Source organism: Pimephales promelas, chromosome 3 (genome assembly GCF_988280905.1).
Source record: "Pimephales promelas chromosome 3, fPimPro1.hap1.1, whole genome shotgun sequence".
Taxonomy (NCBI): Eukaryota; Metazoa; Chordata; class Actinopteri; order Cypriniformes; family Leuciscidae; genus Pimephales; species Pimephales promelas.
In genome coordinates, this window is record NC_142771.1 from 33,818,234 (window position 1) to 33,889,606 (window position 71,373).

Consider the following 71,373-nt stretch of genomic DNA (forward strand, 5'->3'; position numbering starts at 1 on the left):
GCCCTCTATCAGAATTTGGGAAGATTGGAGAAACTTAATTTTTCGCCCCAAAAAAAAAACGTAAGGGGTACCACTGTCGTTTTTTTTTCTGGCCGAATTTTTGAGTTTCGATATCTCAGCTCTGGAAGGGGCTAGAGCCTCCATTTTTGCACTCAGGTCTAAGTCTCTTGGCCCTCTATCAGAATCCAGAGTTTTGGGAAGATTGGAGAAACTTAATTTTTCGCCCCCAAAAAAAAAACGTAAGGGGTACCACTGTCGTTTTTTGTTCGGGCCGAATTTTTGAGTTTCGATATCTCAGCTCTGGAAGGGGTTAGAGCCTCCATTTTTGCACTCAGGTCTAAGTCTCATGGCCCTCTATCAGAATTTGGGAAGATTGGAGAAACTTAATTTTTCGCCCAAAAAAAAAACGTAAGGGGTACCACTGTCGTTTTTTTTTTTCGGGCTGAATTTTTGAGTTTCGATATCTCAGCTCTGGAAGGGGCTAGAGCCTCCATTTTTGCACTCAGGTCTAAGTCTCATGGCCCTCTATCAGAATTTGGGAAGATTGGAGAAACTTAATTTTTCGCCCAAAAAAAAACCGTAAGGGGTACCACTGTGGTTTTTTTTTTTCGGGCCAAATTTTTGAGTTTCGATATCTCAGCTCTGGAAGGGGCTAGAGCCTCAATTTTTGCACTCAGGTCTAAGTCTCATGGCCATCTATCAGAATTTGGGAAGATTGGAGAAACTTAATTTTTCGCCCAAAAAAAAAACGTAAGGGGTACCACTGTCGTTTTTTTTTCGGGCCGAATTTTTGAGTTTCGATATCTCAGCTCTGGAAGGGGCTAGAGCCTCCATTTTTGCACTCAGGTCTAAGTCTCATGGCCCTCTATCAGAATTTGGGAAGATTGGAGAAACTTAATTTTTCGCCCCAAAAAAAAACGTAAGGGGTACCACTGTCGTTTTTCTTTCTGGCCGAATTTTTGAGTTTCGATATCTCAGCTCTGGAAGGGGCTAGAGCCTCCATTTTTGCACTCAGGTGTAAGTCTCTTGGCCCTCTATCAGAATTAGGGAAGTTTGGAGAAACTTAATTTTTCGCCCAAAAAAAAAACGTAAGGGGTACCACTGTCGTTTTTTTTTCGGGCCGAATTTTTGAGTTTCGATATCTCAGCTCTGGAAGGGGTTAGAGCCTCCATTTTTGCACCCAGGTCTAAGTCTCATGGCCCTCTACCAAAATTTGGGAAAATTGGAGAAACTTAATTTTTCGCCCAAAAAAAAAAACGTAAGGGGTAACACTGTCGTTTTTTTTTTCGGGCCGAATTTTTGAGTTTCGATATCTCAGCTCTGGAAGGGGCTAGAGCCTCCATTTTTGAACTCAGGTCTAAGTCTCATGGCCCTCTATCAGAATCCAGAGTTTTGGGAAGATTGGAGAAACTTAATTTTTCGCCCCAAAAAAAAAAAACGTAAGGGGTACCACTGTCGTTTTTTGTTCGGGCCGAATTTTTGAGTTTCGATATCTCAGCTCTGGAAGGGGTTAGAGCCTCCATTTTTGCACTCAGGTCTAAGTCTCATGGCCCTCTATCAGAATTTGGGAAGATTGGAGAAACTTAATTTTTCGCCCAAAAAAAAAACGTAAGGGGTACCACTGTCGTTTTTTTTTTTCGGGCCGAATTTTTGAGTTTCGATATCTCAGCTCTGGAAGGGGCTAGAGCGTCCATTTTTGCACTCAGGTCTAAGTCTCATGGCCCTCTATCAGAATTTGGGAAGATTGGAGAAACTTAATTTTTCGCCCAAAAAAAAAACGTAAGGGGTACCACTGTCGTTTTTTTTTTTCGGGCCAAATTTTTGAGTTTCGATATCTCAGCTCTGGAAGGGGCTAGAGCCTCCATTTTTGCACTCAGGTCTAAGTCTCATGGCCCTCTATCAGAATTTGGGAAGATTGGAGAAACTTAATTTTTCGCCCAAAAAAAAAACGTAAGGGGTACCACTGTCGTTTTTTTTTCGGGCCGAATTTTTGAGTTTCGATATCTCAGCTCTGGAAGGGGCTAGAGCCTCCATTTTTGCACTCAGGTCTAAGTCTCATGGCCCTCTATCAGAATTTGGGAAGATTGGAGAAACTTAATTTTTCGCCCCAAAAAAAAAACGTAAGGGGTACCACTGTCGTTTTTTTTTCTGGCCGAATTTTTGAGTTTCGATATCTCAGCTCTGGAAGGGACTAGAGCCTCCATTTTTGCACTCAGGTGTAAGTCTCATGGCCCTCTACCAGAATTTGGGAAGATTGGAGAAACTTAATTTTTCGCCCAAAAAAAAAAAACGTAAGGGGTACCACTGTCGTTTTTTTTTTTCGGGCCGAATTTTTGAGTTTCGATATCTCAGCTCTGGAAGGGGCTAGAGCCTCCATTTTTGCACTCAGGTCTAAGTCTCATGGCCCTCTATCAGAATTTGGGAAGATTGGAGAAACTTAATTTTTCGCCCAAAAAAAAAACGTAAGGGGTACCACTGTCGTTTTTTTTTCGGGCCAAATTTTTGAGTTTCGATATCTCAGCTCTGGAAGGGGCTAGAGCCTCAATTTTTGCACTCAGGTCTAAGTCTCATGGCCCTCTATCAGAATTTGGGAAGATTGGAGAAACTTAATTTTTCGCCCAAAAAAAAAACGTAAGGGGTACCACTGTCGTTTTTTTTTCGGGCCGAATTTTTGAGTTTCGATATCTCAGCTCTGGAAGGGGCTAGAGCCTCCATTTTTGCACTCAGGTCTAAGTCTCATGGCCCTCTATCAGAATTTGGGAAGATTGGAGAAACTTAATTTTTCGCCCCCAAAAAAAAACGTAAGGGGTACCACTGTCGTTTTTTTTTTCTGGCCGAATTTTTGAGTTTCGATATCTCAGCTCTGGAAGGGGCTAGAGCCTCCATTTTTGCACTCAGGTGTAAGTCTCTTGGCCCTCTATCAGAATTAGGGAAGTTTGGAGAAACTTAATTTTTCGCCCAAAAAAAAAACGTAAGGGGTACCACTGTCGTTTTTTTTTCGGGCCGAATTTTTGAGTTTCGATATCTCAGCTCTGGAAGGGGTTAGAGCCTCCATTTTTGCACCCAGGTCTAAGTCTCATGGCCCTCTACCAAAATTTGGGAAGATTGGAGAAACTTAATTTTTCGCCCAAAAAAAAAACCGTAAGGGGTACCACTGTCGTTTTTTTTTCGGGCCGAATTTTTGAGTTTCGATATCTCAGCTCTGGAAGGGGCTAGAGCCTCCATTTTTGAACTCAGGTCTAAGTCTCATGGCCCTCTATCAGAATCCAGAGTTTTAGGAAGATTGGAGAAACTTAATTTTTCGCCCCAAAAAAAAAACGTAAGGGGTACCACTGTCGTTTTTTGTTCGGGCCGAATTTTTGAGTTTCGATATCTCAGCTCTGGAAGGGGTTAGAGCCTCCATTTTTGCACTCAGGTCTAAGTCTCATGGCCCTCTATCAGAATTTGGGAAGATTGGAGAAACTTAATTTTTCGCCCAAAAAAAAAAACGTAAGGGGTACCACTGTCGTTTTTTTTTTCGGGCCGAATTTTTGAGTTTCGATATCTCAGCTCTGGAAGGGGCTAGAGCCTCCATTTTTGAACTCAGGTCTAAGTCTCATGGCCCTCTATCAGAATTTGGGAAGATTGGAGAAACTTAATTTTTCGCCCAAAAAAAAAACCGTAAGGGGTACCACTGTCGTTTTTTTTTTCGGGCCAAATTTTTAAGTTTCGATATCTCAGCTCTGGAAGGGGCTAGAGCCTCCATTTTTGCACTCAGGTCTAAGTCTCATGGCCCTCTATCAGAATTTGGGAAGATTGGAGAAACTTAATTTTTCGCCCAAAAAAAAAACGTAAGGGGTACCACTGTCGTTTTTTTTTTCGGGCCGAATTTTTGAGTTTCGATATCTCAGCTCTGGAAGGGGCTAAAGCCTCCATTTTTGCACTCAGGTCTAAGTCTCATGGCCCTCTATCAGAATTTGGGAAGATTGGAGAAACTTAATTTTTCGCCCAAAAAAAAAAGGAAGGGGTACCACTGTCGTTTTTTTTTTCGGGCCGAATTTTTGAGTTTCGATATCTCAGCTCTGGAAGGGGCTAAAGCCTCCATTTTTGCACTCAGGTCTAAGTCTCATGGCCCTCTATCAGAATTTGGGAAGATTGGAGAAACTTAATTTTTCGCCCCAAAAAAAAACGTAAGGGGTACCACTGTCGTTTTTTTTTCGGGCCGAATTTTTGAGTTTCGATATCTCAGCTCTGGAAGGGGCTAGAGCCTCCATTTTTGCACTCAGGTCTAAGTCTCATGGCCCTCTATCAGAATTTGGGAAGATTGGAGAAACTTAATTTTTCGCCCAAAAAAAAAACGTAAGGGGTACCACTGTCGTTTTTTTTCGGGCCGAATTTTTGAGTTTCGATATCTCAGCTCTGGAAGGGGCTAGAGCCTCCATTTTTGCTCTCAGGTCTAAGTCTCATGGCCCTCTATCAGAATTTGGGAAGATTGGAGAAACTTAATTTTTCGCCCAAAAAAAAAACGTAAGGGGTACCACTGTCGTTTTTTTTTTCGGGCCGAATTTTTGAGTTTTGATATCTCAGCTCTGGAAGGGGCTAGAGCCTCCATTTTTGCATTCAGGTCTAAGTCTCATGGCCCTCTATCAGAATTAGGGAAGTTTGGAGAAACTTAATTTTTCGCCCAAAAAAAAAACGTAAGGGGTACCACTGTCGTTTTTTTTTCGGGCCGAATTTTTGAGTTTTGATATCTCAGCTCTGGAAGGGGCTAGGGCCTCCATTTTTGCATTCAGGTCTAAGTCTCATGGCCCTCTATCAGAATTAGGGAAGTTTGGAGAAACTTAATTTTTCGCCCAAAAAAAAAACGTAAGGGGTACCACTGTCGTTTTTTTTTCGGGCCGAATATTTGAGTTTCGATATCTCAGCTCTGGAAGGGGTTAGAGCCTCCATTTTTGCACCCAGGTCTAAGTCTCATGGCCCTCTACCAAAATTTGGGAAGATTGGAGAAACTTAATTTTTCACCCAAAAAAAAAAACGTAAGGGGTACCACTGTCGTTTTTTTTTTCGGGCCGAATTTTTGAGTTTCGATATCTCAGCTCTGGAAGGGGCTAGAGCCTCCATTTTTGAACTCAGGTCTAAGTCTCATGGCCCTCTATCAGAATCCAGAGTTTTGGGAAGATTGGAGAAACTTAATTTTTCGCCCCCAAAAAAAAAACGTAAGGGGTACCACTGTCGTTTTTTGTTCGGGCCGAATTTTTGAGTTTCGATATCTCAGCTCTGGAAGGGGTTAGAGCCTCCATTTTTGCACTCAGGTCTAAGTCTCATGGCCCTCTATCAGAATTTGGGAAGATTGGAGAAACTTAATTTTTCGCCCAAAAAAAAAACGTAAGGGGTACCACTGTCGTTTTTTTTTTCGGGCTGAATTTTTGAGTTTCGATATCTCAGCTCTGGAAGGGGCTAGAGCCTCCATTTTTGCACTCAGGTCTAAGTCTCATGGCCCTCTATCAGAATTTGGGAAGATTGGAGAAACTTAATTTTTCGCCCAAAAAAAACCGTAAGGGGTACCACTGTCGTTTTTTTTTTTTCACTGGCCGAATTTTTGAGTTTCGATATCTCAGCTCTGGAAGGGGCTAGAGCCTCCATTTTTGAACTCAGGTCTAAGTCTCATGGCCCTCTATCAGAATCCAGAGTTTTGGGAAGATTGGAGAAACTTAATTTTTCGCCCCAAAAAAAAAAACGTAAGGGGTACCACTGTCGTTTTTTGTTCGGGCCGAATTTTTGAGTTTCGATATCTCAGCTCTGGAAGGGGTTAGAATCTCCATTTTTGCACTCAGGTCTAAGTCTCATGGCCCTCTATCAGAATTTGGGAAGATTGGAGAAACTTAATTTTTCGCCCAAAAAAAAAACGTAAGGGGTACCACTGTCGTTTTTTTTTTTCGGGCCGAATTTTTGAGTTTCGATATCTCAGCTCTGGAAGGGGCTAGAGCGTCCATTTTTGCACTCAGGTCTAAGTCTCATGGCCCTCTATCAGAATTTGGGAAGATTGGAGAAACTTAATTTTTCGCCCAAAAAAAAAAACGTAAGGGGTCGTTTTTTTTTCGGGCCGAATTTTTGAGTTTCGATATCTCAGCTCTGGAAGGGGCTAGAGCCTCCATTTTTGCACTCAGGTCTAAGTCTCATGGCCCTCTATCAGAATTTGGGAAGATTGGAGAAACTTAATTTTTCGCCCAAAAAAAAAACGTAAGGGGTACCACTGTCGTTTTTTTTTCGGGCCGAATTTTTGAGTTTCGATATCTCAGCTCTGGAAGGGGCTAGAGCCTCCATTTTTGCACTCAGGTCTAAGTCTCATGGCCCTCTATCAGAATTTGGGAAGATTGGAGAAACTTAATTTTTCGCCCAAAAAAAAAACGTAAGGGGTACCACTGTCGTTTTTTTTTTTCGGGCCAAATTTTTGAGTTTCGATATCTCAGCTCTGGAAGGGGCTAGAGCCTCAATTTTTGCACTCAGGTCTAAGTCTCATGGCCCTCTATCAGAATTTGGGAAGATTGGAGAAACTTAATTTTTCGCCCAAAAAAAAAACGTAAGGGGTACCACTGTCGTTTTTTTTTCGGGCCGAATTTTTGAGTTTTGATATCTCAGCTCTGGAAGGGGCTAGAGCCTCCATTTTTGCACTCAGGTCTAAGTCTCATGGCCCTCTATCAGAATTTGGGAAGATTGGAGAAACTTAATTTTTCGACCCAAAAAAAAAAACGTAAGGGGTACCACTGTCGTTTTTTTTTCTGGCCGAATTTTTGAGTTTCGATATCTCAGCTCTGGAAGGGGCTAGAGCCTCCATTTTTGCACTCAGGTGTAAGTCTCTTGGCCCTCTATCAGAATTAGGGAAGTTTGGAGAAACTTAATTTTTCGCCCAAAAAAGAAACGTAAGGGGTACCACTGTCGTTTTTTTTTCGGGCCGAATTTTTGAGTTTCGATATCTCAGCTCTGGAAGGGGTTAGAGCCTCCATTTTTGCACCCAGGTCTAAGTCTCATGGCCCTCTATCAGAATCCAGAGTTTTGGGAAGATTGGAGAAACTTAATTTTTCGCCCAAAAAAAAAACGTAAGGGGTAACACTGTCGTTTTTTTTTTCGGGCCAAATTTTTGAGTTTCGATATCTCAGCTCTGGAAGGGGCTAGAGCCTCCATTTTTGAACTCAGGTCTAAGTCTCATGGCCCTCTATCAGAATCCAGAGTTTTGGGAAGATTGGAGAAACTTAATTTTTCGCCCCAAAAAAAAAACGTAAGGGGTACCACTGTCGTTTTTTGTTCGGGCCGAATTTTTGAGTTTCGATATCTCAGCTCTGGAAGGGGTTAGAGCCTCCATTTTTGCACTCAGGTCTAAGTCTCATGGCCCTCTATCAGAATTTGGGAAGATTGGAGAAACTTAATTTTTCGCCCAAAAAAAAAACGTAAGGGGTACCACTGTCGTTTTTTTTTTTCGGGCCAAATTTTTGAGTTTCGATATCTCAGCTCTGGAAGGGGCTAGAGCGTCCATTTTTGCACTCAGGTCTAAGTCTCATGGCCCTCTATCAGAATTTGGGAAGATTGGAGAAACTTAATTTTTCGCCCAAAAAAAAAACGTAAGGGGTACCACTGTCGTTTTTTTTTCGGGCCGAATTTTTGAGTTTCGATATCTCAGCTCTGGAAGGGGCTAGAGCCTCCATTTTTGCACTCAGGTCTAAGTCTCATGGCCCTCTATCAGAATTTGGGAAGATTGGAGAAACTTAATTTTTCGCCCCAAAAAAAAACGTAAGGGGTACCACTGTCGTTTTTTTTTCTGGCCGAATTTTTGAGTTTCGATATCTCAGCTCTGGAAGGGACTAGAGCCTCCATTTTTGCACTCAGGTGTAAGTCTCATGGCCCTCTACCAGAATTTGGGAAGATTGGAGAAACTTAATTTTTCGCCCAAAAAAAAAAAACGTAAGGGGTACCACTGTCGTTTTTTTTTTTCGGGCCGAATTTTTGAGTTTCGATATCTCAGCTCTGGAAGGGGCTAGAGCCTCCATTTTTGCACTCAGGTCTAAGTCTCATGGCCCTCTATCAGAATTTGGGAAGATTGGAGAAACTTAATTTTTCGCCCAAAAAAAAACGTAAGGGGTACCACTGTCGTTTTTTTTTTTCGGGCCAAATTTTTGAGTTTCGATATCTCAGCTCTGGAAGGGGCTAGAGCGTCCATTTTTGCACTCAGGTCTAAGTCTCATGGCCCTCTATCAGAATTTGGGAAGATTGGAGAAACTTAATTTTTCGCCCAAAAAAAAAACGTAAGGGGTACCACTGTCGTTTTTTTTTCGGGCCGAATTTTTGAGTTTCGATATCTCAGCTCTGGAAGGGGCTAGAGCCTCCATTTTTGCACTCAGGTCTAAGTCTCATGGCCCTCTATCAGAATTTGGGAAGATTGGAGAAACTTAATTTTTCGCCCCAAAAAAAAAACGTAAGGGGTACCACTGTCGTTTTTTTTTCTGGCCGAATTTTTGAGTTTCGATATCTCAGCTCTGGAAGGGACTAGAGCCTCCATTTTTGCACTCAGGTGTAAGTCTCATGGCCCTCTACCAGAATTTGGGAAGATTGGAGAAACTTAATTTTTCGCCCAAAAAAAAAAAACGTAAGGGGTACCACTGTCGTTTTTTTTTTTCGGGCCGAATTTTTGAGTTTCGATATCTCAGCTCTGGAAGGGGCTAGAGCCTCCATTTTTGCACTCAGGTCTAAGTCTCATGGCCCTCTATCAGAATTTGGGAAGATTGGAGAAACTTAATTTTTCGCCCAAAAAAAAAACGTAAGGGGTACCACTGTCGTTTTTTTTTCGGGCCAAATTGTTGAGTTTCGATATCTCAGCTCTGGAAGGGGCTAGAGCCTCAATTTTTGCACTCAGGTCTAAGTCTCATGGCCCTCTATCAGAATTTGGGAAGATTGGAGAAACTTAATTTTTCGCCCAAAAAAAAAACGTAAGGGGTACCACTGTCGTTTTTTTTTCGGGCCGAATTTTTGAGTTTCGATATCTCAGCTCTGGAAGGGGCTAGAGCCTCCATTTTTGCACTCAGGTCTAAGTCTCATGGCCCTCTATCAGAATTTGGGAAGATTGGAGAAACTTAATTTTTCGCCCCCAAAAAAAAACGTAAGGGGTACCACTGTCGTTTTTTTTTCTGGCCGAATTTTTGAGTTTCGATATCTCAGCTCTGGAAGGGGCTAGAGCCTCCATTTTTGCACTCAGGTGTAAGTCTCTTGGCCCTCTATCAGAATTAGGGAAGTTTGGAGAAACTTAATTTTTCGCCCAAAAAAAAAACGTAAGGGGTACCACTGTCGTTTTTTTTTCGGGCCGAATTTTTGAGTTTCGATATCTCAGCTCTGGAAGGGGTTAGAGCCTCCATTTTTGCACCCAGGTCTAAGTCTCATGGCCCTCTACCAAAATTTGGGAAGATTGGAGAAACTTAATTTTTCGCCCAAAAAAAAAAACGTAAGGGGTACCACTGTCGTTTTTTTTTCGGGCCAAATTTTTGAGTTTCGATATCTCAGCTCTGGAAGGGGCTAGAGCCTCCATTTTTGAACTCAGGTCTAAGTCTCATGGCCCTCCATCAGAATCCAGAGTTTTAGGAAGATTGGAGAAACTTAATTTTTCGCCCCAAAAAAAAAACGTAAGGGGTACCACTGTCGTTTTTTGTTCGGGCCGAATTTTTGAGTTTCGATATCTCAGCTCTGGAAGGGGTTAGAGCCTCCATTTTTGCACTCAGGTCTAAGTCTCATGGCCCTCTATCAGAATTTGGGAAGATTGGAGAAACTTAATTTTTCGCCCAAAAAAAAAAACGTAAGGGGTACCACTGTCGTTTTTTTTTTCGGGCCAAATTTTTGAGTTTCGATATCTCAGCTCTGGAAGGGGCTAGAGCCTCAATTTTTGCACTCAGGTCTAAGTCTCATGGCCCTCTATCAGAATTTGGGAAGATTGGAGAAACTTAATTTTTCGCCCAAAAAAAAAACCGTAAGGGGTACCACTGTCGTTTTTTTTTCGGGCCGAATTTTTGAGTTTTGATATCTCAGCTCTGGAAGGGGCTAGAGCCTCCATTTTTGCACTCAGGTCTAAGTCTCATGGCCCTCTATCAGAATTTGGGAAGATTGGAGAAACTTAATTTTTCGACCCAAAAAAAAAAACGTAAGGGGTACCACTGTCGTTTTTTTTTCTGGCCGAATTTTTGAGTTTCGATATCTCAGCTCTGGAAGGGGCTAGAGCCTCCATTTTTGCACTCAGGTGTAAGTCTCTTGGCCCTCTATCAGAATTAGGGAAGTTTGGAGAAACTTAATTTTTCGCCCCAAAAAAAAACGTAAGGGGTACCACTGTCGTTTTTTTTTCGGGCCGAATTTTTGAGTTTCGATATCTCAGCTCTGGAAGGGGCTAGAGCCTCCATTTTTGCACTCAGGTCTAAGTCTCATGGCCCTCTATCAGAATTTGGGAAGATTGGAGAAACTTAATTTTTCGCCCAAAAAAAAAACGTAAGGGGTACCACTGTCGTTTTTTTTCGGGCCGAATTTTTGAGTTTCGATATCTCAGCTCTGGAAGGGGCTAGAGCCTCCATTTTTGCTCTCAGGTCTAAGTCTCATGGCCCTCTATCAGAATTTGGGAAGATTGGAGAAACTTAATTTTTCGCCCAAAAAAAAAACGTAAGGGGTACCACTGTCGTTTTTTTTTTCGGGCCGAATTTTTGAGTTTTGATATCTCAGCTCTGGAAGGGGCTAGAGCCTCCATTTTTGCATTCAGGTCTAAGTCTCATGGCCCTCTATCAGAATTAGGGAAGTTTGGAGAAACTTAATTTTTCGCCCAAAAAAAAAACGTAAGGGGTACCACTGTCGTTTTTTTTTCGGGCCGAATTTTTGAGTTTTGATATCTCAGCTCTGGAAGGGGCTAGGGCCTCCATTTTTGCATTCAGGTCTAAGTCTCATGGCCCTCTATCAGAATTAGGGAAGTTTGGAGAAACTTAATTTTTCGCCCAAAAAAAAAACGTAAGGGGTACCACTGTCGTTTTTTTTTCGGGCCGAATATTTGAGTTTCGATATCTCAGCTCTGGAAGGGGTTAGAGCCTCCATTTTTGCACCCAGGTCTAAGTCTCATGGCCCTCTACCAAAATTTGGGAAGATTGGAGAAACTTAATTTTTCACCCAAAAAAAAAAACGTAAGGGGTACCACTGTCGTTTTTTTTTTCGGGCCGAATTTTTGAGTTTCGATATCTCAGCTCTGGAAGGGGCTAGAGCCTCCATTTTTGAACTCAGGTCTAAGTCTCATGGCCCTCTATCAGAATCCAGAGTTTTGGGAAGATTGGAGAAACTTAATTTTTCGCCCCCAAAAAAAAAACGTAAGGGGTACCACTGTCGTTTTTTGTTCGGGCCGAATTTTTGAGTTTCGATATCTCAGCTCTGGAAGGGGTTAGAGCCTCCATTTTTGCACTCAGGTCTAAGTCTCATGGCCCTCTATCAGAATTTGGGAAGATTGGAGAAACTTAATTTTTCGCCCAAAAAAAAAACGTAAGGGGTACCACTGTCGTTTTTTTTTTTCGGGCTGAATTTTTGAGTTTCAATATATCTCAGCTCTGGAAGGGGCTAGAGCCTCCATTTTTGCACTCAGGTCTAAGTCTCATGGCCCTCTATCAGAATTTGGGAAGATTGGAGAAACTTAATTTTTCGCCCAAAAAAAAACCGTAAGGGGTACCACTGTCGTTTTTTTTTTTTCACTGGCCGAATTTTTGAGTTTCGATATCTCAGCTCTGGAAGGGGCTAGAGCCTCCATTTTTGAACTCAGGTCTAAGTCTCATGGCCCTCTATCAGAATCCAGAGTTTTGGGAAGATTGGAGAAACTTAATTTTTCGCCCCAAAAAAAAAAACGTAAGGGGTACCACTGTCGTTTTTTGTTCGGGCCGAATTTTTGAGTTTCGATATCTCAGCTCTGGAAGGGGTTAGAATCTCCATTTTTGCACTCAGGTCTAAGTCTCATGGCCCTCTATCAGAATTTGGGAAGATTGGAGAAACTTAATTTTTCGCCCAAAAAAAAAACGTAAGGGGTACCACTGTCGTTTTTTTTTTTCGGGCCGAATTTTTGAGTTTCGATATCTCAGCTCTGGAAGGGGCTAGAGCGTCCATTTTTGCACTCAGGTCTAAGTCTCATGGCCCTCTATCAGAATTTGGGAAGATTGGAGAAACTTAATTTTTCGCCCAAAAAAAAAAACGTAAGGGGTCGTTTTTTTTTCGGGCCGAATTTTTGAGTTTCGATATCTCAGCTCTGGAAGGGGCTAGAGCCTCCATTTTTGCACTCAGGTCTAAGTCTCATGGCCCTCTATCAGAATTTGGGAAGATTGGAGAAACTTAATTTTTCGCCCAAAAAAAAAACGTAAGGGGTACCACTGTCGTTTTTTTTTCGGGCCGAATTTTTGAGTTTCGATATCTCAGCTCTGGAAGGGGCTAGAGCCTCCATTTTTGCACTCAGGTCTAAGTCTCATGGCCCTCTATCAGAATTTGGGAAGATTGGAGAAACTTAATTTTTCGCCCAAAAAAAAAACGTAAGGGGTACCACTGTCGTTTTTTTTTTCGGGCCAAATTTTTGAGTTTCGATATCTCAGCTCTGGAAGGGGCTAGAGCCTCAATTTTTGCACTCAGGTCTAAGTCTCATGGCCCTCTATCAGAATTTGGGAAGATTGGAGAAACTTAATTTTTCGCCCAAAAAAAAAACGTAAGGGGTACCACTGTCGTTTTTTTTTCGGGCCGAATTTTTGAGTTTTGATATCTCAGCTCTGGAAGGGGCTAGAGCCTCCATTTTTGCACTCAGGTCTAAGTCTCATGGCCCTCTATCAGAATTTGGGAAGATTGGAGAAACTTAATTTTTCGACCCAAAAAAAAAAACGTAAGGGGTACCACTGTCGTTTTTTTTTCTGGCCGAATTTTTGAGTTTCGATATCTCAGCTCTGGAAGGGGCTAGAGCCTCCATTTTTGCACTCAGGTGTAAGTCTCTTGGCCCTCTATCAGAATTAGGGAAGTTTGGAGAAACTTAATTTTTCGCCCAAAAAAGAAACGTAAGGGGTACCACTGTCGTTTTTTTTTCGGGCCGAATTTTTGAGTTTCGATATCTCAGCTCTGGAAGGGGTTAGAGCCTCCATTTTTGCACCCAGGTCTAAGTCTCATGGCCCTCTACCAAAATTTGGGAAGATTGGAGAAACTTAATTTTTCGCCCAAAAAAAAAACGTAAGGGGTAACACTGTCGTTTTTTTTTTCGGGCCGAATTTTTGAGTTTCGATATCTCAGCTCTGGAAGGGGCTAGAGCCTCCATTTTTGAACTCAGGTCTAAGTCTCATGGCCCTCTATCAGAATCCAGAGTTTTGGGAAGATTGGAGAAACTTAATTTTTCGCCCCAAAAAAAAAACGTAAGGGGTACCACTGTCGTTTTTTGTTCGGGCCGAATTTTTGAGTTTCGATATCTCAGCTCTGGAAGGGGTTAGAGCCTCCATTTTTGCACTCAGGTCTAAGTCTCATGGCCCTCTATCAGAATTTGGGAAGATTGGAGAAACTTAATTTTTCGCCCAAAAAAAAAACGTAAGGGGTACCACTGTCGTTTTTTTTTTTCGGGCCAAATTTTTGAGTTTCGATATCTCAGCTCTGGAAGGGGCTAGAGCGTCCATTTTTGCACTCAGGTCTAAGTCTCATGGCCCTCTATCAGAATTTGGGAAGATTGGAGAAACTTAATTTTTCGCCCAAAAAAAAAAACGTAAGGGGTACCACTGTCGTTTTTTTTTCGGGCCAAATTTTTGAGTTTCGATATCTCAGCTCTGGAAGGGGCTAGAGCCTCAATTTTTGCACTCAGGTCTAAGTCTCATGGCCCTCTATCAGAATTTGGGAAGATTGGAGAAACTTAATTTTTCGCCCAAAAAAAAAACGTAAGGGGTACCACTGTCGTTTTTTTTTCGGGCCGAATTTTTGAGTTTCGATATCTCAGCTCTGAAAGGGGCTAGAGCCTCCATTTTTGCACTCAGGTCTAAGTCTCATGGCCCTCTATCAGAATTTGGGAAGATTGGAGAAACTTAATTTTTCGCCCCAAAAAAAAAACGTAAGGGGTACCACTGTCGTTTTTTTTTCTGGCCGAATTTTTGAGTTTCGATATCTCAGCTCTGGAAGGGACTAGAGCCTCCATTTTTGCACTCAGGTGTAAGTCTCATGGCCCTCTACCAGAATTTGGGAAGATTGGAGAAACTTAATTTTTCGCCCAAAAAAAAAAAACGTAAGGGGTACCACTGTCGTTTTTTTTTCGGGCCAAATTTTTGAGTTTCGATATCTCAGCTCTGGAAGGGGCTAGAGCCTCCATTTTTGCACTCAGGTCTAAGTCTCATGGCCCTCTATCAGAATCCAGAGTTTTGGGAAGATTGGAGAAACTTAATTTTTCGCCCCAAAAAAAAAACGTAAGGGGTACCACTGTCGTTTTTTGTTCGGGCCGAATTTTTGAGTTTCGATATCTCAGCTCTGGAAGGGGTTAGAGCCTCCATTTTTGCACTCAGGTCTAAGTCTCATGGCCCTCTATCAGAATTTGGGAAGATTGGAGAAACTTAATTTTTCGCCCAAAAAAAAAACGTAAGGGGTACCACTGTCGTTTTTTTTTTTCGGGCCAAATTTTTGAGTTTCGATATCTCAGCTCTGGAAGGGGCTAGAGCGTCCATTTTTGCACTCAGGTCTAAGTCTCATGGCCCTCTATCAGAATTTGGGAAGATTGGAGAAACTAAATTTTTCGCCCAAAAAAAAAAACGTAAGGGGTACCACTGTCGTTTTTTTTTCGGGCCAAATTTTTGAGTTTCGATATCTCAGCTCTGGAAGGGGCTAGAGCCTCAATTTTTGCACTCAGGTCTAAGTCTCATGGCCCTCTATCAGAATTTGGGAAGATTGGAGAAACTTAATTTTTCGCCCAAAAAAAAAACGTAAGGGGTACCACTGTCGTTTTTTTTTCGGGCCGAATTTTTGAGTTTCGATATCTCAGCTCTGAAAGGGGCTAGAGCCTCCATTTTTGCACTCAGGTCTAAGTCTCATGGCCCTCTATCAGAATTTGGGAAGATTGGAGAAACTTAATTTTTCGCCCCAAAAAAAAAACGTAAGGGGTACCACTGTCGTTTTTTTTTCTGGCCGAATTTTTGAGTTTCGATATCTCAGCTCTGGAAGGGACTAGAGCCTCCATTTTTGCACTCAGGTGTAAGTCTCATGGCCCTCTACCAGAATTTGGGAAGATTGGAGAAACTTAATTTTTCGCCCAAAAAAAAAAAACGTAAGGGGTACCACTGTCGTTTTTTTTTCGGGCCAAATTTTTGAGTTTCGATATCTCAGCTCTGGAAGGGGCTAGAGCCTCCATTTTTGCACTCAGGTCTAAGTCTCATGGCCCTCTATCAGAATTTGGGAAGATTGGAGAAACTTAATTTTTCGCCCATTAAAAAAACGTAAGGGGTACCACTGTCGTTTTTTTTTCGGGCCAAATTTTTGAGTTTCGATATCTCAGCTCTGGAAGGGGCTAGAGCCTCCATTTTTGCACTCAGGTCTAAGTCTCATGGCCCTCTATCAGAATTTGGGAAGATTGGAGAAACTTAATTTTTCGCCCAAAAAAAAAACGTAAGGGGTACCACTGTCGTTTTTTTTTCGGGCCGAATTTTTGAGTTTCGATATCTCAGCTCTGGAAGGGGCTAGAGCCTCCATTTTTGCACTCAGGTCTAAGTCTCATGGCCCTCTATCAGAATTTGGGAAGATTGGAGAAACTTAATTTTTCGCCCAAAAAAAAAAACGTAAGGGGTACCACTGTCGTTTTTTTTTTCGGGCCAAATTTTTGAGTTTCGATATCTCAGCTCTGGAAGGGGCTAGAGCCTCAATTTTTGCACTCAGGTCTAAGTCTCATGGCCCTCTATCAGAATTTGGGAAGATTGGAGAAACTTAATTTTTCGCCCAAAAAAAAAACGTAAGGGGTACCACTGTCGTTTTTTTTTCGGGCCGAATTTTTGAGTTTCGATATCTCAGCTCTGAAAGGGGCTAGAGCCTCCATTTTTGCACTCAGGTCTAAGTCTCATGGCCCTCTATCAGAATTTGGGAAGATTGGAGAAACTTAATTTTTCGCCCCAAAAAAAAAACGTAAGGGGTACCACTGTCGTTTTTTTTTCTGGCCGAATTTTTGAGTTTCGATATCTCAGCTCTGGAAGGGACTAGAGCCTCCATTTTTGCACTCAGGTGTAAGTCTCATGGCCCTCTACCAGAATTTGGGAAGATTGGAGAAACTTAATTTTTCGCCCAAAAAAAAAAAACGTAAGGGGTACCACTGTCGTTTTTTTTTCGGGCCAAATTTTTGAGTTTCGATATCTCAGCTCTGGAAGGGGCTAGAGCCTCCATTTTTGCACTCAGGTCTAAGTCTCATGGCCCTCTATCAGAATTTGGGAAGATTGGAGAAACTTAATTTTTCGCCCATTAAAAAAACGTAAGGGGTACCACTGTCGTTTTTTTTTCGGGCCAAATTTTTGAGTTTCGATATCTCAGCTCTGGAAGGGGCTAGAGCCTCCATTTTTGCACTCAGGTCTAAGTCTCATGGCCCTCTATCAGAATTTGGGAAGATTGGAGAAACTTAATTTTTCGCCCAAAAAAAAAACGTAAGGGGTACCACTGTCGTTTTTTTTTCGGGCCGAATTTTTGAGTTTCGATATCTCAGCTCTGGAAGGGGCTAGAGCCTCCATTTTTGCACTCAGGTCTAAGTCTCATGGCCCTCTATCAGAATTTGGGAAGATTGGAGAAACTTAATTTTTCGCCCCAAAAAAAAAACGTAAGGGGTACCACTGTCGTTTTTTTTTCGGGCCGAATTTTTGAGTTTCGATATCTCAGCTCTGGAAGGGGCTAGAGCCTCCATTTTTGCACTCAGGTGTAAGTCTCATGGCCCTCTACCAGAATTTGGGAAGATTGGAGAAACTTAATTTTTCGCCCAAAAAAAAAAAACGTAAGGGGTACCACTGTCGTTTTTTTTTTTCGGGCCGAATTTTTGAGTTTCGATATCTCAGCTCTGGAAGGGGCTAGAGCCTCCATTTTTGCACTCAGGTCTAAGTCTCATGGCCCTCTATCAGAATCCAGAGTTTTGGGAAGATTGGAGAAACTTAATTTTTCGCCCCCCCAAAAAAAACGTAAGGGGTACCACTGTCGTTTTTTTTTCGGGCCGAATTTTTGAGTTTCGATATCTCAGCTCTGGAAGGGGCTAGAGCCTCCATTTTTGCACTCAGGTCTAAGTCTCATGGCCCTCTATCAGAATTTGGGAAGATTGGAGAAACTTAATTTTTCGCCCAAAAAAAAAAACGTAAGGGGTACCACTGTCGTTTTTTTTTCGGGCCAAATTTTTGAGTTTCGATATCTCAGCTCTGGAAGGGGCTAGAGCCTCAATTTTTGCACTCAGGTCTAAGTCTCATGGCCCTCTATCAGAATTTGGGAAGATTGGAGAAACTTAATTTTTCGCCCAAAAAAAAAACGTAAGGGGTACCACTGTCGTTTTTTTTTCGGGCCGAATTTTTGAGTTTCGATATCTCAGCTCTGGAAGGGGCTAGAGCCTCCATTTTTGCACTCAGGTCTAAGTCTCATGGCCCTCTATCAGAATTTGGGAAGATTGGAGAAACTTAATTTTTCGCCCCAAAAAAAAAACGTAAGGGGTACCACTGTCGTTTTTTTTTCTGGCCGAATTTTTGAGTTTCGATATCTCAGCTCTGGAAGGGGCTAGAGCCTCCATTTTTGCACTCAGGTGTAAGTCTCTTGGCCCTCTATCAGAATTAGGGAAGTTTGGAGAAACTTAATTTTTCGCCCAAAAAAAAAACGTAAGGGGTACCACTGTCGTTTTTTTTTCAGGCCGAATTTTTGAGTTTCGATATCTCAGCTCTGGAAGGGGTTAGAGCCTCCATTTTTGCACCCAGGTCTAAGTCTCATGGTCCTCTACCAAAATTTGGGAAGATTGGAGAAACTTAATTTTTCGCCCAAAAAAAAAAACGTAAGGGGTAACACTGTCGTTTTTTTTTTCGGGCCGAATTTTTGAGTTTCGATATCTCAGCTCTGGAAGGGGCTAGAGCCTCCATTTTTGAACTCAGGTCTAAGTCTCATGGCCCTCTATCAGAATCCAGAGTTTTGGGAAGATTGGAGAAACTTAATTTTTCGCCCCAAAAAAAAAAACGTAAGGGGTACCACTGTCGTTTTTTGTTCGGGCCGAATTTTTGAGTTTCGATATCTCAGCTCTGGAAGGGGTTAGAGCCTCCATTTTTGCACTCAGGTCTAAGTCTCATGGCCCTCTATCAGAATTTGGGAAGATTGGAGAAACTTAATTTTTCGCCCAAAAAAAAAACGTAAGGGGTACCACTGTCGTTTTTTTTTTTTCGGGCCGAATTTTTGAGTTTCGATATCTCAGCTCTGGAAGGGGCTAGAGCGTCAATTTTTGCACTCAGGTCTAAGTCTCATGGCCCTCTATCAGAATTTGGGAAGATTGGAGAAACTTAATTTTTCGCCCAAAAAAAAAACGTAAGGGGTACCACTGTCGTTTTTTTTTTCGGGCCAAATTTTTGAGTTTCGATATCTCAGCTCTGGAAGGGGCTAGAGCCTCCATTTTTGCACTCAGGTCTAAGTCTCATGGCCCTCTATCAGAATTTGGGAAGATTGGAGAAACTTAATTTTTCGCCCAAAAAAAAAACGTAAGGGGTACCACTGTCGTTTTTTTTTCGGGCCGAATTTTTGAGTTTCGATATCTCAGCTCTGGAAGGGGCTAGAGCCTCCATTTTTGCACTCAGGTCTAAGTCTCATGGCCCTCTATCAGAATTTGGGAAGATTGGAGAAACTTAATTTTTCGCCCAAAAAAAAAACGTAAGGGGTACCACTGTCGTTTTTTTTTCGGGCCGAATTTTTGAGTTTCGATATCTCAGCTCTGGAAGGGGCTAGAGCCTCCATTTTTGCACTCAGGTCTAAGTCTCATGGCCCTCTATCAGAATTTGGGAAGATTGGAGAAACTTAATTTTTCGCCCCAAAAAAAAACGTAAGGGGTACCACTGTCGTTTTTTTTTCGGGCCGAATTTTTGAGTTTCAATATCTCAGCTCTGGAAGGGGCTAGAGCCTCCATTTTTGCACTCAGGTCTAAGTCTCATGGCCCTCTATCAGAATTTGGGAAGATTGGAGAAACTTAATTTTTCGCCCAAAAAAAAAACGTAAGGGGTACCACTGTCGTTTTTTTTTCGGGCCGAATTTTTGAGTTTCGATATCTCAGCTCTGGAAGGGGCTAGAGCCTCCATTTTTGCACTCAGGTCTAAGTCTCATGGCCCTCTATCAGAATTTGGGAAGATTGGAGAAACTTAATTTTTCGCCCAAAAAAAAAACGTAAGGGGTACCACTGTCGTTTTTTTTTCGGGCCGAATTTTTGAGTTTCGATATCTCAGCTCTGGAAGGGGCTAGAGCCTCCATTTTTGCACTCAGGTCTAAGTCTCATGGCCCTCTATCAGAATTTGGGAAGATTGGAGAAACTTAATTTTTCGCCCCAAAAAAAAACGTAAGGGGTACCACTGTCGTTTTTTTTTCGGGCCGAATTTTTGAGTTTCAATATCTCAGCTCTGGAAGGGGCTAGAGCCTCCATTTTTGCACTCAGGTCTAAGTCTCATGGCCCTCTATCAGAATCCAGAGTTTTGGGAAGATTGGAAAAACTTAATTTTTCGCCCAAAAAAAAAACGTAAGGGGTACCACTGTCATTTTTTTTCGGGCCGAATTTTTGAGTTTCGATATCTCAGCTCTGGAAGGGGCTAGAGCCTCCATTTTTGCACTCAGGTCTAAGTCTCATGGCCCTCTATCAGAATCCAGAGTTTTGGGAAGATTGGAGAAACTTAATTTTTCGCCCAAAAAAAAAACGTAAGGGGTACCACTGTCATTTTTTTTTCGGGCCGAATTTTTGAGTTTCGATATCTCAGCTCTGGAAGGGGCTAGAGCCTCCATTTTTGAACTCAGGTCTAAGTCTCATGGCCCTCTATCAGCATTTGGGAAGATTGGAGAAACGTAATTTTTCGCCCAAAAGAAAAACGTAAGGGGTACCACTGTCGTTTTTTTTTCGGGCCGAATTTTTGAGTTTCGATATCTCAGCTCTGGAAGGGGCTAGAGCCTCCATTTTTGCACTCAGGTCTAAGTCTCATGGCCCTCTATCAGAATTTGGGAAGATTGGAGAAACTTAATTTTTCGCCCAAAAAAAAACGTAAGGGGTACCACTGTCGTTTTTTTTTCGGGCCGAATTTTTGAGTTTCGATATCTCAGCTCTGGAAGGGGCTAGAGCCTCCATTTTTGCACTCAGGTCTAAGTCTCATGGCCCTCTATCAGAATTTGGGAAGATTGGAGAAACTTAATTTTTCGCCCCAAAAAAAAAACGTAAGGGGTACCACTGTCGTTTTTTTTTTTCGGGCCGAATTTTTGAGTTTCGATATTTCAGCTCTGGAAGGGGCTAGAGCCTCCATTTTTGCACTCAGGTCTAAGTCTCATGGCCCTCTACCAGAATTTGGGAAGATTGGAGAAACTTAATTTTTCGCCCAAAAAAAAAAAACGTAAGGGGTACCACTGTCGTTTTTTTTTTCGGGCCGAATTTTTGAGTTTCGATATCTCAGCTCTGGAAGGGGCTAGAGCCTCCATTTTTGCACTCAGGTCTAAGTCTCATAGCCCTCTATCAGAATTTGGGAAGATTGGAGAAACTTAATTTTTCGCCCAAAAAAAAAAAACGTAAGGGGTACCACTGTCGTTTTTTTTTTCGGGCCGAATTTTTGAGTTTCGATATCTCAGCTCTGGAAGGGGCTAGAGCCTCCATTTTTGCACTCAGGTCTAAGTCTCATGGCCCTCTATCAGAATCCAGAGTTTTGGGAAGATTGGAAAAACTAATTTTTCGCCCAAAAAAAAAAAACGTAAGGGGTACCACTGTCGTTTTTTTTTCGGGCCGAATTTTTGAGTTTCGATATCTCAGCTCTGGAAGGGGCTAGAGCCTCCATTTTTGAACTCAGGTCTAAGTCTCATGGCCCTCAATCAGAATTTGGGAAGATTGGAGAAACTTAATTTTTCGCCCAAAAAAAACGTAAGGGGTACCACTGTCGTTTTTTTTTTCGGGCCGAATTTTTGAGTTTCGATATCTCAGCTCTGGAAGGGGCTAGAGCCTCCATTTTTGAACTCAGGTCTAAGTCTCATGGCCCTCTATCAGCATTTGGGAAGATTGGAGAAACTTAATTTTTCGCCCAAAAAAAAAACGTAAGGGGTACCACTGTCGTTTTTTTTTCGGGCCGAATTTTTGAGTTTCGATATCTCAGCTCTGGAAGGGGCTAGAGCCTCCATTTTCGCACTCAGGTCTAAGTCTCATGGCCCTCTATCAGAATTTGGGAAGATTGGAGAAACTTAATTTTTCGCCCAAAAAAAAAAACGTAAGGGGTACCACTGTCGTTTTTTTTTTCGGGCCGAATTTTTGAGTTTCGATATCTCAGCTCTGGAAGGGGCTAGAGCCTCCATTTTCGCACTCAGGTCTAAGTCTCATGGCCCTCTATCAGAATTTGGGAAGATTGGAGAAACTTAATTTTTCGCCCCAAAAAAAAACGTAAGGGGTACCACTGTCGTTTTTTTTTCGGGCCGAATTTTTGAGTTTCAATATCTCAGCTCTGGAAGGGGCTAGAGCCTCCATTTTTGCACTCAGGTCTAAGTCTCATGGCCCTCTATCAGAATCCATAGTTTTGGGAAGATTGGAAAAACTTAATTTTTCGCCCAAAAAAAAAACGTAAGGGGTACCACTGTCATTTTTTTTCGGGCCGAATTTTTGAGTTTCGATATCTCAGCTCTGGAAGGGGCTAGAGCCTCCATTTTTGCACTCAGGTCTAAGTCTCATGGCCCTCTATCAGAATCCAGAGTTTTGGGAAGATTGGAGAAACTTAATTTTTCGCCCAAAAAAAAAAACGTAAGGGGTACCACTGTCATTTTTTTTTCGGGCCGAATTTTTGAGTTTCGATATCTCAGCTCTGGAAGGGGCTAGAGCCTCCATTTTTGAACTCAGGTCGTAGTCTCATGGCCCTCTATCAGCATTTGGGAAGATTGGAGAAACGTAATTTTTCGCCCAAAAGAAAAACGTAAGGGGTACCACTGTCGTTTTTTTTTTCGGGCCGAATTTTTGAGTTTCGATATCTCAGCTCTGGAAGGGGCTAGAGCCTCCATTTTTGCACTCAGGTCTAAGTCTCATGGCCCTCTATCAGAATTTGGGAAGATTGGAGAAACTTAATTTTTCGCCCCAAAAAAAAACGTAAGGGGTAGGCCTACCACTGTCGTTTTTTTTTTCGGGCCGAATTTTTGAGTTTCGATATCTCAGCTCTGGAAGGGGCTAGAGCCTCCATTTTTGCACTCAGGTCTAAGTCTCATGGCCCTCTATCAGAATTTGGGAAGATTGGAGAAACTTAATTTTTCACCCAAAAAAAAACGTAAGGGGTACCACTGTCGTTTTTATTTCGGGCCGAATTTTTGAGTTTCGATATCTCAGCTCTGGAAGGGGCTAGAGCCTCCATTTTTGCTCTCAGGTCTAAGTCTCATGGCCCTCTATCAGAATTTGGGAAGATTGGAGAAACTTAATTTTTCGCCCAAAAAAAAAAACGTAAGGGGTACCACTGTCGTTTTTTTTTTTCGGGCCGAATTTTTGAATTTCGATATCTCAGCTCTGGAAGGGGCTAGAGCCTCCATTTTTGCACTCAGGTGTAAGTCTCATGGCCCTCTATCAGAATTTGGGAAGATTGGAGAAACTTAATTTTTCACCCAAAAAAAAAAAAACGTAAGGGGTACCACTGTCGTTTTTTTTTTCGGGCCGAATTTTTGAGTTTCGATATCTCAGCTCTGGAAGGGGCTAGAGCCTCCATTTTTGCACTCAGGTCTAAGTCTCATGGCCCTCTATCAGAATTTGGGAAGATTGGAGAAACTTAATTTTTCGCCCCAAAAAAAAAACGTAAGGGGTACCACTGTCGTTTTTTTTTCTGGCCGAATTTTTGAGTTTCGATATCTCAGCTCTGGAAGGGGCTAGAGCCTCCATTTTTGCACTCAGGTGTAAGTCTCATGGCCCTCTACCAGAATTTTGGAAGATTGGAGAAACTTAATTTTTCGCCCAAAAAAAAAAAACCGTAAGGGGTACCACTGTCGTTTTTTTTTTCGGGCCGAATTTTTGAGTTTCGATATCTCAGCTCTGGAAGGGGCTAGAGCCTCCATTTTTGCACTCAGGTCTAAGTCTCATGGCCCTCTATCAGAATTTGGGAAGATTGGAGAAACTTAATTTTTCGCCCAAAAAAAAAACGTAAGGGGTACCACTGTCGGTTTTTTTTCGGGCCGAATTTTTGAGTTTCGATATCTCAGCTCTGGAAGGGGCTAGAGCCTCCATTTTTGCACTCAGGTCTAAGTCTCATGGCCCTCTATCAGAATTTGGGAAGATTGGAGAAACTTAATTTTTCGCCCCAAAAAAAAAAACGTAAGGGGTACCACTGTCGTTTTTTTTTTCGGGCCGAATTTTTTAGTTTCGATATCTCAGCTCTGGAAGGGGCTAGAGCCTCCATTTTTGCACTCAGATCTAAGTCTCATGGCCCTCTACCAGAATTTGGGAAGATTGGAGAAACTTAATTTTTCGCCCAAAAAAAAAAACGTAAGGGGTACCACTGTCGTTTTTTTTTCGGGCCGAATTTTTGAGTTTCGATATCTCAGCTCTGGAAGGGGCTAGAGCCTCCATTTTTGCACTCAGGTCTAAGTCTCATAGCCCTCTATCAGAATTTGGGAAGATTGGAGAAACTTAATTTTTCGCCCAAAAAAAAAACGTAAGGGGTACCACTGTCGTTTTTTTTTTTTCGGGCCGAATTTTTGAGTTTCGATATTTCAGCTCTGGAAGGGGCTAGAGCCTCCATTTTTGCACTCAGGTCTAAGTCTCATGGCCCTCTATCAGAATCCAGAGTTTTGGGAAGATTGGAAAAACTAATTTTTCGCCCCAAAAAAAAACGTAAGGGGTACCACTGTCGTTTTTTTTTCGGGCCGAATTTTTGAGTTTCGATATCTCAGCTCTGGAAGGGGCTAGAGCCTCCATTTTTGAACTCAGGTCTAAGTCTCATGGCCCTCTATCAGAATCCAGAGTTTTGGGAAGATTGGAGAAACTTAATTTTTCGCCCCAAAAAAAAAAACGTAAGGGGTACCACTGTCGTTTTTTGTTCGGGCCGAATTTTTGAGTTTCGATATCTCAGCTCTGGAAGGGGTTAGAGCCTCCATTTTTGCACTCAGGTCTAAGTCTCATGGCCCTCTATCAGAATTTGGGAAGATTGGAGAAACTTAATTTTTCGCCCAAAAAAAAAACGTAAGGGGTACCACTGTCGTTTTTTTTTTCGGGCCAAATTTTTGAGTTTCGATATCTCAGCTCTGGAAGGGGCTAGAGCCTCCATTTTTGCACTCAGGTCTAAGTCTCATGGCCCTCTATCAGAATTTGGGAAGATTGGAGAAACTTAATTTTTCGCCCAAAAAAAAAACGTAAGGGGTACCACTGTCGTTTTTTTTTCGGGCCGAATTTTTGAGTTTCGATATCTCAGCTCTGGAAGGGGCTAGAGCCTCCATTTTTGCACTCAGGTCTAAGTCTCATGGCCCTCTATCAGAATTTGGGAAGATTGGAGAAACGTAATTTTTCGCCCCAAAAAAAAAACGTAAGGGGTACCACTGTCGTTTTTTTTTCGGGCCGAATTTTTGAGTTTCGATATCTCAGCTCTGGAAGGGGCTAGAGCCTCCATTTTTGCACTCAGGTGTAAGTCTCATGGCCCTCTACCAGAATTTGGGAAGATTGGAGAAACTTAATTTTTCGCCCAAAAAAAAAAAACGTAAGGGGTACCACTGTCGTTTTTTTTTTTCGGGCCGAATTTTTGAGTTTCGATATCTCAGCTCTGGAAGGGGCTAGAGCCTCCATTTTTGCACTCAGGTCTAAGTCTCATGGCCCTCTATCAGAATCCAGAGTTTTGGGAAGATTGGAGAAACTTAATTTTTCGCCCCCCCAAAAAAAACGTAAGGGGTACCACTGTCGTTTTTTTTTCGGGCCGAATTTTTGAGTTTCGATATCTCAGCTCTGGAAGGGGCTAGAGCCTCCATTTTTGCACTCAGGTCTAAGTCTCATGGCCCTCTATCAGAATTTGGGAAGATTGGAGAAACTTAATTTTTCGCCCCAAAAAAAAAACCGTAAGGGGTACCACTGTCGTTTTTTTTTTTCGGGCCGAATTTTTGAGTTTCGATATCTCAGCTCTGGAAGGGGCTAGAGCCTCCATTTTTGCACTCAGGTCTAAGTCTCATGGCCCTCTATCAGAATTTGGGAAGATTGGAGAAACCTAATTTTTCGCCCAAAAAAAAAACCGTAAGGGGTACCACTGTCGTTTTTTTTTTTCGGGCCGAATTTTTGAGTTTCGATATCTCAGCTCTGGAAGGGGCTAGAGCCTCCATTTTTGCACTCAGGTCTAAGTCTCATGGCCCTCTATCAGAATTTGGGAAGATTGGAGAAACTTAATTTTTCGCCCAAAAAAAAAACGTAAGGGGTACCACTGTCGTTTTTTTTTTCGGGCCGAATTTTTGAGTTTCGATATCTCAGCTCTGGAAGGGGCTAGAGCCTCCATTTTTGCACTCAGGTCTAAGTCTCATGGCCCTCTATCAGAATCCAGAGTTTTGGGAAGATTGGAAAAACTAATTTTTCGCCCAAAAAAAAAAACGTAAGGGGTACCACTGTCGTTTTTTTTTCGGGCCGAATTTTTGAGTTTCGATATCTCAGCTCTGGAAGGGGCTAGAGCCTCCATTTTTGAACTCAGGTCTAAGTCTCATGGCCCTCAATCAGAATTTGGGAAGATTGGAGAAACTTAATTTTTCGCCCAAAAAAAAACGTAAGGGGTACCACTGTCGTTTTTTTTTTGGGCCGAATTTTTGAGTTTCGATATCTCAGCTCTGGAAGGGGCTAGAGCCTCCATTTTTGAACTCAGGTCTAAGTCTCATGGCCCTCTATCAGCATTTGGGAAGATTGGAGAAACTTAATTTTTCGCCCAAAAAAAAAACGTAAGGGGTAGCACTGTCGTTTTTTTTTCGGGCCGAATTTTTGAGTTTCGATATCTCAGCTCTGGAAGGGGCTAGAGCCTCCATTTTTGCACTCAGGTCTAAGTCTCATGGCCCTCTATCAGAATTTGGGAAGATTGGAGAAACTTAATTTTTCGCCCAAAAAAAAAACGTAAGGGGTACCACTGTCGTTTTTTTTTTCGGGCCAAATTTTTGAGTTTCGATATCTCAGCTCTGGAAGGGGCTAGAGCCTCCATTTTTGCACTCAGGTCTAAGTCTCATGGCCCTCTATCAGCATTTGGGAAGATTGGAGAAACTTAATTTTTCGCCCAAAAAAAAAACGTAAGGGGTAGCACTGTCGTTTTTTTTTCGGGCCGAATTTTTGAGTTTCGATATCTCAGCTCTGGAAGGGGCTAGAGCCTCCATTTTTGCACTCAGGTCTAAGTCTCATGGCCCTCTATCAGAATTTGGGAAGATTGGAGAAACTTAATTTTTCGCCCAAAAAAAAAACGTAAGGGGTACCACTGTCGTTTTTTTTTTCGGGCCAAATTTTTGAGTTTCGATATCTCAGCTCTGGAAGGGGCTAGAGCCTCCATTTTTGCACTCAGGTCTAAGTCTCATGGCCCTCTATCAGAATTTGGGAAGATTGGAGAAACGTAATTTTTCGCCCCAAAAAAAAAACGTAAGGGGTACCACTGTCATTTTTTTTTTCGGGCCAAATTTTTGAGTTTCGATATCTCAGCTCTGGAAGGGGCTAGAGCCTCCATTTTTGCACTCAGGTCTAAGTCTCATGGCCCTCTACCAAAATTTGGGAAGATTGGAGAAACTTAATTTTTCGCCCCAAAAAAAAAACGTAAGGGGTACCACTGTCGTTTTTTTTTTCGGGCCGAATTTTTGAGTTTCGATATCTCACCTCTGGAAGGGGCTAGAGCCTCCATTTTTGCACTCAGGTCTAAGTCTCATGGCCCTCTATCAGAATCCAGAGTTTTGGGAAGATTGGAGAAACTTAATTTTTCGCCCCCCCCCAAAAAAAACGTAAGGGGTACCACTGTCTTTTTTTTTTCGGGCCGAATTTTTGAGTTTCGATATCTCAGCTCTGGAAGGGGCTAGAGCCTCCATTTTTGCACTCAGGTCTAAGTCTCATGGCCCTCTACCAAAATTTGGGAAGATTGGAGAAACTTAATTTTTCGCCCCCAAAAAAAAACGTAAGGGGTACCACTGTCGTTTTTTTTTTCGGGCCGAATTTTTGAGTTTCGATATCTCAGCTCTGGAAGGGGCTAGAGCCTCCATTTTTGCACTCAGGTCTAAGTCTCATGGCCCTCTATCAGAATCCAGAGTTTTGGGAAGATTGGAGAAACGTAATTTTTCGCCCAAAAAAAAAAAACCGTAAGGGGTACCACTGTCGTTTTTTTTTTCGGGCCGAATTTTTGAGTTTCGATATCTCAGCTCTGGAAGGGGCTAGAGCCTCCATTTTTGAACTCAGGTCTAAGTCTCATGGCCCTCTATCAGAATCCAGAGTTTTGGGAAGATTGGAGAAACTTAATTTTTCGCCCAAAAAAAAAACGTAAGGGGTACCACTGTCGTTTTTTTTTTCGGGCCGAATTTTTGAGTTTCGATATCTCAGCTCTGGAAGGGGCTAGAGCCTCCATTTTTGCACTCAGGTCTAAGTCTCATGGCCCTCTATCAGAATTTGGGAAGATTGGAGAAACTTAATTTTTCGCCCCAAAAAAAAAAACGTAAGGGGTACCACTGTCGTTTTTTTTGGGGCCGAATTTTTTAGTTTCGATATCTCAGCTCTGGAAGGGGCTAGAGCCTCCATTTTTGCACTCAGGTCTAAGTCTCATGGCCCTCTATCAGAATTTGGGAAGATTGGAGAAACTTAATTTTTCGCCCAAAAAAAAAACGTAAGGGGTACCACTGTCGTTTTTTTTTCGGGCCGAATTTTTGAGTTTCGATATCTCAGCTCTGGAAGGGGCTAGAGCCTCCATTTTTGCACTCAGGTCTAAGTCTCATGGCCCTCTATCAGAATCCAGAGTTTTGGGAAGATTGGAAAAACTTAATTTTTCGCCCAAAAAAAAAACGTAAGGGGTACCACTGTCATTTTTTTTCGGGCCGAATTTTTGAGTTTCGATATCTCAGCTCTGGAAGGGGCTAGAGCCTCCATTTTTGCACTCAGGTCTAAGTCTCATGGCCCTCTATCAGAATCCAGAGTTTTGGGAAGATTGGAGAAACTTAATTTTTCGCCCAAAAAAAAAACATAAGGGGTACCACTGTCATTTTTTTTTCGGGCCGAATTTTTGAGTTTCGATATCTCAGCTCTGGAAGGGGCTAGAGCCTCCATTTTTGAACTCAGGTCTAAGTCTCATGGCCCTCTATCAGCATTTGGGAAGATTGGAGAAACGTAATTTTTCGCCCAAAAGAAAAACGTAAGGGGTACCACTGTCGTTTTTTTTTTCGGGCCGAATATTTGAGTTTCGATATCTCAGCTCTGGAAGGGGCTAGAGCCTCCATTTTTGCACTCAGGTCTAAGTCTCATGGCCCTCTATCAGAATTTGGGAAGATTGGAGAAACTTAATTTTTCGCCCAAAAAAAAAACGTAAGGGGTACCACTGTCGTTTTTTTTTTCGGGCCGAATTTTTGAGTTTCGATATCTCAGCTCTGGAAGGGGCTAGAGCCTCCATTTTTGCACTCAGGTCTAAGTCTCATGGCCCTCTATCAGAATTTGGGAAGATTGGAGAAACGTAATTTTTCGCCCCCAAAAAAAAACGTAAGGGGTACCACTGTCGTTTTTTTTTTCGGGCCGAATTTTTGAGTTTCGATATCTCAGCTCTGGAAGGGGCTAGAGCCTCCATTTTTGCACTCAGGTCTAAGTCTCATGGCCCTCTACCAGAATTTGGGAAGATTGGAGAAACTTAATTTTTCGCCCAAAAAAAAAAAACGTAAGGGGTACCACTGTCGTTTTTTTTTCGGGCTGAATTTTTGAGTTTCGATATTTCAGCTCTGGAAGGGGCTAGAGCCTCCATTTTTGCACTCAGGTCTAAGTCTCACGGCCCTCTATCAGAATTTGGGAAGATTGGAGAAACCTAATTTTTCGCCCCAAAAAAAAAACGTAAGGGGCACCACTGTCGTTTCTTTTTTTCGGGCCGAATTTTTGAGTTTCGATATCTCAGCTCTGGAAGGGACTAGAGCCTCCATTTTGTGCACTCAGGTCTAAGTCTCATGGCCCTCTATCAGAATTTGGGAAGATTGGAGAAACTTAATTTTTCGCCCCAAAAAAAACGTAAGGGGTAGGCCTACCACTGTCGTTTTTTTTTTCGGGCCGAATTTTTGAGTTTCGATATCTCAGCTCTGGAAGGGGCTAGAGCCTCCATTTTTGCACTCAGGTCTAAGTCTCATGGCCCTCTATCAGAATTTGGGAAGATTGGAGAAACTTAATTTTTCACCCAAAAAAAAAACGTAAGGGGTACCACTGTCGTTTTTATTTCGGGCCGAATTTTTGAGTTTCGATATCTCAGCTCTGGAAGGGGCTAGAGCCTCCATTTTTGCTCTCAGGTCTAAGTCTCATGGCCCTCTATCACAATTTGGGAAGATTGGAGAAACTTAATTTTTCGCCCCAAAAAAAACGTAAGGGGTACCACTGTCGTTTTTTTTTTCGGGCCGAATTTTTGAATTTCGATATCTCAGCTCTGGAAGGGGCTAGAGCCTCCATTTTTGCACTCAGGTGTAAGTCTCATGGCCCTCTATCAGAATTTGGGAAGATTGGAGAAACTTAATTTTTCACCCAAAAAAAAAAACGTAAGGGGTACCACTGTCGTTTTTTTTTCGGGCCGAATTTTTGAGTTTCGATATCTCAGCTCTGGAAGGGGCTAGAGCCTCCATTTTTGCACTCAGGTCTAAGTCTCATGGCCCTCTATCAGAATTTGGGAAGATTGGAGAAACTTAATTTTTCGCCCCAAAAAAAAAAAACGTAAGGGGTACCACAGTCGTTTTTTTTTTTCGGGCCGAATTTTTGAGTTTCGATATCTCAGCTCTGGAAGGGGCTAGAGCCTCCATTTTTGCACTCAGGTCTAAGTCTCATGGCCCTCTATCAGAATTTGGGAAGATTGGAGAAACTTAATTTTTCGCCCCAAAAAAAAAACGTAAGGGGTACCACTGTCGTTTTTTTTTTCGGGCCGAATTTTTGAGTTTCGATATCTCAGCTCTGGAAGGGGCTAGAGCCTCAATTTTTGCACTCAGGTGTAAGTCTCATGGCCCTCTACCAGAATTTGGGAAGATTGGAGAAACTTAATTTTTCGCCCAAAAAAAAAAACGTAAGGGGTACCACTGTCGTTTTTTTTTCTGGCCGAATTTTTGAGTTTCGATATCTCAGCTCTGGAAGGGGCTAGAGCCTCCATTTTTGCACTCAGGTCTAAGTCTCATGGCCCTCTACCAAAATTTGGGAAGATTGGAGAAACTTAATTTTTCGCCCAAAAAAAAAAAACGTAAGGGGTACCACTGTCGTTTTTTTTTTCGGGCCGAATTTTTGAGTTTCGATATCTCAGCTCTGGAAGGGGCTAGAGCCTCCATTTTTGCACTCAGGTCTAAGTCTCATGGCCCTCTATCAGAATCCAGAGTTTTGGGAAGATTGGAGAAACTTAATTTTTCGCCCAAAAAAAAAAAAACGTAAGGGGTACCACTGTCGTTTTTTTTTCGGGCCGAATTTTTGAATTTCGATATCTCAGCTCTGGAAGGGGCTAGAGCCTCCATTTTTGAACTCAGGTCTAAGTCTCATGGCCCTCTATCAGAATCCAGAGTTTTGGGAAGATTGGAGAAACTTAATTTTTCGCCCCAAAAAAAAAACGTAAGGGGTACCACTGTCGTTTTTTTTTTCGGGCCGAATTTTTGAGTTTCGATATCTCAGCTCTGGAAGGGGCTAGAGCCTCCATTTTTGCACTCAGGTCTAAGTCTCATGGCCCTCTATCAGAATTTGGAAAGATTGGAGAAACTTAATTTTTCGCCCAAAAAAAAAAACGTAAGGGGTACCACTGTCGTTTTTTTTTTTTCGGGCTGAATTTTTGAGTTTCGATATTTCAGCTCTGGAAGGGGTTAGAGCCTCCATTTTTGCACTCAGGTCTAAGTCTCATGGCCCTCTATCAGAATTTGGGAAGATTGGAGAAACTTAATTTTTCGCCCAAAAAAAAAACGTAAGGGGTACCACTGTCGTTTTTTTTTTTCGGGCCGAATTTTTGAGTTTCGATATTTCAGCTCTGGAAGGGGCTAGAGCCTCCATTTTTGCACTCAGGTCTAAGTCTCATGGCCCTCTATCAGAAATTGGGAAGATTGGAGAAACCTAATTTTTCGCCCAAAAAAAAAAAACGTAAGGGGTACCACTGTCGTTTCTTTTTTTCGGGCCGAATTTTTGAGTTTCGATTTCTCAGCTCTGGAAGGGACTAGAGCCTCCATTTTTGCACTCAGGTCTAAGTCTCATGGCCCTCTATCAGAATTTGGGAAGATTGGAGAAACTTAATTTTTCGCCCAAAAAAAAACGTAAGGGGTACCACTGTCGTTTTTTTTTTTCGGGCCGAATTTTTGAGTTTCAATATCTCAGCTCTGGAAGGGACTAGAGCCTCCATTTTTGCACTCGGGTCTAAGTCTCATGGCCCTCTATCAGAATTTGGGAAGATTGGAGAAACTTAATTTTTCGCCCAAAAAAAAAAACGTAAGGGGTACAACTGTCGTTTTTTTTCGGGCCGAATTTTTGAGTTTCGATATCTCAGCTCTGGAAGGGGCTTGAGCCTCCATTTTTGCTCTCAGGTCTAAGTCTCATGGCCCTCTATCAGAATTTGGGAAGATTGGAGAAACGTAATTTTTCGCCCAAAAAAAAAAACGTAAGGGGTACCACTGTCGTTTTTTTTTTTCGGGCCGAATTTTTGAGTTTCGATATTTCAGCTCTGGAAGGGGCTAGAGCCTCCATTTTTGCACTCAGGTGTAAGTCTCATGGCCCTCTATCAGAATTTGGGAAGATTGGAGAAACTTAATTTTTCGCCCAAAAAAAAACGTAAGGGGTACCACTGTCGTTTTTTTTTTCGGGCCAAATTTTTGAGTTTCGATATCTCAGCTCTGGAAGGGGCTAGAGCCTTAATTTTTGCACTCAGGTCTAAGTCTCATGGCCCTCTATCAGAAATTGGGAAGATTGGAGAAACCTAATTTTTCGCCCAAAAAAAAAAAACGTAAGGGGTACCACTGTCGTTTCTTTTTTTCGGGCCGAATTTTTGAGTTTCGATTTCTCAGCTCTGGAAGGGACTAGAGCCTCCATTTTTGCACTCAGGTCTAAGTCTCATGGCCCTCTATCAGAATTTGGGAAGATTGGAGAAACTTAATTTTTCGCCCAAAAAAAAACGTAAGGGGTACCACTGTCGTTTTTTTTTCGGGCCGAATTTTTGAGTTTCAATATCTCAGCTCTGGAAGGGGCTAGAGCCTCCATTTTTGCACTCAGGTCTAAGTCTCATGGCCCTCTATCAGAATTTGGGAAGATTGGAGAAACTTAATTTTTCGCCCAAAAAAAAAAACGTAAGGGGTACCACTGTCGTTTTTTTTCGGGCCGAATTTTTGAGTTTCGATATCTCAGCTCTGGAAGGGGCTTGAGCCTCCATTTTTGCTCTCAGGTCTAAGTCTCATGGCCCTCTATCAGAATTTGGGAAGATTGGAGAAACTTAATTTTTCGCCCAAAAAAAAACGTAAGGGGTACCACTGTCGTTTTTTTTCGGGCCGAATTTTTGAGTTTCGATATTTCAGCTCTGGAAGGGGCTAGAGCCTCCATTTTTGCACTCAGGTCTAAGTCTCATGGCCCTCTATCAGAATTTGGGAAGATTGGAGAAACGTAATTTTTCGCCCAAAAAAAAAAAACGTAAGGGGTACCACTGTCGTTTTTTTTTTTCGGGCCGAATTTTTGAGTTTCGATATTTCAGCTCTGGAAGGGGCTAGAGCCTCCATTTTTGCACTCAGGTCTAAGTCTCATGGCCCTCTATCAGAAATTGGGAAGATTGGAGAAACCTAATTTTTCGCCCAAAAAAAAAACGTAAGGGGTACCACTGTCGTTTCTTTTTTTCGGGCCGAATTTTTGAGTTTCGATATCTCAGCTCTGGAAGGGGCTAGAGCCTCCATTTTTGCACTCAGGTCTAAGTCTCATGGCCCTCTATCAGAATCCAGAGTTTTGGGAAGATTGGAGAAACTTAATTTTTCGCCCAAAAAAAAACGTAAGGGGTACCACTGTCATTTTTTTTTCGGGCCGAATTTTTGAGTTTCGATATCTCAGCTCTGGAAGGGGCTAGAGCCTCCATTTTTGAACTCAGGTCTAAGTCTCATGGCCCTCTATCAGCATTTGGGAAGATTGGAGAAACGTAATTTTTCGCCCAAAAAAAAAACGTAAGGGGTACCACTGTCGTTTTTTTTTTTCGGGCCGAATTTTTGAGTTTCGATATCTCAGCTCTGGAAGGGGCTAGAGCCTCCATTTTTGCACTCAGGTCTAAGTCTCATGGCCCTCTATCAGAATTTGGGAAGATTGGAGAAACTTAATTTTTCGCCCAAAAAAAAAACGTAAGGGGTACCACTGTCGTTTTTTTTTCGGGCCGAATTTTTGAGTTTCGATATCTCAGCTCTGGAAGGGGCTAGAGCCTCCATTTTTGCACTCAGGTCTAAGTCTCATGGCCCTCTATCAGAATTTGGGAAGATTGGAGAAACGTAATTTTTCGCCCAAAAAAAAAAACGTAAGGGGTACCACTGTCGTTTTTTTTTTTCGGGCCGAATTTTTGAGTTTCGATATCTCAGCTCTGGAAGGGGCTAGAGCCTCCATTTTTGCACTCAGGTCTAAGTCTCATGGCCCTCTACCAGAATTTGGGAAGATTGGAGAAACTTAATTTTTCGCCCAAAAAAAAAAACGTAAGGGGTACCACTGTCGTTTTTTTTTTTCGGGCCGAATTTTTGAGTTTCGATATCTCAGCTCTGGAAGGGGCTAGAGCCTCCATTTTTGCACTCAGGTCTAAGTCTCATAGCCCTCTATCAGAATTTGGGAAGATTGGAGAAACTTAATTTTTCGCCCAAAAAAAAAAACGTAAGGGGTACCACTGTGGTTTTTTTTTTTCGGGCCGAATTTTTGAGTTTCGATATTTCAGCTCTGGAAGGGGCTAGAGCCTCCATTTTTGCACTCAGGTCTAAGTCTCATGGCCCTCTATCAGAATTTGGGAAGATTGGAGAAACCTAATTTTTCGCCCCAAAAAAAAAACGTAAGGGGCACCACTGTCGTTTCTTTTTTTCGGGCCGAATTTTTGAGTTTCGATATCTCAGCTCTGGAAGGGACTAGAGCCTCCATTTTGTGCACTCAGGTCTAAGTCTCATGGCCCTCTATCAGAATTTGGGAAGATTGGAGAAACTTAATTTTTCGCCCCAAAAAAAAACGTAAGGGGTACCACTGTCGTTTTTTTTTCGGGCCGAATTTTTTAGTTTCGATATCTCAGCTCTGGAAGGGGCTAGAGCCTCCATTTTTGCACTCAGGTCTAAGTCTCATGGCCCTCTACCAGAATTTGGGAAGATTGGAGAAACTTAATTTTTCGCCCAAAAAAAAAAACGTAAGGGGTACCACTGTCGTTTTTTTTTCGGGCCGAATTTTTGAGTTTCGATATCTCAGCTCTGGAAGGGGCTAGAGCCTCCATTTTTGCACTCAGGTCTAAGTCTCATGGCCCTCTATCAGAATTTGGGAAGATTGGAGAAACCTAATTTTTCGCCCCAAAAAAAAACCGTAAGGGACACCACTGTCGTTTCTTTTTTTCGGGCCGAATTTTTTAGTTTCGATATCTCAGCTCTGGAAGGGGCTAGAGCCTCCATTTTTGCACTCAGGTCTAAGTCTCATGGCCCTCTACCAGAATTTGGGAAGATTGGAGAAACTTAATTTTTCGCCCAAAAAAAAAAAACGTAAGGGGTACCACTGTCGTTTTTTTTTTCGGGCCGAATTTTTGAGTTTCGATATCTCAGCTCTGGAAGGGGCTAGAGCCTCCATTTTTGCACTCAGGTCTAAGTCTCATAGCCCTCTATCAGAATTTGGGAAGATTGGAGAAACTTAATTTTTCGCCCAAAAAAAAAAACGTAAGGGGTACCACTGTCGTTTTTTTTTTCGGGCCGAATTTTTGAGTTTCGATATTTCAGCTCTGGAAGGGACTAGAGCCTCCATTTTTGCACTCAGGTCTAAGTCTCATGGCCCTCTATCAGAATTTGGGAAGATTGGAGAAACCGAATTTTTCGCCCAAAAAAAAAAACGTAAGGGGAACCACTGTCGTTTTTTTTTTTCGGGCCGAATTTTTGAGTTTCGATATCTCAGCTCTGGAAGGGGCTAGAGTCTCCATTTTTGCACTCAGGTCTAAGTCTCATGGCCCTCTATCATAATTTGGGAAGATTGGAGAAACTTAATTTTTCGCCCAAAAAAAAAACGTAAGGGGTACCACCGTCGTTTTTTTTTTTCGGGCCGAATTTTTGAGTTTCGATATCTCAGCTCTGGAAGGGGCTAGAGCCTCCATTTTTGCACTCAGGTCTAAGTCTCATGGCCCTCTATCAGAATCCAGAGTTTTGGGAAGATTGGAAAAACTAATTTTTCGCCCAAAAAAAAAAAACGTAAGGGGTACCACTGTCGTTTTTTTTTCGGGCCGAATTTTTGAGTTTCGATATCTCAGCTCTGGAAGGGGCTAGAGCCTCCATTTTTGCACTCAGGTCTAAGTCTCATGGCCCTCTATCAGAATTTGGGAAGATTGGAGAAACCTAATTTTTCGCCCCAAAAAAAAAACGTAAGGGGCACCACTGTCGTTTCTTTTTTTCGGGCCGAATTTTTGAGTTTCGATATCTCAGCTCTGGAAGGGACTAGAGCCTCCATTTTGTGCACTCAGGTCTAAGTCTCATGGCCCTCTATCAGAATTTGGGAAGATTGGAGAAACTTAATTTTTCGCCCCAAAAAAAAACGTAAGGGGTAGGCCTACCACTGTCGTTTTTTTTTTCGGGCCGAATTTTTGAGTTTCGATATCTCAGCTCTGGAAGGGGCTAGAGCCTCCATTTTTGCACTCAGGTCTAAGTCTCATGGCCCTCTATCAGAATTTGGGAAGATTGGAGAAACTTAATTTTTCACCCAAAAAAAACGTAAGGGGTACCACTGTCGTTTTTATTTCGGGCCGAATTTTTGAGTTTCGATATCTCAGCTCTGGAAGGGGCTAGAGCCTCCATTTTTGCTCTCAGGTCTAAGTCTCATGGCCCTCTATCAGAATTTGGGAAGATTGGAGAAACTTAATTTTTCGCCCAAAAAAAAACGTAAGGGGTACCACTGTCGTTTTTTTTTTCGGGCCGAATTTTTGAATTTCGATATCTCAGCTCTGGAAGGGGCTAGAGCCTCCATTTTTGCACTCAGGTGTAAGTCTCATGGCCCTCTATCAGAATTTGGGAAGATTGGAGAAACTTAATTTTTCACCAAAAAAAAAAAACGTAAGGGGTACCACTGTCGTTTTTTTTTCGGGCCGAATTTTTGAGTTTCGATATCTCAGCTCTGGAAGGGGCTAGAGCCTCCATTTTTGCACTCAGGTCTAAGTCTCATGGCCCTCTATCAGAATTTGGGAAGATTGGAGAAACTTAATTTTTCGCCCCAAAAAAAAACGTAAGGGGTACCACTGTCGTTTTTTTTTCGGGCAGAATTTTTTAGTTTCGATATCTCAGCTCTGGAAGGGGCTAGAGCCTCCATTTTTGCACTCAGGTCTAAGTCTCATGGCCCTCTACCAGAATTTGGGAAGATTGGAGAAACTTAATTTTTCGCCCAAAAAAAAAAACGTAAGGGGTACCACTGTCGTTTTTTTTTCGGGCCGAATTTTTGAGTTTCGATATCTCAGCTCTGGAAGGGGCTAGAGCCTCCATTTTTGCACTCAGGTCTAAGTCTCATAGCCCTCTATCAGAATTTGGGAAGATTGGAGAAACTTAATTTTTCGCCCAAAAAAAAAACGTAAGGGGTACCACTGTCGTTTTTTTTTTCGGGCCGAATTTTTGAGTTTCGATATTTCAGCTCTGGAAGGGACTAGAGCCTCCATTTTTGCACTCAGGTCTAAGTCTCATGGCCCTCTATCAGAATTTGGGAACATTGGAGAAACCGAATTTTTCGCCCAAAAAAAAAACCGTAAGGGGTACCACTGTCGTTTTTTTTTTCGGGCCGAATTTTTGAGTTTCGATATCTCAGCTCTGGAAGGGGCTAGAGCCTCCATTTTTGCACTCAGGTCTAAGTCTCATGGCCCTCTATCAGAATTTGGGAAGATTGGAGAAACTTAATTTTTCGCCCAAAAAAAAACCGTAAGGGGTACCACTGTCGTTTTTTTTTTCGGGCCGAATTTTTGAGTTTCGATATCTCAGCTCTGGAAGGGGCTAGAGCCTCCATTTTTGCACTCAGGTCTAAGTCTCATGGCCCTCTATCAGAATCCAGAGTTTTGGGAAGATTGGAAAAACTAATTTTTCGCCCAAAAAAAAAAAACGTAAGGGGTACCACTGTCGTTTTTTTTTTTCGGGCCGAATTTTTGAGTTTCGATATCTCAGCTCTGGAAGGGGCTAGAGCCTCCATTTTTGAACTCAGGTCTAAGTCTCATGGCCCTCTATCAGAATTTGGGAAGATTGGAGAAACTTAATTTTTCGCCCAAAAAAAAACGTAAGGGGTACCACTGTCGTTTTTTTTTTCGGGCCGAATTTTTGAGTTTCGATATCTCAGCTCTGGAAGGGGCTAAAGCCTCCATTTTTGCACTCAGGTCTAAGTCTCATGGCCCTCTATCAGAATTTGGGAAGATTGGAGAAACTTAATTTTTCGCCCAAAAAAAAAACGTAAGGGGTACCACTGTCGTTTTTTTTTTCGGGCCGAATTTTTGAGTTTCGATATCTCAGCTCTGGAAGGGGCTAGAGCCTCCATTTTTGCACTCAGGTCTAAGTCTCATGGCCCTCTATCAGAATTTGGGAAGATTGGAGAAACGTAATTTTTCGCCCAAAAAAAAAAAACGTAAGGGGTACCACTGTCGTTTTTTTTTTTCGGGCCGAATTTTTGAGTTTCGATATCTCAGCTCTGGAAGGGGCTAGAGCCTCCATTTTTGCACTCAGGTCTAAGTCTCATGGCCCTCTATCAGAATCCAGAGTTTTGGGAAGATTGGAGAAACTTAATTTTTCGCCCAAAAAAAAAAAAAACGTAAGGGGTACCACTGTCGTTTTTTTTTTCGGGCCGAATTTTTGAGTTTCGATATCTCAGCTCTGGAAGGGGCTAGAGCCTCCATTTTTGAACTCAGGTCTAAGTCTCATGGCCCTCTATCAGAATCCAGAGTTTTGGGAAGATTGGAGAAACTTAATTTTTCGCCCCAAAAAAAAAAAACGTAAGGGGTACCACTGTCGTTTTTTTTTTCGGGCCGAATTTTTGAGTTTTGATATCTCAGCTCTGGAAGGGGCTAGAGCCTCCATTTTTGCACTCAGGTCTAAGTCTCATGGCCCTCTATCAGAATTTGGGAAGATTGGAGAAACTTAATTTTTCGCCCCAAAAAAAAAAACGTAAAGGGTACCACTGTCGTTTTTTTTTCGGGCCGAATTTTTGAGTTTCGATATCTCAGCTCTGGAAGGGGCTAGAGCCTCCATTTTTGCACTCAGGTGTAAGTCTCATGGCCCTCTACCAGAATTTGGGAAGATTGGAGAAACTTAATTTTTCGCCCAAAAAAAAAAACGTAAGGGGTACCACTGTCGTTTTTTTTTCTGGCCGAATTTTTGAGTTTCGATATCTCAGCTCTGGAAGGGGCTAGAGCCTCCATTTTTGCACTCAGGTCTAAGTCTCATGGCCCTCTACCAAAATTTGGGAAGATTGGAGAAACTTAATTTTTCGCCCAAAAAAAAAAAACGTAAGGGGTACCACTGTCGTTTTTTTTTTTCGGGCCGAATTTTTGAGTTTCGATATCTCAGCTCTGGAAGGGGCTAGAGCCTCCATTTTTGCACTCAGGTCTAAGTCTCATGGCCCTCTATCAGAATCCAGAGTTTTGGGAAGATTGGAGAAACTTAATTTTTCGCCCAAAAAAAAAAAAACCGTAAGGGGTACCACTGTCGTTTTTTTTTCGGGCCGAATTTTTGAGTTTCGATATCTCAGCTCTGGAAGGGGCTAGAGCCTCCATTTTTGAACTCAGGTCTAAGTCTCATGGCCCTCTATCAGAATCCAGAGTTTTGGGAAGATTGGAGAAACTTAATTTTTCGCCCCAAAAAAAAAACGTAAGGGGTACCACTGTCGTTTTTTTTTTCGGGCCGAATTTTTGAGTTTTGATATCTCAGCTCTGGAAGGGGCTAGAGCCTCCATTTTTGCACTCAGGTCTAAGTCTCATGGCCCTCTATCAGAATTTGGGAAGATTGGAGAAACTTAATTTTTCGCCCAAAAAAAAAAACGTAAGGGGTACCACTGTCGTTTTTTTTTTTTCGGGGCGAATTTTTGAGTTTCGATATTTCAGCTCTGGAAGGGGTTAGAGCCTCCATTTTTGCACTCAGGTCTAAGTCTCATGGCCCTCTATCAGAATTTGGGAAGATTGGAGAAACTTAATTTTTCGCCCAAAAAAAAAAACGTAAGGGGTACCACTGTCGTTTTTTTTTTTCGGGCCGAATTTTTGAGTTTCGATATTTCAGCTCTGGAAGGGGCTAGAGCCTCCATTTTTGCACTCAGGTCTAAGTCTCATGGCCCTCTATCAGAAATTGGGAAGATTGGAGAAACCTAATTTTTTGCCCAAAAAAAAAAAACGTAAGGGGTACCACTGTCGTTTCTTTTTTTCGGGCCGAATTTTTGAGTTTCGATTTCTCAGCTCTGGAAGGGACTAGAGCCTCCATTTTTGCACTCAGGTCTAAGTCTCATGGCCCTCTATCAGAATTTGGGAAGATTGGAGAAACTTAATTTTTCGCCCAAAAAAAAACGTAAGGGGTACCACTGTCGTTTTTTTTTTCGGGCCGAATTTTTGAGTTTCAATATCTCAGCTCTGGAAGGGGCTAGAGCCTCCATTTTTGCACTCAGGTCTAAGTCTCATGGCCCTCTATCAGAATTTGGGAAGATTGGAGAAACTTAATTTTTCGCCCAAAAAAAAAAACGTAAGGGGTACCACTGTCGTTTTTTTTCGGGCCGAATTTTTGAGTTTCGATATCTCAGCTCTGGAAGGGGCTTGAGCCTCCATTTTTGCTCTCAGGTCTAAGTCTCATGGCCCTCTATCAGAATTTGGGAAGATTGGAGAAACTTAATTTTTCGCCCAAAAAAAAACGTAAGGGGTACCACTGTCGTTTTTTTTTCGGGCCGAATTTTTGAGTTTCGATATTTCAGCTCTGGAAGGGGCTAGAGCCTCCATTTTTGCACTCAGGTCTAAGTCTCATGGCCCTCTATCAGAATTTGGGAAGATTGGAGAAACGTAATTTTTCGCCCAAAAAAAAAAACGTAAGGGGTACCACTGTCGTTTTTTTTTTTCGGGCCGAATTTTTGAGTTTCGATATTTCAGCTCTGGAAGGGGCTAGAGCCTCCATTTTTGCACTCAGGTGTAAGTCTCATGGCCCTCTATCAGAATTTGGGAAGATTGGAGAAACTTAATTTTTCGCCCAAAAAAAAAACGTAAGGGGTACCACTGTCGTTTTTTTTTTTTCGGGCCAAATTTTTGAGTTTCGATATTTCAGCTCTGGAAGGGGCTAGAGCCTTAATTTTGGCACTCAGGTCTAAGTCTCATGGCCCTCTATCAGAATTTGGGAAGATTGGAGAAACTTAATTTTTCGCCCAAAAAAAAAAACGTAAGGGGTACCACTGTCGTTTTTTTTTTTTTTCGGGCCGAATTTTTGAGTTTCGATATTTCAGCTCTGGAAGGGGCTAGAGCCTCCATTTTTGCACTCAGGTCTAAGTCTCATGGCCCTCTATCAGAATTTGGGAAGATTGGAGAAACTTAATTTTTCGCCCAAAAAAAAAAAACGTAAGGGGTACCACTGTCGTTTTTTTTTTCGGGCCGAATTTTTGAGTTTCGATATTTCAGCTCTGGAAGGGGCTAGAGCCTCCATTTTTGCACTCGGGTCTAAGTCTCATGGCCCTCTATCAGAAATTGGGAAGATTGGAGAAACCTAATTTTTCGCCCAAAAAAAAAAAACGTAAGGGGTACCACTGTCGTTTCTTTTTTCGGGCCGAATTTTTGAGTTTCGATTTCTCAGCTCTGGAAGGGACTAGAGCCTCCATTTTTGCACTCAGGTCTAAGTCTCATGGCCCTCTATCAGAATTTGGGAAGATTGGAGAAACTTAATTTTTCGCCCAAAAAAAAACGTAAGGGGTACCACTGTCGTTTTTTTTTCGGGCCGAATTTTTGAGTTTCAATATCTCAGCTCTGGAAGGGGCTAGAGCCTCCATTTTTGCACTCAGGTCTAAGTCTCATGGCCCTCTATCAGAATTTGGGAAGATTGGAGAAACTTAATTTTTCGCCCAAAAAAAAAAAACGTAAGGGGTACCACTGTCGTTTTTTTTTCGGGCCGAATTTTTGAGTTTCGATATCTCAGCTCTGGAAGGGGCTTGAGCCTCCATTTTTGCTCTCAGGTCTAAGTCTCATGGCCCTCTATCAGAATTTGGGAAGATTGGAGAAACTTAATTTTTCGCCCAAAAAAAAACGTAAGGGGTACCACTGTCGTTTTTTTTTCGGGCCGAATTTTTGAGTTTCGATATTTCAGCTCTGGAAGGGGCTAGAGCCTCCATTTTTGCACTCAGGTCTAAGTCTCATGGCCCTCTATCAGAATTTGGGAAGATTGGAGAAACGTAATTTTTCGCCCAAAAAAAAAAACGTAAGGGGTACCACTGTCGTTTTTTTTTTTTCGGGCCGAATTTTTGAGTTTCGATATTTCAGCTCTGGAAGGGGCTAGAGCCTCCATTTTTGCACTCAGGTCTAAGTCTCATGGCCCTCTGTCAGAAATTGGGAAGATTGGAGAAACCTAATTTTTCGCCCAAAAAAAAACGTAAGGGGTACCACTGTCGTTTCTTTTTTTCGGGCCGAATTTTTGAGTTTCGATATCTCAGCTCTGGAAGGGGCTAGAGCCTCCATTTTTGCATTTAGGTCTAAGTCTCATGGCCCTCTATCAGAATCCAGAGTTTTGGGAAGATTGGAGAAACTTAATTTTTCGCCCAAAAAAAAAACGTAAGGGGTACCACTGTCATTTTTTTTTCGGGCCGAATTTTTGAGTTTCGATATCTCAGCTCTGGAAGGGGCTAGAGCCTCCATTTTTGAACTCAGGTCTAAGTCTCATGGCCCTCTATCAGCATTTGGGAAGATTGGAGAAACGTAATTTTTCGCCCAAAAAAAAAACGTAAGGGGTACCACTGTCGTTTTTTTTTTTCGGGCCGAATTTTTGAGTTTCGATATCTCAGCTCTGGAAGGGGCTAGAGCCTCCATTTTTGCACTCAGGTCTAAGTCTCATGGCCCTCTATCAGAATTTGGGAAGATTGGAGAAACTTAATTTTTCGCCCCAAAAAAAACCGTAAGGGGTACCACTGTCGTTTTTTTTTCGGGCCGAATTTTTGAGTTTCGATATCTCAGCTCTGGAAGGGGCTAGAGCCTCCATTTTTGCACTCAGGTCTAAGTCTCATGGCCCTCTATCAGAATTTGGGAAGATTGGAGAAACGTAATTTTTCGCCCAAAAAAAAAAACGTAAGGGGTACCACTGTCGTTTTTTTTTTTCGGGCCGAATTTTTGAGTTTCGATATCTCAGCTCTGGAAGGGGCTAGAGCCTCCATTTTTGCACTCAGGTCTAAGTCTCATGGCCCTCTACCAGAATTTGGGAAGATTGGAGAAACTTAATTTTTCGCCCAAAAAAAAAAACGTAAGGGGTACCACTGTCGTTTTTTTTTCGGGCCGAATTTTTGAGTTTCGATATCTCAGCTCTGGAAGGGGCTAGAGCCTCCATTTTTGCACTCAGGTCTAAGTCTCATAGCCCTCTATCAGAATTTGGGAAGATTGGAGAAACTTAATTTTTCGCCAAAAAAAAAAAACGTAAGGGGTACCACTGTGGTTTTTTTTTTCGGGCCGAATTTTTGAGTTTCGATATTTCAGCTCTGGAAGGTAGTGTTAATTTTACCAGCCATTTTTAAATTTAGTTTCAGTTTTAGTCCAGTTTCAGCATCGCTTGTTAGTTTTTATCACATTTAGTCGACATCATCCCATTTTTATTTAGTCTAGTTTTAGTCGACTATAAGTCGAGCATTTTAGTCTTTATTTTAGTCCAAGAAAACATAATTTTATTCGTTTAGTTTTAGTCAAAAAAAAACTGTCAACATTTTAGTCTAGTTTTAGTCAGGACATCATTTTAACCTTTTACTTTTTTGTCAGCAGATAATATTTAACATTTCCTAAAATTATTTCACATTTCAACATTTTCTCTCATCTTTTTGATAAAAAAACACAATTTTAAGGAACACATGCAGACATGGAAGATGTTCTGACAATATTTGCATATTTATTTTGAACATTGTTAAGGTTCAAAGACACAAACACAAATGCTTGCATTAAAACAAATAAAATACACCTGACAAAGGAAACAAATAAATAAAATAAAGTGTATTATGAACTTAACACAAGTGCTGGCTGTTTAAAGCTAGTTCACATAGAATAATAAAATAAATAGATTTGAGGTCAATGTTGTGAAAAAAACAAAAAAACTCCAACTGATACAACAAAAGTGCTTTCCTGCCAGCTAGTTCACATGGTATATAAAGGTACAGTATTTAAGGTGAAACAAGGCATAGATTGCTAGAACGTATGAAATCTTTTTAACTAATCTTTTTAAAGCGTCTGTCAGCTTTAATCAAATGTAACTGAAACTATAGTTGCCCGGCCAGTATAACATATCTAAGTTAGCATAAATTTAACTTCACTTCACATACAATTCTATCAACAAGTGGCTACGGTCGCTACGTGCTAAGAAGCTAACGCAACATAGCCAGCCTGGATACTAAATGCTATGAAAGTTAGCCATCATTAGTTAGTTTATCATCAAAATGTGTCCATATATCACGTCTCTTCTTTCTCCCGAGCCCCGTGCAAAGCATGTTTTACTTTTAACCTGTCGCCGCCGCCTCACCGTGAATCCAGCTCCTGTCTGCTCCGTGTTGTGTAGGCTACTCTGACTGACTGTGCCCGCCCGCTCCAGGTTTGAAAGTGGGTGTGTGGCGGAAGAGCTGACGAGGAGGAGGCGGAGGAGGAGACGGGATTTGACAAAACCATATCATATAATAATATGTAATTTTCGTCTCGTCTTTGTTCGTGAACTAAAATGTCCATAGATTTTAGCCCAGTCTTTATTTACCGAACTGCATTTTCGTCTCGTCTTTATTAGTCTACGAAAATTATTTCTGATTTAGTCCCAGTTATTGTTTATTAGTCGGGATTTTAGTCTCGTCTCGTCTAGTTTTCGTTCGGTGAAAAATGTGCGTTGACGAAAATATTTTCGTTTAGTTTTCGTTAACGAAATTAACACTACTGGAAGGGGCTAGAGCCTCCATTTTTGCACTCAGGTCTAAGTCTCATGGCCCTCTATCAGAATTTGGGAAGATTGGAGAAACCTAATTTTTCGCCCCAAAAAAAAAAACGTAAGGGGCACCACTGTCGTTTCTTTTTTTCGGGCCGAATTTTTGAGTTTCGATATCTCAGCTCTGGAAGGGACTAGAGCCTCCATTTTGTGCACTCAGGTCTAAGTCTCATGGCCCTCTATCAGAATTTGGGAAGATTGGAGAAACTTAATTTTTCGCCCAAAAAAAAAACGTAAGGGGCACCACTGTCGTTTCTTTTTTTCGGGCCGAATTTTTGAGTTTCGATATCTCAGCTCTGGAAGGGACTAGAGCCTCCATTTTGTGCACTCAGGTCTAAGTCTCATGGCCCTCTATCAGAATTTGGGAAGATTGGAGAAACTTAATTTTTCGCCCCAAAAAAAAACGTAAGGGGTACCACTGTCGTTTTTTTTTCGGGCCGAATTTTTTAGTTTCGATATCTCAGCTCTGGAAGGGGCTAGAGCCTCCATTTTTGCACTCAGGTCTAAGTCTCATGGCCCTCTACCAGAATTTGGGAAGATTGGAGAAACTTAATTTTTCGCCCAAAAAAAAAAACGTAAGGGGTACCACTGTCGTTTTTTTTTTCGGGCCGAATTTTTGAGTTTCGATATCTCAGCTCTGGAAGGGGCTAGAGCCTCCATTTTTGCACTCAGGTCTCATAGCCCTCTATCAGAATTTGGGAAGATTGGAGAAACTTAATTTTTCGCCCAAAAAAAAAACGTAAGGGGTACCACTGTCGTTTTTTTTTTCGGGCCGAATTTTTGAGTTTCGATATCTCAGCTCTGGAAGGGGCTAGAGCCTCCATTTTTGCATTTAGGTCTAAGTCTCATGGCCCTCTATCAGAATCCAGAGTTTTGGGAAGATTGGAGAAACTTAATTTTTCGCCCAAAAAAAAAACGTAAGGGGTACCACTGTCATTTTTTTTTCGGGCCGAATTTTTGAGTTTCGATATCTCAGCTCTGGAAGGGGCTAGAGCCTCCATTTTTGAACTCAGGTCTAAGTCTCATGGCCCTCTATCAGCATTTGGGAAGATTGGAGAAACGTAATTTTTCGCCCAAAAAAAAAACGTAAGGGGTACCACTGTCGTTTTTTTTTTTCGGGCCGAATTTTTGAGTTTCGATATCTCAGCTCTGGAAGGGGCTAGAGCCTCCATTTTTGCACTCAGGTCTAAGTCTCATGGCCCTCTATCAGAATTTGGGAAGATTGGAGAAACTTAATTTTTCGCCCCAAAAAAAACCGTAAGGGGTACCACTGTCGTTTTTTTTTCGGGCCGAATTTTTGAGTTTCGATATCTCAGCTCTGGAAGGGGCTAGAGCCTCCATTTTTGCACTCAGGTCTAAGTCTCATGGCCCTCTATCAGAATTTGGGAAGATTGGAGAAACGTAATTTTTCGCCCAAAAAAAAAAACGTAAGGGGTACCACTGTCGTTTTTTTTTTTCGGGCCGAATTTTTGAGTTTCGATATCTCAGCTCTGGAAGGGGCTAGAGCCTCCATTTTTGCACTCAGGTCTAAGTCTCATGGCCCTCTACCAGAATTTGGGAAGATTGGAGAAACTTAATTTTTCGCCCAAAAAAAAAAACGTAAGGGGTACCACTGTCGTTTTTTTTTCGGGCCGAATTTTTGAGTTTCGATATCTCAGCTCTGGAAGGGGCTAGAGCCTCCATTTTTGCACTCAGGTCTAAGTCTCATAGCCCTCTATCAGAATTTGGGAAGATTGGAGAAACTTAATTTTTCGCCAAAAAAAAAAAACGTAAGGGGTACCACTGTGGTTTTTTTTTTCGGGCCGAATTTTTGAGTTTCGATATTTCAGCTCTGGAAGGTAGTGTTAATTTTACCAGCCATTTTTAAATTTAGTTTCAGTTTTAGTCCAGTTTCAGCATCGCTTGTTAGTTTTTATCACATTTAGTCGACATCATCCCATTTTTATTTAGTCTAGTTTTAGTCGACTATAAGTCGAGCATTTTAGTCTTTATTTTAGTCCAAGAAAACATAATTTTATTCGTTTAGTTTTAGTCAAAAAAAAACTGTCAACATTTTAGTCTAGTTTTAGTCAGGACATCATTTTAACCTTTTACTTTTTTGTCAGCAGATAATATTTAACATTTCCTAAAATTATTTCACATTTCAACATTTTCTCTCATCTTTTTGATAAAAAAACACAATTTTAAGGAACACATGCAGACATGGAAGATGTTCTGACAATATTTGCATATTTATTTTGAACATTGTTAAGGTTCAAAGACACAAACACAAATGCTTGCATTAAAACAAATAAAATACACCTGACAAAGGAAACAAATAAATAAAATAAAGTGTATTATGAACTTAACACAAGTGCTGGCTGTTTAAAGCTAGTTCACATAGAATAATAAAATAAATAGATTTGAGGTCAATGTTGTGAAAAAAACAAAAAAACTCCAACTGATACAACAAAAGTGCTTTCCTGCCAGCTAGTTCACATGGTATATAAAGGTACAGTATTTAAGGTGAAACAAGGCATAGATTGCTAGAACGTATGAAATCTTTTTAACTAATCTTTTTAAAGCGTCTGTCAGCTTTAATCAAATGTAACTGAAACTATAGTTGCCCGGCCAGTATAACATATCTAAGTTAGCATAAATTTAACTTCACTTCACATACAATTCTATCAACAAGTGGCTACGGTCGCTACGTGCTAAGAAGCTAACGCAACATAGCCAGCCTGGATACTAAATGCTATGAAAGTTAGCCATCATTAGTTAGTTTATCATCAAAATGTGTCCATATATCACGTCTCTTCTTTCTCCCGAGCCCCGTGCAAAGCATGTTTTACTTTTAACCTGTCGCCGCCGCCTCACCGTGAATCCAGCTCCTGTCTGCTCCGTGTTGTGTAGGCTACTCTGACTGACTGTGCCCGCCCGCTCCAGGTTTGAAAGTGGGTGTGTGGCGGAAGAGCTGACGAGGAGGAGGCGGAGGAGGAGACGGGATTTGACAAAACCATATCATATAATAATATGTAATTTTCGTCTCGTCTTTGTTCGTGAACTAAAATGTCCATAGATTTTAGCCCAGTCTTTATTTACCGAACTGCATTTTCGTCTCGTCTTTATTAGTCTACGAAAATTATTTCTGATTTAGTCCCAGTTATTGTTTATTAGTCGGGATTTTAGTCTCGTCTCGTCTAGTTTTCGTTCGGTGAAAAATGTGCGTTGACGAAAATATTTTCGTTTAGTTTTCGTTAACGAAATTAACACTACTGGAAGGGGCTAGAGCCTCCATTTTTGCACTCAGGTCTAAGTCTCATGGCCCTCTATCAGAATTTGGGAAGATTGGAGAAACCTAATTTTTCGCCCCAAAAAAAAAAACGTAAGGGGCACCACTGTCGTTTCTTTTTTTCGGGCCGAATTTTTGAGTTTCGATATCTCAGCTCTGGAAGGGACTAGAGCCTCCATTTTGTGCACTCAGGTCTAAGTCTCATGGCCCTCTATCAGAATTTGGGAAGATTGGAGAAACTTAATTTTTCGCCCAAAAAAAAAACGTAAGGGGCACCACTGTCGTTTCTTTTTTTCGGGCCGAATTTTTGAGTTTCGATATCTCAGCTCTGGAAGGGACTAGAGCCTCCATTTTGTGCACTCAGGTCTAAGTCTCATGGCCCTCTATCAGAATTTGGGAAGATTGGAGAAACTTAATTTTTCGCCCCAAAAAAAAACGTAAGGGGTACCACTGTCGTTTTTTTTTCGGGCCGAATTTTTTAGTTTCGATATCTCAGCTCTGGAAGGGGCTAGAGCCTCCATTTTTGCACTCAGGTCTAAGTCTCATGGCCCTCTACCAGAATTTGGGAAGATTGGAGAAACTTAATTTTTCGCCCAAAAAAAAAAACGTAAGGGGTACCACTGTCGTTTTTTTTTTCGGGCCGAATTTTTGAGTTTCGATATCTCAGCTCTGGAAGGGGCTAGAGCCTCCATTTTTGCACTCAGGTCTCATAGCCCTCTATCAGAATTTGGGAAGATTGGAGAAACTTAATTTTTCGCCCAAAAAAAAAACGTAAGGGGTACCACTGTCGTTTTTTTTTTCGGGCCGAATTTTTGAGTTTCGATATTTCAGCTCTGGAAGGGACTAGAGCCTCCATTTTTGCACTCAGGTCTAAGTCTCATGGCCCTCTATCAGAATTTGGGAAGATTGGAGAAACCGAATTTTTCGCCCAAAAAAAAAACCGTAAGGGGTACCACTGTCGTTTTTTTTTTTCGGGCCGAATTTTTGAGTTTCGATATCTCAGCTCTGGAAGGGGCTAGAGCCTCCATTTTTGCACTCAGGTCTAAGTCTCATGGCCCTCTATCAGAATTTGGGAAGATTGGAGAAACTTAATTTTTCGCCCAAAAAAAAAACGTAAGGGGTACCACTGTCGTTTTTTTTTTTCGGGCCGAATTTTTGAGTTTCGATATCTCAGCTCTGGAAGGGGCTAGAGCCTCCATTTTTGCACTCAGGTCTAAGTCTCATGGCCCTCTATCAGAATCCAGAGTTTTGGGAAGATTGGAAAAACTAATTTTTCGCCCAAAAAAAAAAAAACGTAAGGGGTACCACTGTCGTTTTTTTTTCGGGCCGAATTTTTGAGTTTCGATATCTCAGCTCTGGAAGGGGCTAGAGCCTCCATTTTTGAACTCAGGTCTAAGTCTCATGGCCCTCTATCAGAATTTGGGAAGATTGGAGAAACTTAATTTTTCGCCCCAAAAAAAACGTAAGGGGTACCACTGTCGTTTTTTTTTCGGGCCGAATTTTTGAGTTTCGATATCTCAGCTCTGGAAGGGGCTAAAGCCTCCATTTTTGCACTCAGGTCTAAGTCTCATGGCCCTCTATCAGAATTTGGGAAGATTGGAGAAACTTAATTTTTCGCCCAAAAAAAAAAACGTAAGGGGTACCACTGTCGTTTTTTTTTCGGGCCGAATTTTTGAGTTTCGATATCTCAGCTCTGGAAGGGGCTAGAGCCTCCATTTTTGCACTCAGGTCTAAGTCTCATGGCCCTCTATCAGAATTTGGGAAGATTGGAGAAACGTAATTTTTCGCCCAAAAAAAAAAACGTAAGGGGTACCACTGTCGTTTTTTTTTTTCGGGCCGAATTTTTGAGTTTCGATATCTCAGCTCTGGAAGGGGCTAGAGCCTCCATTTTTGCACTCAGGTCTAAGTCTCATGGCCCTCTACCAGAATTTGGGAAGATTGGAGAAACTTAATTTTTCGCCCAAAAAAAAAAACGTAAGGGGTACCACTGTCGTTTTTTTTTCGGGCCGAATTTTTGAGTTTCGATATCTCAGCTCTGGAAGGGGCTAGAGCCTCCATTTTTGCACTCAGGTCTAAGTCTCATAGCCCTCTATCAGAATTTGGGAAGATTGGAGAAACTTAATTTTTCGCCCAAAAAAAAAAACGTAAGGGGTACCACTGTGGTTTTTTTTTTCGGGCCGAATTTTTGAGTTTCGATATTTCAGCTCTGGAAGGGGCTAGAGCCTCCATTTTTGCACTCAGGTCTAAGTCTCATGGCCCTCTATCAGAATTCGGGAAGATTGGAGAAACCTAATTTTTCGCCCCAAAAAAAAAACGTAAGGGGCACCACTGTCGTTTCTTTTTTTCGGGCCGAATTTTTGAGTTTCGATATCTCAGCTCTGGAAGGGACTAGAGCCTCCATTTTGTGCACTCAGGTCTAAGTCTCATGGCCCTCTATCAGAATTTGGGAAGATTGGAGAAACTTAATTTTTCGCCCCAAAAAAAAACGTAAGGGGTACCACTGTCGTTTTTTTTTCGGGCCGAATTTTTTAGTTTCGATATCTCAGCTCTGGAAGGGGCTAGAGCCTCCATTTTTGCACTCAGGTCTAAGTCTCATGGCCCTCTACCAGAATTTGGGAAGATTGGAGAAACTTAATTTTTCGCCCAAAAAAAAAAACGTAAGGGGTACCACTGTCGTTTTTTTTCGGGCCGAATTTTTGAGTTTCGATATCTCAGCTCTGGAAGGGGCTAGAGCCTCCATTTTTGCACTCAGGTCTAAGTCTCATAGCCCTCTATCAGAATTTGGGAAGATTGGAGAAACTTAATTTTTCGCCCAAAAAAAAAACGTAAGGGGTACCACTGTCGTTTTTTTTTTCGGGCCGAATTTTTGAGTTTCGATATTTCAGCTCTGGAAGGGACTAGAGCCTCCATTTTTGCACTCAGGTCTAAGTCTCATGGCCCTCTATCAGAATTTGGGAAGATTGGAGAAACCGAATTTTTCGCCCAAAAAAAAACCGTAAGGGGTACCACTGTCGTTTTTTTTTTCGGGCCGAATTTTTGAGTTTCGATATCTCAGCTCTGGAAGGGGCTAGAGCCTCCATTTTTGCACTCAGGTCTAAGTCTCATGGCCCTCTATCAGAATTTGGGAAGATTGGAGAAACTTAATTTTTCGCCCAAAAAAATAACGTAAGGGGTACCACTGTCGTTTTTTTTTTCGGGCCGAATTTTTGAGTTTCGATATCTCAGCTCTGGAAGGGGCTAGAGCCTCCATTTTTGCACTCAGGTCTAAGTCTCATGGCCCTCTATCAGAATCCAGAGTTTTGGGAAGATTGGAAAAACTAATTTTTCGCCCAAAAAAAAAAAACGTAAGGGGTACCACTGTCGTTTTTTTTTCGGGCCGAATTTTTGAGTTTCGATATCTCAGCTCTGGAAGGGGCTAGAGCCTCCATTTTTGAACTCAGGTCTAAGTCTCATGGCCCTCTATCAGAATTTGGGAAGATTGGAGAAACTTAATTTTTCGCCCAAAAAAAACGTAAGGGGTACCACTGTCGTTTTTTTTTTCGGGCCGAATTTTTGAGTTTCGATATCTCAGCTCTGGAAGGGGCTAAAGCCTCCATTTTTGCACTCAGGTCTAAGTCTCATGGCCCTCTATCAGAATTTGGGAAGATTGGAGAAACTTAATTTTTCGCCCAAAAAAAAAACGTAAGGGGTACCACTGTCGTTTTTTTTTCGGGCCGAATTTTTGAGTTTCGATATCTCAGCTCTGGAAGGGGCTAGAGCCTCCATTTTTGCACTCAGGTCTAAGTCTCATGGCCCTCTATCAGAATTTGGGAAGATTGGAGAAACCTAATTTTTCGCCCAAAAAAAAAACGTAAGGGGTACCACTGTCGTTTTTTTTTTTCGGGCCGAATTTTTGAGTTTCGATATCTCAGCTCTAGAAGGGGCTAGAGCCTCCATTTTTGCACTCAGGTCTAAGTCTCATGGCCCTCTATCAGAATCCAGAGTTCTGGGAAGATTGGAGAAACTTAATTTTTCGCCCAAAAAAAAAAAACGTAAGGGGTACCACTGTCGTTTTTTTTTCGGGCCGAATTTTTGAGTTTCGATATCTCAGCTCTGGAAGGGGCTAGAGCCTCCATTTTTGCACTCAGGTCTAAGTCTCATGGCCCTCTATCAGAATTTGGGAAGATTGGAGAAACTTAATTTTTCGCCCAAAAAAAAACGTAAGGGGTACCACTGTCGTTTTTTTTTCGGGCCGAATTTTTGAGTTTCGATATCTCAGCTCTGGAAGGGGCTAGAGCCTCCATTTTTGAACTCAGGTCTAAGTCTCATGGCCCTCTATCAGCATTTGGGAAGATTGGAGAAACTTAATTTTTCGCCCAAAAAAAAACGTAAGGGGTACCACTGTCGTTTTTTTTTTCGGGCCGAATTTTTGAGTTTCGATATCTCAGCTCTGGAAGGGGCTAGAGCCTCCATTTTTGCACTCAGGTCTAAGTCTCATGGCCCTCTATCAGAATTTGGGAAGATTGGAGAAACTTCATTTTTCGCCCAAAAAAAAAACCGAAAGGGGTACCACTGTCGTTTTTTTTTTCGGGTCGAATTTTTGAGTTTTGATATCTCAGCTCTGGAAAGGTCTAGAGCCTCCGTTTTTGCAATCACTTTTAAGTCTCCTGGTCCTCTATCAGAATCCAGAGTTTTGAGAAGATTGGAGAAACTTCATTCTTCGCCCATAAAAAAAAACGAAAGGGGTACCACTGTCGTTTTTTTTTCGGGTCGAATTTTTGAGTTTCGATATCTCAGCTCTGGAAGGGTCTAGAGCCTCCATTTTTGCACTCAGGTTTATGTCTTCTTGCCCTCTATCAGAATCCGGAGTTTTGAGAAGATTGGAGAAACTTAATTTTTCGCCCAAAAAAAAAAACGAAAGGGGTACCACTGTCGTTTTTTTTTTCGGGTCGAATTTTTGAGTTTCGATATTTCAGCTCTGGAAGGGTCTAGAGCCTCCATTTTTGCACTCAGGTTTATGTATCCTGGCCCTCTATCAGAATCCAGAGTTTTGAGAAGATTGGAGAAACTTAATTTTTCGCCCCAAAAAAAAAAACGAAAGGGGTACCACTGTCGTTTTTTTTTCGGGTCGAATTTTTGAGTTTCGATATCTCAGCTCTGGAAGGGTCTAGAGCCTCCATTTTTGCACTCAGGTTTAAGTCTCATGGCCCTCTATCAGAATCCAGAGTTTTGAGAAGATTGGAGAAACTTCATTTTTCGCCCATAAAAAAAAAAACGAAAGGGGTACCACTGTCGTTTTTTTTTTCGGGTCGAATTTTTGAGTTTCGATATCTCAGCTCTGGAAGGGTCTAGAGCCTCCATTTTTGCACTCAGGTTTATGTCTCCTGCCCTCTATCAGAATCCAGAGTTTTGAGAAGATTGGAGAAACTTCATTTTTCGCCCAAAAAAAAAACCGAAAGGGGTACCACTGTCGTTTTTTTTTTCGGGTCGAATTTTTGAGTTTTGATATCTCAGCTCTGGAAAGGTCTAGAGCCTCCATTTTTGCAATCACTTTTAAGTCTCCTGGTCCTCTATCAGAATCCAGAGTTTTGAGAAGATTGGAGAAACTTCATTTTTCGCCCGAAAAAAAAAAACGAAAGGGGTACCACTGTCGTTTTTTTTTTCGGGTCGAATTTTTGAGTTTCGATATCTCAGCTCTGGAAGGGTCTAGAGCCTCCATTTTTGCACTCAGGTTTAAGTCTCATGGCCCTCTATCAGAATCCAGAGTTTTGAGAAGATTGGAGAAACTTCATTTTTCGCCCGAAAAAAAAAAAACGAAAGGGGTACCACTGTCGTTTTTTTTTTTCGGGTCGAATTTTTGAGTTTCGATATCTCAGCTCTGTAAGGGTCTAGAGCCTCCATTTTTGCACTCAGGTTTATGTCTCCTGGCCCTCTATCAGAATCCAGAGTTTTGAGAAGATTGGAGAAACACCAAAAAAAATAAGTTAAAGAAGAGCCAGGACATTGTTACATACAAACTTTGAAATACTGGCAAAAATATATACAAAACCTTAGAAAACGTTGCTTCCTTCTGTGTTTGGAGGGAAGTGCTGCCATGCTTCTCTTCAATGTATAGTTTTTTATATATAATTACTACAAGCAGAGCTTTACTGGCATTTGATTGGATGACAAACGTCCAATCTCATGGACTGCAGGCTTTAAACTAGGTGAAATGCTCCATATGTTAAAAAAGGGGGCTGACATGTGATGTCCATTGTAATGGACACAGGGTCTGAATGGGTTAAGGTTTTGTTTACTGTGTGTGATTTATATTATGGGAAAGCACATTCAGTTATAGTTGTTTTGCTGTTAATTGTAAATAAACGTAGAGCAAGTAGCTAATCAGATTGTCTGCTCGTTTATTCAAATAGACGAACGTCGCTCTACAAACGTCATATATCGTGCTTATATCGTGCTCATTGTGATATATTGTGCAGCCCTTGTACCATTATTCCAAATACGGAATACAAAGATACAATTGGAAAATTTTCCAAACTTTCCAGTAGCACCTCATTGCAGTACACAATATCCAGGGGGCGGAGTCAGATCCAGATCTGAGGGGTGGAGTTGGGTAGATTTAGGGGTGGGTTTAGGGATCAGGGGGTGAAGCTGGGTTGGTTTAGGGATGGGTTTAGGGATCAGGGGGTGGAGCTGGGTAGGTTTAGGTGTGGGTTTAGGGATCAGGGGGTGAAGCTGGGTTGGTTTAGGGGTGGGTTTAAGGATCAGGGGGTGGAGCTGGGTAGGTTTAGGTGTGGGTTTAGGGATCAGGGGGTGAAGCTGGGTTGGTTTAGGGGTGGGTTTAGGGATCAGGGGGTGAAGCTGGGTTGGTTTAGGGGTGGGTTTAGGGATCAGGGGGTGAAGCTGGGTTGGTTTAGGGGTGGGTTTAGGGATCAGGGGGTGGAGCTGGGTAGGTTTAGGGATGGGTTTAGGGATCAGGGGTGACGCTGGGTTGGTTTAGGGGTGGGTTTAGGGATCAGGGGGTGAAGCTGGGTTGGTTTAGGGGTGGGTTTAGGGATCAGGGGGTGACGCTGGGTTGGTTTAGGGGTGGGTTTAGGGATCAGGGGGTGAAGCTGGGTTGGTTTAGGGATGGGTTTAGGGATCAGGGGTGGAGCTGGGTAGGTTTAGGTGTGGGTTTAGGGATCAGGGGGTGAAGCTGGGTTAGTTTAGGTGTGGGTTTAGGGATCAGGGGGTGAAGCTGGGTTGGTTTAGGGTTGGGTTTAAGGATCAGGGGGTGAAGCTGGGTTGGTTTAGGGGTGGGTTTAGGGATCAGGGGGTGACGCTGGGTTGGTTTAGGGGTGGGTTTAGGGATCAGGGGGTGACGCTGGGTTGGTTTAGGTGTGGGTTTAGGGATCAGGGGGTGAAGCTGGGTTGGTTTAGGGGTGGGTTTAGGGATCAGGGGGTGAAGCTGGGTTGGTTTAGGGGTGGGTTTAGGGATCAGGGGGTGAAGCTGGGTTGTTTAGGGGTGGGTTTAGGGATCAGGGGGTGACGCTGGGTTGGTTTAGGGGTGGGTTTAGGGATCAGGGGGTGACGCTGGGTTGGTTTAGGTGTGGGTTTAGGGATCAGGGGGTGAAGCTGGGTTGGTTTAGGGGTGGGTTTAGGGATCAGGGGGTGAAGCTGGGTTGGTTTAGGGGTGGGTTTAGGGATCAGGGGGTGACGCTGGGTTGGTTTAGGGGTGGGTTTAGGGATCAGGGGGTGGAGCTGGGTAGGTTTAGGTATGGGTTTAGGGATCGGGGTGGAGCTGGGTAGGTTTAGGTATGGGTTTAGGGATCAGGGGGTGACGCTGGGTTGGTTTAGGGGTGGGTTTAGGGATCAGGGGGTGACGCTGGGTTGGTTTAGGGGTGGGTTTAGGGATCGGGGTGGAGCTGGGTAGGTTTAGATATATCGTCCCCTTGGAATTATAAGGTTCTATCTGACATTTTTGTCAAAATTGAGTTATTCACATTTTCTTATTCTGTGGCAATTTTTTTACATTATGTGATGTGTTTTGTACATTTAGGGTCACTGTTATTTTTATGTTTGAAAGAAACATGTTCCCATACACATTTTCCTATATGGAATGCAAAAACTTTGAAGCTCAATATCTCAAAACTGCTCAGAACGCAGATAGAACCTTATAATTCCAAGGGGACGATATATATATATATATATATATATATATATATATATATAAGGTGGGAGGAGTTGTATCTGGATCCGACTCCTCCCCCTGGATTTCATGTTCTGCAGTAAGGACCATCTCAAACTTTCTGCTTCCTTCAGAAGAGGTGTTAGGAGCTTTAGGGAAACCTGTGTGGAACAATTACTTTTTGCAAATCCATTCGGAGCCGCAAGTGTGACAAAAAGTGCACACTTCATCTTTAATACAGCCTTATGTGTTTGCAACTACTTTCCTTACTCAGCTCACATTGACGGAGAGGGTGTGAAATTTCTGTGGCTTTCCAGATTAGAACGCAGTGGATTTAGTTAATGTGAAAAAATCTACATGCAGTTTTCTTTCAGCTCTGTTATCCTTTAGCCCCACCTGCTTTATCACAGCTCTACACAAGAAGGCAAAATTAGGACCCTTGTCCCACTTTGCTCCAGGTCATCATGCCAAAAGATAGTGTTTATTCTTTCTCACTCTCACCACCTGGCATTGTGGGATAACTGTACTTGCCAAATGTTCTCCACTGAAAGCCAGTTAAGAAAGCAGGATGAAAGATCCCTCAAGGGAAATATCTCTCCCTAGTCAAACTCAATTTCTTTAAACACGTCATAATTTAAAGCTCATTAATGTTTAAAGGGACCCTGGCGGTGTTGTGTGGGAAGGTGTCAGGTGTTTGGCGGCTCTGCGGTAGGGAGATACGGGATTATTTGGGATACTCTGAGGGTGGTTTCCGCGGCTCATGTGGTCCTGCTCTGAAAGCAGCTGGCAGACACACTCATGCTTATTCATTCATCTGCTGTAAGGGGGATCCTATGGAAAGGAGGTAAACGACATTGCAAGAATGTGGAGTTAAATGTTACAGAAATATGAGGTGAACATGACCAGAAAAACTGCTTTCCATACATGTTCTTCTTCCTTTAAACTGTCATTTCTGTTGGGATATTTTCTCTTTTCCAGACAGTTCATAGAAACCATGTTTGTCAAGCTCTAAAAATCAATAATGCTCTATATTCCAAGTCTTCTGAAGCCATTCGAACCAATGTGAGGAACAGACCAAAATCCAAGTCGTTTCAGATCAGAAATCACTTTTGAGATCACCTAGCGTGCCAAACTCGACATGGCAAAATATCATGGGATTTGTCATGTGCCGTAACTGAACACAATGTGCTGGTTTGAAAATGTGAGACGGGATGAAGACTGAGAGCTGCAGTGGACATGATGGTTGTTTGTGAATTATGAGCTGTGTGGTCCATCATATGCTCTGTCTTAAAAATAAAGGTTATTTATCAGCATCGATGGTTCCATGAAACTTTCCATTCAATAAAAGGTTCTTTATAGTGGAAAAGGGGTGTTTAAAATGTTCTTAACACTAAGAAAAAATGATTATTTTAAGAGCCAACGGTTCTTTGGGAACCCAAAATTGTTCTTCTGTGGCACTGTTCTGATAGCCTTTTCATGAAAACCACAGCATTTGGGTTTGGAACATCATGAAGGTGAGTATGTTGTTTTACAAGGGCTGAACAAAATTCCTTTTCTACTCCTGGACTCGCCATGCAGTAGAAGATTATTTACACTGTATTGATTGACCACAGTAGGTGCCCTGACACAAAAAAAGGCTTTTCTTTCGGGCTATGCTGTGCTATGCTTCTGATAACAGCCTCCTTGACTGCTGTCTAGCTCTAACATTAGACAGCTGCAATTAAGCAGGAAGACAGAGCGGTCTGGACTTTAACGATCCTGTTCTTATCTCACTGAGGAAGAGGAGGTCCCCAGATCCATCTTTAACCTGTTGCTTGAATCTCACAGTGCAGCATTGTTTTCCTACAGCCTACTACAGTTTATAATGAATCATTAAGGTGAATCATTCACTTACTCTCACTCAAAAAAGTACAAAAGCTTTCTCTGGGTTGGTTCAATAAGGTACTAAAATATACCATTTAGGTACTAACCTGTACACTTTAGGTACTAAGGCAATAAAATGCACCCTTTAGAGGGTAAATAAGGTAAGGTGTACCTTTGGAAAGGTACGCCCCTGTGACAGCTTTTGTACATTTTTCTTCTGAGAATCGCCAACCTGTGTTTAGAAAAATGCTTTTTGTCCATACAGTCAATGGGGTTCCATGTTTTTGACTTTCATTATGGGCAAAACGTCAAAATTTCTTTCATGTTCCACTGAAGAAATCGAGTGAATAAATTATGACATAATACTCATTTTGGGGTGAACTATCCGTAATTTGCTTGTTGTACAGTTACAAAATACTGGATTTATGTGAATACTGGACATAAGATTTATGTTGAGTTTATATTTAAAAAATGTGGATTGTGAGGTTTGGTTAGACAAAATGGTGAGTGTGGAATGTAAACGATTTCACCATAATGACATGGTTTGATGCCAGTGGTGTATGAGGGAAGTAACATGTGACCAAAGTGGACCACAGCCTATTGCATCAGCAGTTTCTGAGGCATTGCAGGGCTTTCTGACACATGAGAAAAAGTTAGACTCCCAGAATCCTGGAATGAGTTTTTTTTTTTTTTTTTCGTATACTTACAGTCACCAGATCCGGATCTGTCAAGATGTTTTCCTAGCCAAAAACTGGAATTAACATTGAAAGCAACATAGACTGTCAAAATGTAAACATATTCAGAGCTGGACAGTAGCGGAGTACATTTACTGTATTGCACAACATTTCATGTTAAAAATAGCCGTTTTTGTAACCCATACATGCTTAAACAATTGCCTGATGGGCTGAATGAGCCCTTCTCTGATCACTGCGATTGCCTCTATAATCCTGTACAGTAAAATAAATTAGATGGATTCGGGATGCAATTTGAGACTGGGTGTGTCACAAACGAGACTCCCGCGGTTCCTTCTGCTCACCACCAGAGGGAACTCTCTCCTGAATATTAAAACCATTTGAACTACATTTCCCACATACCCAGCACTGATTACCTCTCACCTGACTTTCATTAGTGGACTATTTAAGGTGCTCTCAGACTCACTCTCATTGTGAAGTTTTGTATCTACCCTGGTGATCAACTCTGAGCGTTTCTTCCTGTGTCTTGTCTTCCCGTGGATTACTTTTGGACTGTTTATTCTCATCTTGATTCTTTGCTGCCTGCCCTGAACTATATTCTCTACTGGACTGGTTTATGTGAGTTTGCCGCCTGCCCTGATCTTATGCCTGTTTCTGGATTACGAGTTGCCTTATCTCTACTGTTGTGTTTGCTGGTGATTGACCTTGACTGTACAACGACGATTATAATAAAACTGCAAATGGATCCTCATTCTCCTGAAGCTTTATTACAGAAAACTTCACCATCACACGATCCAGCAGTTCTGGCTCAAATATCCACAGAGATTTCCACTCAAGCCAATCAACTCGCCGTTCATCAACATCAGCTAACCCATTTAACTACAGTAACAGAGGAGCTTGTCAGGACACTGCAGCGTTTACAAATGTCTCTTCCAAACCCTGCACCTTCTCAACCGAACAGGAATGTGGACACCTCTCCACCATCTTCATTCACAGTTAACCCACGTCTGGCTCTTCCTGATAAATTTGATGGTAACCCAATGAAAAGTAAGGGATTTCTACTACAATGTTCATTATTCATTGATCAACAACAAGCTATGTATAGCACAGATGCCAGCAAGATCTCCTTGGTATGCTCACTCCTCACTGGCAAGGCATTGGAGTGGGTAACGGCGGTTTGGAAAGAAGATGGTACTGCTTTTCCATCATTTGGAATCTTTCTTCAACGATTCCGGGAAGTATTTGAACACCCAGAGGGAGGTATGAGAGCTGATGATCAACTACTCGCATTGAGTCAGGGCAGAAGTACCGCAGCAGAATATGCATTGACATTTCGTACTTTAGCAGCACAAACTGACTGGGTAGAGAGCACGCTCAAACTGCTCTTTCGCAAGGGACTCAACTTGGAGTTGCAATCCGAACTGGCCTGCCGAGACGAAGGGAAAACACTGAATCAATTCATCGAACTCACCATTCAGATTGACAATCTGATCCGTTCACGTCGTCCACTCAGAACGGTACCAACCAGCACACAAAACCCAGTCACTCTGTCTCAAACTGAACCCATGCAGCTCGGATATACTCATCTGACTCCGGAAGAGCGGGAACGCCGCATACGTCAACATCTCTGTCTCTATTGCGGTCAGCCGGGTCACCTGAGGGCTTCGTGTCCTACAAGACCACCTCTTCGTAACTCCTCTTCGGTGAGTCCCTGTGTTCAAGCTCATCACTCCAGTTCTTGTATCAAAGTACCTATAATATTGTCTTTAGAGGGCCATCATATTTCTACAGCAGCTCTGTTAGACTCGGGAGCAGCCGGGAACTTTATGTCTCATGAGTTTGCTCAACAACTAAAACTCCCACTAATCTCTTGCAACTCTCAATTGGCAGTGGAAGCACTAGATGGGCGGCCTCTCGGAGATGGAAGGGTTCTACACACCACCGTGGACCTTCAACTACAAACAGGGACCCTTCACACTGAGATAATTCGTTTCTACATCATTACATCACCTCATAACCCGGTAATTCTTGGACTCCCCTGGCTACGTCAACATAATCCCCTCATTTCATGGAAGGAAGGTCGAATCATAAAATGGGACCCGTCATGTCACTCCAACTGTTTAAATGGCAGCTCTTCACTCTCCATTCAGAGCGTTGCACTAAAGGACGAACCTGTTCTTTTCCCCACTCTTCCCATTGAATATTCTGACCTCGTCAAGGCTTTTAGCAAAGCCAAGGCTATGGAACTTCCTCCTCACCGCTCAAACGACTGTTCCATTGAACTTTTACCAGGGACAACACCACCTAAGGGTCGAATTTTTCCCCTATCACAACCCGAATCAGAAGCCATGAAGAACTACATTGAGGAGGAACTTTCAAAAGGGTTCATCAGAGCATCCACGTCACCTGCAGCTTCTGGCTTTTTCTTTGTTAAGAAGAAAGATGGGGGCCTACGCCCTTGTATCGACTACCGGGGTCTCAATGACATCACTGTCAAGTTTCGATATCCCCTCCCTCTAGTACCAGCTGCGCTAGAACAACTCCGCAATGCCAAGTATTTTTCCAAACTAGACCTCCGCAACGCCTATAATCTTATTCGCATCCGGGACGGTGATGAATGGAAGACAGCCTTTTCTACGAGTACTGGTCACTACGAATATTTGGTTATGCCTTTCGGGCTGTCCAACAGTCCTTCCGTATTCCAGGCATTCATCAATGACGTCTTTCGGGACATGCTTAATCGTTGGGTCATTGTTTACATCGATGATATTCTTATCTACTCCAACACCTACGAGGAACATGTGCAACACGTAAGAACAGTATTGCAACGACTCATTGATCATCAGTTATACGCCAAAGCAGAGAAGTGTGAATTTCACCAGACTACCACGTCATTTTTGGGCTACATCATCAGTCAGGAGGGTGTTGCCATGGACGAAAAGAAGGTCAAAGCCGTTCTAGACTGGCCTCTACCAACAACTTTAAAGGAATTACAGCGCTTTTTGGGATTTGCTAATTTCTACCGACGCTTCATCAGAAACTTCAGCTCGGTAGCATCTCCCTTAACCTCTATGACTAAGAGAAGTTCTTCACACCTCACCTGGTCAACTACAGCACAGGAGGCTTTCGCAGAACTCAAGTCACGTTTCACATCTGCTCCCATTCTCCACCACCCTGATCCAGAACTTCCGTTTATAGTTGAGGTGGATGCTTCAAATACGGGTATTGGAGCCATCCTTTCTCAACGGCACGGATCCCCATCCAAGCTCTATCCTTGCGCCTATTATTCCCGCAAACTTAACTCAGCCGAACAGAACTATGACGTCGGAAACCGGGAATTGTTGGCCATGAAAGCCGCTATGGAGGAGTGGCGTCATTGGCTGGAGGGGTCTAAACATCCATTTGTGATTCTGACTGACCACAAGAATTTAGAATACTTACGATCTGCCAAAAGACTGAATCCCCGACAAGCAAGGTGGGCTCTCTTCTTTACACGATTTGACTTCACTGTTACCTATCGTCCCGGTTCAAAGAACACCAAAGCAGACGCCTTATCACGCCAACATGATGGTTTGAGTCCCATTAAGTCCAAGGAAACCCTTCTTCCAGAGTCATTAATTGTGGCCCCAGTTCAGTGGGACATCATGACAGAGCTTACTCAGACCAATTCACAAAGGACCCCTCCTCCCGAATGCCCCCCCGACAAACTGTTTGTACCTCAGGATCTTTGTCAGAAAGTGCTACACCAAGTTCATTCCGTACTCAGCTCCGGTCATCCTGGAATTTCTGCCACTATTCACCTGCTTCAGAACAGCTTTTGGTGGCCAACCTTGCGGGCAGACACAATAAAATTCATTAATGAATGTGTCATCTGCAACACAAGCAAACATCTCAGACAGTTACCATCTGGCCTACTGCAACCATTGCCAGTTCCTCACCGACCATGGTCCCATCTTGCCTTAGACTTTATTACCGATCTCCCCAAGTCCAATGGGAATACCACAATACTCACGGTCATAGATCGCTTCTCCAAGGCCTGTCGTTTAATTCCACTTCCCAAGTTGCCTACAGCATTTGAGACTGCTGAACTCATGTGTAACTTTGTGTTTCGCTTTTATGGCCTTCCTGAAGACATTGTGTCGGATCGAGGGCCACAATTCACATCCAGAGTATGGTCAGCATTCTTCCAACAACTCAACATCAACGTTAGCCTCACTTCAGGATATCACCCACAATCGAATGGTCAAACAGAACGTCTCAATCAGGAGATCACCCGGTTCCTCAGATCCTATTGTCATCAGAACCAAGCAGACTGGAGCCGATTCCTCATGTGGGCTGAGTATGCACAGAACTCCCTCCAGAAACCCTCCACCGGACTAACCCCATTCCAATGTGTAATGGGCTTCCAACCTCCCCTATTTCCATGGTCAGGGGAACCTACCGAGGTACCCTCAGTCAACGACTGGCTCCAGAGAAGCGAAGACATCTGGAATCAGGCTCACACCCACTTGCTACATGCTGTCAGGAGACAGAGGTTGCAGGCCAATCGTCACCGTCGCCCCAACCCCGAATATACTCCAGGTCAATGGGTCTGGTTATCCACTCGAGACCTACGCCTCAGATTTCCTTGCAAGAAACTCAGTCCCAGGTATGTGGGTCCCTTCCAAATTGTTAAACAGATTACACCAGTTTCTTTTCGTTTGGCATTACCCTCTAATTATCGTATCTCTCCCACTTTTCATACATCACTTCTTAAACCCGCTGGTGGTCCGAGAGCGGAGGAGGAGGAGCAGGAGAAGCAGATCGGTGACCAGGGCCCCTCACCCATCTTGGTGGAGGGCGAGGAGGCATATCAGGTTCGAGATCTACTTGATTCCAGACGCCGGGGCAGACTCCTTCAATATCTGGTGGATTGGGAGGGGTACGGACCAGAGGAGCGATCCTGGGTTAATGCAGAGGACATACTCGACCCCACACTCATGACTGAGTTCCATAGGATGCACCCGGAAAAACCGGCCCCTCGACCTCGGGGAAGACCCCGGCGTCGTTCGCCTCTTCGCGTCAGGAGCCGCTCGCAGGGGGGGGGCTCTGTCACAAACGAGACTCCCGCGGTTCCTTCTGCTCACCACCAGAGGGAACTCTCTCCTGAATATTAAAACCATTTGAACTACATTTCCCACATACCCAGCACTGATTACCTCTCACCTGACTTTCATTAGTGGACTATTTAAGGTGCTCTCAGACTCACTCTCATTGTGAAGTTTTGTATCTACCCTGGTGATCAACTCTGAGCGTTTCTTCCTGTGTCTTGTCTTCCCGTGGATTACTTTTGGACTGTTTATTCTCATCTTGATTCTTTGCTGCCTGCCCTGAACTATATTCTCTACTGGACTGGTTTATGTGAGTTTGCCGCCTGCCCTGATCTTATGCCTGTTTCTGGATTACGAGTTGCCTTATCTCTACTGTTGTGTTTGCTGGTGATTGACCTTGACTGTACAACGACGATTATAATAAAACTGCAAATGGATCCTCATTCTCCTGAAGCTTTATTACAGGGTGTGACGTCATGCGTGTTCACGCTCACCTGGCTATGTCTGGCAGGTTTGTGTATTCGCTGCCATTCTCCGTATCAGCGAAGACAACTCGAGCGACAAAACGTTAGTCAACTTTCGACAAAAGTAGAAGATGGATTCAAAGAGACCGGCTTGTAGTTCATTCCAAACCCCAACGCAAACTCCACGTAAGACAAAGAAAATAAAACGTTTATCTAGTGCCAGGCGTCGAAATAAGACGAGAGTCAACATCGGGAAGGCTTTCAACAAATGGAGAGATCTCCGGTCTGCACTAGGGCTCAAACGGGATCCTATACAAAGTAATAACTCATGGCGTTTTCCATTGCTGGTACGGCTCGGTACAGCTCAGTACGGTTCGGTGCGGCACGGTTCGGTTCGCTTCGCTTTTCCACTGCACGGTACGGCTCGGCTCGGCATGGCTCAGTTCGCTTTTGCTTTTCCACTGCAGTTAGTACCGCTTCAAAGTGGGTGGGATTATAGTCTGATCGTAATAATTTATCCGCTTCTCGGCAACCAACGAGAGGAACGTCTGCACTTTGTCCACCGACCACGATTATGCCATTTCTTTTTTGGAAGTTTTCTTTCTTTCTTTTTTCTTCAAGCAAGTCAAGCAGATAGTTTTAAAACAGGTGCTACATCGGTGGCTGTAACTGGCTATTTAAATCTAGCGGGTTTGATGTCTCGGGGTTGAATACAATGATGTTGACTATTCTGTCTGACCAATCAGTGGTCTGCAGTGTGTGTTAGTATCGGAACGGTACGCTTGGAACCTCAACAGAGGTGGTACCATTTAAAGCGAGCCGTACCGTACCGTACCATGCAGTGGAAAAGCGCCAAAGTGTGCCGTACCGAACCGTACCATGCATGCGTCATTATATTGATCATGAATGTGTTTCCATAATAATACAATCATAAGTGGATACAGTAAGCACATAAAACAGTTATGTTTTAACCATTACAGTTTCAAAAACCGAAGTTTTCTACTACCAACGTTTTTCCCTCACACATAAGTGTGTAATTTACTCAAATGCGTTTCCTTTCATATATTTAAAACAAAAGATTTGTGCAGCTGATGCTCCTTTGGTTATGAACAGTTTGTGCAAGCGTGCGTGTGCGTGTGGTCACCTCTGGTTGCAGTTTCGCTTGTCGCCAGAGGAGGCGTAGTTCTGCAAAAACTCAAAAACTTGCGCAATGCACCTTACAATTTTGAGGGATCTGTACTTTCCTCGAGTATCATTTTGGGGAATATTCATGACTTTACTCAAGTACATTAAGAGGCAAATATTGTACTCTTCTCTCCGCTACATTTCTATCCATAACTGTGAGTACCCATTCCTACTAAAAAGGAAAATAGAAAAATCTCAGAAACCCTCAATTTGTGGTTTCCCTCTCAAACGTGATTGGATTGTGCAGGCGCCACTGATTGGGACAGCCAAACAGCAATCACCTTCAGCTTTCCCCCAAAGTCAACTCAGTGATCAGATTTAGATAAGAGACGAAACCATGGACGAACCAATCGATGAAGACACAGCAGGTCCATCCCGGCGATGTGCCAACCCGTGGCCCCTGTGTTGTGATTGTGAATGGTGAGAATTGGCATAGCAGAGGGAGACGATGAGAGTTTATGTTCTCTAACTTCTATAAAAAAAAAAAATTCAGCCAATAAAGTAAATTTTGCCAATTTAGTCAAACCCATTTGAGGACCCTTCATTACTTCCTTTTTTCAATCCCTTAAAGGATTAGTTCACCTCAAAATGAAAATTTCTTAATTATTTACTCACCCCAATGCCATCGAAGATATCCATGTCTTTCTTTCCTCAGTAGAAGAAGAGAAAACAAGTTTTTTGAGGAAAACATTTCTGGATTCTTCGAATAATGGACTTCAATGGCAACCAACGCCGGGAACTACGTCATCACGTTGAAAGGTCACTCTTTCAAAACGTTGGTTGCCATTGAAGTCCATTATTCGAATAAAAATCCAGAAATGTTTTCCTCAAAAAACGTATTCTCTCTTCCACTGAGGAAATAAACACATGGATATCTTGGATGGCATTGGGTTGAGTAAATTATTTGGAAGTTTTCATTTTGAGGTGAACTAATCCTGTGTGTTGTCATGTGTATGTCTAAAGAATATCGAGTAGTCACTCTCCATGTCCTTTCTTTTTGCCCTCAGTATTCAGAGCCAACTGTGAAGACTTCCGAAGTGAGATTTGCTCCTGCGGCTTTATGGACGGTTAACACCAGAGGAAATCCTTTATGGCTTGTCTGACTCTGTGTTCCTCTGTTGAAAGTGGGTCTTGTGGTCAGCTCTTTTATCTGGGACTGATTGATGGGGTTTCCACAGAGCTTGAGTGCTCTCCCAGCTTCACTACTGAAGTTTAATCGGAGGCCGTGCCTTGCCCTCAGCCCTCCCTTTGCTTCTCCTGTGACCCACAGGAGTATTTCAGAATCTATTCGTTACTACTGGCCCATGGTAGAGCAATCAGATGTTCCCCATAAGCCTCCTACATCACAATGAGCATTTCATACATTTGGGTTCTGTCTGTGTTATTTTTGTTCAGCAAGGTAAACTTCACCCGAAAATGAAAATTAAACAAAAAATTTCCGAAAATGAAATTTAAACAAGTAAGACTGAACTTTTAATTGTTTAAAGTCGATGGAGACCCTGAGGGGACATGAAGAAAATATTTATATAAGATAGTTCACAAGTTCACACATAGAGTAAAGGTTAAAGGTGTATTGGTCATGTTATCTGAGGGGAGGTCTTCGAGCTCAGAATTTGTCCCAAACCCAGAGTACTCCCCTCATCCCAGGCTGGGATAAGAATAGTTAGAAGTGAGGAGATGGGGTAGTGGAGGGATGCTGGAAAACTGTCATAGCGAATGCAAAGTTTCTTGCGGAACGCAAAAGTATTAACTTCACCTTAACGTCTTTATGCTTTACAAATCTTCTCCAGCGTAATTCTACAATCTCAAACTAAAAAACCTACCCCTGTTCAATCTACTTACCTTATATTAGCCAGTACTTTCTAGGTAAGTACATGGTAAGTACTGTACTGTAAAAGGAAGCGTTACCAAATTTTCAATAACTATGTTTTTGGTACCAAGATGCACAAGAACCAATCAGTTTTGACATCATATAAAGCCCTTGAAAAGCATAAAGCCCTTTTAAGAGGAATGATATTTGAAAGCCATGCAAAGATTTTCATGAGCCACATAAAACTTAAGCTTGGACACTCTGCAAAATGTCTCCTTTTTTCTTATAGAGGTTAGGAATGATATGAGGGTTAGGAAATGATGACACTGGGTAAACTATAAATGTACTTCCACATCAGGGGCCGTATTCACAAAGAATGTTAAAGGGTTAGTTCACCCAAAAATGAAAATTAAGTCATTAATTACTCACCCCCATGCTGTACCAACCCCGTAAGACCTTCGTTCGTCTTCGGAACACAAATAAAGATATTTTTGATTGAATCTGAGAGCTGGATCAGTCCTATATAGACTGCCTAAGGGACTGGCTCTTGACGGCCCAGAAAGTCATTAAAGAAAAGGTTTAAATATTGCATGTGCCTACAGCGGCTCAATTATAAGTTTATCAAGCGACGAGACTACTTTTTGTGCGAAAAAAACATAAATAACGACTTTATTCGACTATTACTTCCTTATGGGCGCATGCGCGAGAACTGAGACGAGGACGTTCTCATTCGTCTACTTCTTGTTACCGGCTGCTCACCGCTTAGGAGTTTTACCGCCACCTACCGTATAAGATGATGTGCTGATATAGCTGGAAGCGCAAAACTTTTTGTTTACAAGCAGAGGAAGATGCGCGCTGTATATACGCTTTTCAATTTGCGTATTTTCCGCACTATAAGGTGCACTTAAAAGCCTTTAATCTTCTCAAAAAACGACAGTGTTCCTTATAATCCGGAGCGCCTTATATATGGATCATCATTTTATACGGTAGGGGGCGGTAAAACTCCTAAGCGGTGAGCAGCCGGTAACAAGAAGTAGACGAATGAGAACGTCCTCGTCTCAGTTCTCGCGCATGCGCCCATAAGGAAGTAATGGAATAATAGTGGAATAAAGTCGTTATTTATGTTTTGTTCGCACAAAAAGTAGTCTCGTCGCTTGATAAACGTATAATTGAGGCAGTCTAGGACTGATCCAGCTCTCAGATTCAATCAAAAATATCTTTATTTGTGTTCCGAAGATGAACGAAGGTCTTACGGGGTTGGAACAGCATGGGGGTGAGTAATTAATGACTTAATTTTCATTTTTGGGTGAACTAACCCTTCAAGGCTAAAAATAGCTCCTAACTGGCGAATTTAGGAGCAACTCCTAAAAATAAAGGGCGTATCACTCCTAACTTTAGGACTCCTATTTTTTTCACTAAGAGTAATTCACAAAGCATTTTAGCCCTAAAAGTAGCACCTAAGTCTGGGACAGCTTAAATGCTTAGTTTTGCGTGATATCCCAGTGCCAAATTTCCCTTTTATTATGTTTTATTTTCTATTACTAACTGGGCCAACAGCAACTGATCCTGCGTCCAGTGTTTGTGAGTTCTTCAATATTACTTCAATATGAGCAACCTTTCCTTGTTTTAAGTAGTTTATTTAGGCTAATAGGATGTTAATTAACCAAGCAAGTGTTAATGCAAGTGTCGTTTTCTTCATTATTTTCATTAGGGTATTATTAAGCTACCTTGATTTAATTTAATTCACAACTTTTCTCTCTCTCTCTGCTTTTTTAGAATTACACTTCCCTGTGGCCTGCACAAATATGCATTTTGATGACATTACTTTTACACTGCAAAAAATCGACATACAAAAATAAGAAAAAAAATTAAATTAAGAAAAAAAAAACTAAAAACAAGCAAAATTATCTGCCAATGGGGTGAGAAAATTTTACTTGATAAGACTTCTTGAAACAAGACAAATAAACTTAAATTTAAATTTAATTTTAGATATGTTAACTTGATTCAAGCAGTAAAAATATCTTGAAACCAATGCAAAAATAGTAAAATCTAGTATTTTTTTCTTGTTTTGTTTGTGGTTAGTTGTAAATACTCTTGGTGAAAATATCTTGATATAAGACTATATATACATATTTTAAGGGTTTCAGGCTTATTTTTAGAGAAAGGTTTGTTTTTAATTATCTTGATTAAAGAATATATACACATTTTAAGGGTTTCAGGCTTATTTTGAGAGAAAAGTTTGGTTTAAATTATCTTAATATAAGAATATATACACATTGTAAGGGTTTCGAGCTTATTTTTAGGGACAGGTTTGGTTTAAAATATCTTGATATAAGAATATATATACACATTTTAAGGGTTTCAGGTTTATTTTGAGAGAAAAGTTTGGTTTAAATGATCTTGATATAAGAATATATACACATTGTAAGGGTTTCGAGCTTATTTTTAGGGACAGGTTTGGTTTAAAATATCTTGATATAAGAATATATATACACATTTTAAGGGTTTCGGGCTTATTTTTAGGGAAAGGTTTGGTTTAAAATAACTTGATTTAAGAATATATATATACATTATAAGAGTGTCAGGCTTATTTTGAATGAAAGGTTTGGTTTAAAATAAGTATTTAAAGTGTTAAAATAAGTAACTAAGAACTAACATGGATGTCTCAATCGAGACTATTTCTAAAAATAAGCTCTGAAACGGAGATACATTTAATAAATCCGGTACAACAATCATGCTCTTAATATTGCTTTATTAACTCCAAATGCAAAAGGAAAGCAAACGATTGTTGCAAAAATTACAGCGATGCATCACATCACAGCAGTTGGTAAGCATATTAAAACAAAGCTGTAAAATTCAATTAGTAAACTTGAAAAAAGCATGCAAACCAATTGCCTTGAAAAAAACTGAGTAAAGTGAAATAGGAATGTGCATGTCTAGTAGTGTACACTTACATGAGAGCTCCAGTAACTTAAAACTAATTTCATTTAGTTTAGATGTATTAATTTATGCTAGTTGAGTTTACTTTACTTCAAAAGCAATCCAGTTTACTTGTTAAAACCACGCAAACTGATTGCCTTAAAATAGCAAGTAAGCTTTACTCTAATAAATTAAGTAATAATGTTAGTTAATAATAATGTTCATGTTAGTTCACAGTGCATTAACTAATGTTAACCAATACAATCATTGGTTTTAATGTTTTAGGAAATGTTTAACTAATTAACCTTATTGTAAGTGTTACCCAAAAACATTTAAGTACAACAACATATTAGGGATGGGACGGTATGAAAATTTCATATCACGATTATAGTGTCCAAAATAATCGTGATTATCAATATTATCACGGTTTTGTTAAAAATGTATGAAAGTGCTCAAAAAGAACTGATGCTCACACTGAAAACATTTCAACAAGTTTTATAATTGAAAATCAACAAACAACAAATAAAACAAGCCTCTCTATGCAGTTTTTAAGCAAGATTCTAGACCCTTTTACAGTTGGTAAACATGGTGACGTTTTTTTGTGGGCGGAGCTTAGGTGGAGGCAGAAAGATCCGTCAGGCCGCTTCACTAACGCTAGTTAGCAAGGATTGTTAGCTTGTTTTTTAACAATGACTGGAGAAAATCCGATATTATCTTAATGTGTAAGCTCACTCACTGTCCAGGACTGTGATTGTTATTTCCAAAAGTTATTTTTAATAGTTTTTTGTAAAACCCAAAATGACCACACCTCAGATTTGGTCCTGTTAAAAGGCTGAAAAATCTCCTGAGCACGGTCACTGCCTTCCACCATTCCTTCTCGAATAGTAATTTAAAAAAATATTGCGTGCTGCGCGCCTGCGTCAGACTGGCCGACAGGATTCAGTGAGTTATTAAAATCACGATAATCAAACACGGTTTTAATGATAATTAAATTTTAAACGATAATACTAACCGTCAGTACATTTTATCACGGTTTATCGTGAAACCGGTTATCGCCCCATCCCTACAACATATTTTTTAAAATATAAAATCTGAATAAAAATAAATATATTTGAGACCATACCCTGACTAACACATCCTCAACAAACAGTAATTCAATAAATAACAATTAATCACTTTAATCAATAACACTTCGGAGACCAAACTTGGTATATAAAATTGGAAAAAATTAAACAATGGAAAAGCAATGTCTCTGTCACACATGTACATTAG